Source organism: Dermacentor variabilis, chromosome 1 (genome assembly GCF_050947875.1).
Source record: "Dermacentor variabilis isolate Ectoservices chromosome 1, ASM5094787v1, whole genome shotgun sequence".
NCBI classification, from domain to species: Eukaryota; Metazoa; Arthropoda; class Arachnida; order Ixodida; family Ixodidae; genus Dermacentor; species Dermacentor variabilis.
The window spans coordinates 10,605,168-10,677,256 of NC_134568.1; positions in this window are offsets into that span (position 1 = coordinate 10,605,168).

Here is a 72,089-nt window from a genome sequence, read left to right on the forward strand (position 1 = left end):
TAGCTCCTAAACATACCTATGATCTCTTCCTAGTCCATTCCGACCCTCTATATGTCATCGTTTCCTGTGTTGCCCCTTCAGTTTCTTTCGTCATCCTCGCCGTTTACGCTCCCCCTCACGAACCCCTGGAACCCCTTTTTGATGCCCTCCAAGCTCACCTGTCCTCTCTTACTCAACCTTTTCTGGTCATGGCGGGTGATTTTAATGCGAAGCATTTACTGTGGGGCCCTGTGGAAGGCGATATCAGGGGAGCGCAGCTCATACAATTTGCTGCCGCCAACAACTTAAAAGCATTAAATGACCCTCGCTCGCCGCCTACCTTTCAATCCCACCTTGCTGAGAGTTGGATCGATGTTTCCTTTGCATCAGTTCCTCTCGCCGCATGTGGCTACAGCTGGTTCGTCGCCGAATCCGAAACGTTATCTGACCACAAATATATCCTATTTTCCTTTTTAGGCCATACCAGACCCCGCCATAAACGATTAACAAAATCGACTACCTCTCATCTTTTACAGTCTCTCGTCACCTCTCCTTGGTTTTCGTTGGTCCAACAGACCACTTTACTATCTCCGAACGCAGTCGATTTGGTTTTGACGAAGTTTTACATTCTCTTCGACAAGCTTCGTCATCTCCATTCTCGCTGGATAACGCCGCGCCCCTCTCCGACTAATTCATGGTGGACTCCCGCCCTCACTATTGAACGCAAACGGATCCGTGCCTTGCGTCGGCGCTTCCAGCGCACCACTGACCCGCTCCTTCGACAGGCGTTTAAGGCTCAGTACTATGATGCCCATGCCGAATACAAAATGCACATCGACCAGGCCAAATCTGCAGCCTCCAAATCTATCTGTTGCGACCTTTCCAAACGCAATCTCTTCGGCCTTCCTTTCCGCATCTGCTTCGACAAACTTTCCCGTACCAACCAACTCCCCTCCCTTCTTTTACCCGATGGTCGTCCCACATGCAGCGTGCTTGAGTCGGCTCGCTTTCTCCTTCATGCTCATGTGACCCACGACTCTCCCTCCACAGATAATGACGACCACGTGCGCCTGCGTCAAATAACTGCCACGCCTTATTCATCCAAAATTATTGATCTCCCTTTCACTCTTCCAGAAATTGAACATGCTATCAATTCAGGCAACACCAACGCCGCCCCAGGTCTAGACGGACTGACTCTTCCCATGCTCAAGACGATTTTTTACTATCACCCGTCCTTTTTCCTCTTCATTTTTAATCATTGTCTCAATCTCTCCTACTTCCCCACTCATTGGCGCAAAGGACGTGTTATCTTTATTGCTAGACCCAACCGCCCACTTTCTTTGTTTAGTAAAATTCTTTGTTTAGTAAAATTCTTGAACGTCTCCTAAATTCCCGGCTCTACTTTTTTCTCCACTCCAATCATTTACTTCATCCGCGTCAATTCGGTTTTACACATGGGAAGAGTGCGACCACCGCTTTGTACCGTCTCAGACAAACTTTAAACACCTACAAAGACCGGAAACAACACGCCATTCTCATCTGCTTAGACTTTAAAGGCGCTTTCGATAGCGTTTGGCACCCTGTCGTCCTTCATTTTTTACGCTCGCACAACTGCCCTTCCAATCTGTACCACCTTCTACAATCTTTCTTAGAAAACCGACAGATTATTTTCCGTTCGCAGACTGGTCAGGTGTCTGCTACGCCTACTTTGGGCAGCCCTCAAGGGTCACCACTCAGTCCCCTGCTGTGGAACATTGTCATCTACGGATTGCTTGACCTCCCCTTTCCACCGGACGTGGTTGCGCAGGCCTATGCAGATGACACTGTCATAGTGCTCTCTGCAGACAATCGTCGCGCTTTAGAATCCAAGGTAGCTCTTACTCTTAATCTTATCTCGACCTGGGCACAGCGTATGAAACTCACCATTAGTACCGACAAATCTTCCTGTTTATACTTCCCCAATAGCCGCTCTGCTTCCTCTTCCCGCACCCGTCTTCCCATAGTTCGTTTTAATGGCTTTCCCCTCAAATTTCAGTCGAACATTAAAATTCTTGGGGTCATCTTTGACACCCAACTAAACTTTAACGCTCATTTAACGAATCTCCGTACAAAGGCAGACCTTCTCTCTTCCCGTCTTCTCCTGTTCGTTCGCATGCATTATTCGATGGCCCCTTCCGCTCTCCGTCTCCTCTATAATCAGGTTTTACTTCCGTCCATCACTTATGCTTCTCCCGTCTGGTGGCCAACGTTTCCTACTTCACAGTCTAAAATCAAAATATCCTCTATCCAACGTACCCTTCTGCTCCCAATCACCGGTGCCTTCCGCACGACGCGTACCTCGTCGCTTCAGGTCCTGGCTAACACACCACCGCTCCATATTGAATTAGACCGTCTTAACGCCTACTTCTCTTTATTTGCACTCAAAGCGCTCACATTTTATGGCCCTGACTCCTACCATCCGGCGCTTGTTAACTACCCTATGAACCCTTGGGACTTTCATCCAAGCATGAAATCTCGTTTTACCCATTACCGCTTTCGACTTCAATATGTCCCCTCTGTAACCACTATGCCGGCCTATCATCTGTATACCGACGGCTCCTACACTTCCCAGTCTGCAGGAGCCGCTTTCGTTCTTTATGGTCCAACAGGCCACATCACCAAAGTTGGCAAATTTAAACTTTTTGGTGCCACTTCATCTTATGCTACCGAAACAGCTGCTTTCCTGGAGGCATTAGCCTATATACAGACTTTGCCCCATTTCATCCCTCTACACATCTACACCGATTGCTTGTCCATGCTCACTACATTGAATACTTTCACGACAACAAATCCCTCTGTCAGGCAAATCAAGCAGCTCCTTCAGTTCATCTCTAACCGGCGACGGGTCTCTCTTTTCCATGTACCGGCACACCAGGGCATCGAGGGAAATGAGATGGCGGACTTCCTCGCCAACTCCGCCGCCTCCCATGGTGTTTCTCGTACCCTCCTTGTCGCTCCCTCCTCTATCAAATCAAGGATGCGTGCCTATTCCTTCGCCCAGTGGAATGCTCACTGGGCGCGAGAGAATAGCGACACTGCACTCTTTCAATGGATCACAAACGTCAATCGCATTCCCTCTTTCTTTCCTCCGAAAAGACCCATTGTCCACCTCACCTCCGCTCATGGCCGCTTCCCTTTCTATTATTTCAGCTTTCACCTTTTATCCCACAGTAACTGTGCCTGTGGTAATCCTTGCACAGACTTGCTTCACTACTTCAATGACTGTCCCCTTACATCTCACATTGCTAATCCCCTTAAAGAGCATCTCCCCTCTACCATTACACCTGATCGTTACCTCTCCTTTCTTACAGATCAAAGAAAGCGCGCACTTCTTATTCGTCTATATCGAATCATTTCATCGTTCACTTTCCCGGACTCCTCCTAATTCTTTCTACAATCATACCTTTTCCTTAATCGGTTTCCTTTCCCTCTCCTCTTTCCCTGTCTCCACTTTCTATCCCTCCCACCTTGCCCTTCGCCTTTCGTCTTCTAGTGTCCTTGGTTATGCCAACAAAGGTGGAGCTTGTCTCCGGGGACACTATAGACGGAATGGCTGCTTTCTTCTTTTGGCAGTTTAGCTTCTCTTCCCATCCTTCTCTGTGCCCTCGCTACACCTTCTCAACCTGCCTGACATCCTTTTCAGCTTTCTTGCAGATCTTCCGTTGACCTGCAGTCCAGTGGATTCTGCAACCCCACTGCTGCCTGATGTCAAGTCACCCCTACCGGAACCATCCGGTTTTGTCAATACTCCTCAAGGCCGGTACAGTCTGGTCTACCGGAAACTCTGCACCGCTTCTCGGCACCCTGATGGACCTGCTGGACTCCTTGGACCATGCTCTCTTAAGACGTCTTCGTTCCTTTTCCCCCTTTTTTCCTCCTACTAAATAAAAAATTGGACGCAACGAGACCTCACCCGTCCCACGCCGATGCAGACAAGTCCTCCGCCGTCCTATCCTCTCCTGGTATGCATCAACATTCTCTGTTGGTTTACCTCGGTTTTTTCTTTTTTCTTAATAATTGGCTTTACTTCAAATTACCTTTTGGGTTTCCAGCCCTCTTCATTTAATTTTGATTGGCTTAAAGCTGCTATACCTTGGTAGTGCGGCTTTCCCTCATTTTTATTTAGGTTATTTTTGTTTTACGAGGGGCTCTAAAATACGCCCTCCAGTCGAACCCGATAAGACGCCGCTGTCAGATATGTGCCAGGGGCTCCCGTGTAAGCCTTCGGGAAGTCTATTCACAGCGTCCGAGAACCGCTCCTTCGAGCCCTAGGAAGACCGCATCCTCGCCAACGGCAAAAGCGGCCGCCAAGAAGGAGAACAGGCGCCGGCATCGCACGACGCCGCACTTGGCTACGCAGTGACACTGCAGCCAAAGAACACTCCTGTCGGTGTTCACACTAGCGCTGCCATCGCTCGTCGTGTGTCTGAGTTGCATAGCCAGGCGTCGGGACAGCACCTTTTATTTTTCACTTCCGTCTAGAGTTGTCTTAAAAAGCAAGTTGATATTGGACAAAAACTATTGTAATGTATTATGCCAATCAAAACATTTAAGAAAGTATAATTATCATTAATTGTTCGAATGTAATCGATATTTTAAGACATTAAATAAATCGTGCTTATCGTTATGCTGAAACTGGTAGTTTTATGCTTTGACAGAGCAAGGCGTTTCGGTAAACAGGATTTTCCGTTTGGAGTCAAACTTAAATATCGCTGTACACAGTTTGTATTTCTTAAAAGCATCTGCGCCGTACATGTGCACAGGAAGGTGCAAGCTAATGTATGGACTTTTCAATGGCCGCGCTTGCACACCACTTGGGTTGATACCAACAGCTGCCACCATAACGCAAGTGTGCCAGCGTACGGCTATGTGGATTACGTCGTTGAGTGACTCACCAATACGCGATGCGCGAAACAACGCTCGAGAGAAAAAAAAAAGGACGGTAAGCTTTCCCGCAATGCGCGCCTGCCATAGGGCGTATTACCCTAAAGTCTTCCTCTGGGGACCCGCTCATTTCGTCAGGCGTGATACGACGGCGAGGTTCTATAGAAGCCGCGGTGATTTGATGCTTGATGAGAAGTTCCCGCGTTCTACGAAGCAGCCGGACGCTGCAGTTTCGCGCTAGGAACCTACGATTCAGCGGAAAGGATTTTCCAGCTGTTTATTTGGCTTCTGTATCGTGATGGAGTAGCAATAGTAGTATGTTGCAGGTGCTTTCACATGCCCACGCTAAATGAAATGGTACATGTTGCATCAGCACACCACTTACAGACATAAATGTAATCGCAGCTCTTACGATACCCCTAGATGCAGCACTGCCTCCCAGGTGCTTGAGTGCATTTGAAACGGTGCGCAGCAAACTGACCCATTGCTGGCACCCTGGTTAGGACAACCAATGGGTTACAAATTTAAATCAACGAAATAGACAGACGCCATTATTTGTGCAAATATAAGGTCGCAGAACTTTTGGCGCTGGCCAGGCTGAATAATCGGCGCTAATGCTGATGATCGTAGTGGTATTGGTGGCAGAGGTCAAGACGACGACGATGATGGCATCTTAAAGTGACACATGCCGAATCTAGCAGCATGGGCAAAAAAGAAATTGAGGGAGGGGTGATCGATTTGATTAAAGTAGCATAAAGGAAAGGAAAAAGATTCAGTTGCTAATTATTATTCCAATCATTATTCCTTACAAAGCTCCCTGACATTACTGAATTTCGAGTTTACGTTTAGAGCAGTGGAACTTTACATTGCCTGTAGAATTCGCAATGACTTCCGGTGTAGCTCAAGCGAGATGGCGGTGAAGTTATTACCCGGAATACGCGAAGAATTGGAAGGCAGAATCCAAAACAAAAAAATTAGTGATTTCGCAGTAAATAATAAATGAAAAGTCGCAGTTACGCCCGACAGGCATATAAATTATTACGATAGCGGATTCTTACAGAGCAGGCGAAAACGTTGTCACGGCCCTAGATATCAAAGGGGCCTTCGACAACGTTAGCCACGAAGCCATCATGGAAGGACTGAACAACGCCAACTGCGGCAAGAGAATCCACGACTACGTGAGGGCCTTTCTGACCAAACGCACGGCTACGGTGGGATTGGGGGATCTGCGAAGTGACGTCTTTACCACCCCACGCAAAGGCACGCCGCAGGGCTCCGTGATCTCACCAATACTCTTCAACATCGCAATGATCGGACTGGCTCGAAGACTCCGCAAGATTGATGGCATCCAGCATGCAATATATGCTGACGACATCACGGTCTGGGTCAATCGAGGCTCCCTGGGACAGAAGCAAGAAAAATTGCAGGAAGCGGCCGAGTGCGTGGAAGAATACGTCAGAGAAAGGGGCCTGGCGTGCTCCACCTAAAAATCAGAAATCGTGATAGTGGGAAGAAACCCCACCAAGGAAGAACTAATAGTAAAACTAGAGGGACAAAACATACCTGAAAGGAGCATGATACGCGTCCTAGGCATGTGGATTCAAGGAAGCAAGAAACACAGCCACACAATCAGCTAACCAAAAAAATCGACAGAACAAGTAAGCCGAATGATAACGAGGGTGTCTCAAAGAAGAAGCGGAATGAGAGAAGAAGACACAATCAAGCTGGTCAGAAGCCTAGTGGTCAGCAGAGTCAAGTACTCGCCCCCGTACCACAACATGACCAAGCACGAAAAAGAACAGACGGAAACGCTACAAAGGAAAGCGTATAAGACGGCGCTACATCTGCCTAGAAACACCCCCAACGATAAACTGTTACAGATGGGCCTAAGTAACACCTTCGAAGAACTCGCGGAAGCGCAGCTCAATGCACAGATCGCCATGCTCCAGCTGACTGCCACCGGCCGTAAGCTCCTAAAAAGAATAGGGCATAAGACAGACGGAATAGAGGATTGGGCTGCTAGTATCCCAGACAGCGTTCGCCAGACACTGGAGGTTAGCCCCCTACCGAGAAACATGGACCCGAATCTCCACGCCGCCAGAAGGCAGGCACGAGCAGATTTCGTGGAACGAAACCTACTAGCACTAGAAAACACAGTATACACAGACGCGGCAGTATACCCATGGGACCGCAACACTAGAATGTTTAGAGTCGCGGCAGCAGTGGTAAACCACACGGGATAACCAATCAGCTGCGCGACCCTGAGAAACTGCACGGTAACGGAGGGGGAGGAAGTCGCCGTAACTCTAGCGGCGGCTTAAGGTTACCGCAGGAACAAATCTCTGATAATTCTAACGGACTCCAAAGCAACATTCGGGAACTACACACAAGGCAGAGTTAGTAAGGAAGCACTGAGAATCCTCCTCAAAACAGAGCCTCCTAACAAAAAGATAAAACATAGGATCTTCTGGATACCGGCACACACCGGGATAGAGGGCAACTCAAGGGTGGACCGCCTAGTTCGCGAACTCACGCACCGAGCAGGGCAGTCGGAAACCCTAGAGGCCCCCTTAACGGTGGAGCCGACGTATGCAGAAATACTCAACCACTACAGAGGAAGGAGACTTAAATACCCCCCACCCCACACATCGCTCACACAACATGAGGCAGTAAGCTGGCGAAGACTGCCAGCAGGTACGTTCTTCAACCTGCACACATTACACAAAATGTTCCCTACCCAGTACAGGGATACATGTCCGTGGTGCGGAACAACCCCCACGTTATACCACATCACGTGGGAATGCAAGCGTAATTTCGCATTCCATAAAGTAAATAACCCAAGTGCGGAACAATGGGAGGGTCTGCTCACCAGCAGCGAGCTCGCGGCCCAAAGGGCAATAGTGCAGCACGCCTGCGAGGCAGCAAGACTCAGCGGTGCCCTGGAATAGGGGCGCCGACCTTGTGAAGCGGCCAGGACTCAAAACATGAAGACACCGGCCCACCGCCAATCTCTCTGAGATATAGAAAAATAAAGTTTTTCCATTCCATTCCATTCCATTACACAGCTATACCAAGTCGCCTTAACAGCTGCATAATCTGCTTTAAACACTCGCTTACTAACGAAATTAACGAACACGTTGTCACGCGCGCCAAGGCTAACACTAGTATTTCTCACTCGATGACCGCTAACAATTGGAGTCAGATCGCCAGCGTGATGAAGAGCGGAAGCAGTGGCGAGCGAATGCCCCTTCGTATGTCTCTCACTTCAGCGCGAACTAGGCGCGCGTAAACACAGCCCACACGAAGCCATCAGCTACCTCAGAAAGGCTAGCCTTCGAACGCAGCGCAGATTGCCTCTCATATAGGACGCGCGCGGCCACGCTCAGCCGCCGAAGCTGTTGTAGAAGAAGAAATACGCAATGAAGCCTGAATCAGCGTTCCAGTGCAAATTTCAATTCTTTATCGACAAGAGAGTATCCGACAGGTGAATTCACTTAAATATTCGGGAGCAATGTACACTGAAATGCTTAATTTGAGTTCGTATATAGGGCATATTACCTCAAAGAGAGCACGCACAGTAGGAATGCTGCGTAGACTCAACAGCAATCGATCAGGGTTGCGTCGGCATGTTCTCATTATAATCTATTGCAGGAATTTTTGCCCGATAATCGAGTTTTGCTGCGTTTTGTTTTCTGGAGGACCTCCATACAAAATATGGCCTCTGATTTTATTAAAACGAGAGGCGTTACGTTTATGTCTTGGGCTTCCTAAATTTGTAGCTAACGATATCTTGTAAGAAGAAATACGCCTGCCTTCTCTTCTCATGCGATTTCACATCCTATTAGTACAAACTTTTCTAAAGATATACGCATCACTACAGAGGAGATTGAAATATGTTTTCCCTAAGGAACAGACCTCATTTTTTAACTGTCAGTGGAATCACTGACAGGTAAGAAATCACTGACGTTGCCCTAAAGTTGTTTTCGCTCAAAAACTATTGGACCCATTAAACATTCACCTATGCCCCCCCCCCCTCCCGACGTGATCTTACTAAATTCCTCGGTTCCAGAGGCTAAAATTGAATTTGATGATATATGTCCAAATAATGCTAAACATTTTCCCTATCAATATCTGAATAGTATTCCGGAAGACCACCTTGCACACCTGGATAGAAAACCATTATAGCAACTGATGCTTCCATCCGTGAAATAAAGGCAGGTCTGGGCATTGTATCACCACATCTAAATTGATCTTTTTCTATTCGGCTACCTGACTTCACGCCTATTATTGAAGCGGAATTATTCGCAATTGTCTTAGCTTTACGCAAATTATCACCGTCTCTGTCATCAGCCATAATCTTAACTGATTGCCTGTCTGTCTGTTCTTCCCTAACCACACACAAATTGTCAGATTCAACAAAAACTTTCTATTATCTTCTCAAGAGAATTACGTCTCGTTCGTTTAGTGTGACCTAGCATTAAACGAATATGCAGATACAGTTGCAGTAGCATCCCACGATGGCCATATATAATCCCCATTTTACTTTCGTCAGCTTTCAACACTGCGGCGCGATTCAGAATATATATTACTACAAATATGTTCGCGCGATTATCCATTGCGAACACCTGATTTCCCGCACCTCAGTTTTCCTTGGAACAAGAAATGGTGCACCTCTAGCAAAATTGAAGTAACGATTACAAGGCAATGGTGCCGAGCCCTCCACTGAACTTTTGTCTCCTCAGGTCTGGTGTGGCTATATCGCCCTTGTGCCCTTTATGCAATGAGAGTGAATCTCTGGAACATTTCTGTTTGACATGCCGCCATTTCATTATTCAACGGAAAAGATTTTTAGAAGAACCCTACCGAAAGCTTGGTTTGAATTTGACTCTTCCTATAACATTTTCCTTTGGGGCTACTGTATATTGAGTTATAGCCACAGGAACGTTTGTGAAGCCTTCTGCATATTTCTGCGTGAGACAAAACCAATTGCGTGTTAGAATTCTTCGAAATACTTATAATTTTAACAAATTTCATAGAATTTCTAGATAATTGATTGTTCATACCTGTAACAGTAGACACTTTACATCCCAATTAGAAGGCACTTATTTCATTTCACCCTAACTTATTCAGAAAAATATGCTAACAGTTCCTTCTCCGCCGAATTCATGGCCGATCCCCCAGAGTTGGTAGCACCATTTCACTAGGGAACAAGAACAATATGAACACGTTGAAACGCGACCGCACTCTGCGCCTGCGCGTCTTGAGTGTTCTGTGGTGGTCCATGGCAGTCACCGCAGCAGCGGCCTTAAGCAATGCTACGTCGATGCTGCTGCAGATTTCAACCAGGTTCCCAATATTCGCATTAAGGCGCAGTTGAGCTGATTAACCTCCAAGAATCCTTCAATATGTTTTAAAATGGAAAAATAATTGCGAGTTAGAACTCATTTTGTTTCATTGGTCATTGACACATTGCTTAAGTGGCCACTGAGCGAAAGGTAGGCAACAGAAAACATTGGCAACCTAGCGATAGCGCGCCATCACGAAGAAACCCGCGCAGACTTGCGGCAGCTTATTCATCGTTTGTGTGCGTGCCTCCGTTGGGCACGAACCTACGTTGAGTGAGCGCGGCGCTTGCGGTCGGGTTTCAACGCGTACATTTGGTTGGGGCTTTTGTGCGCATTTGCTGTTCTACAACAGCTTCGGCGGCTGAGCGTCGCCGCGCGCGTCCTATATTAGAGGCAATCTGCGCTGGGTTCGAAGGCTAGCCTTTCTGAGGTAGCTGATGGCTTCGTGTGCGCTGTATTTTGGCGCGCCTACTTCGCGCTGTAGTGAGATACATACGAAGGTGCATTCGCTCGCCACTGCTTCCGCCCTTTATCACGCTTTAGCGATTTACTCCGATTGTCTGCGGTCATCCAGTGAGAAATACTAGTGTTTGCCTTGGCGCGCGTGACAACGTGCTTGTTAATTTCGTTAGTAAGCGAATGTTTAAAGTAGCTTATGCAGCCGATAAAATGACTTCGTATAGCTGTGTAAGAATTCGCTATCGTAAGAATTACTATGCCTGTAGGGCGAAACAGCGACTTTTTATGTATCATTAAATGCGAAATTACTTTTTGTTTTCTTCTAAAAATGACTTCGTATAGCTGTGTAAGAATTCGCTATCGTAAGAATTACTACGCCTGTAGGGCGAAACAGCGACTTTTTATTTATCATTGAATGCGAAATTACTGTTTGTATTGTTCTGAATTCTGCCTTCCAATTATTGGTCTATTCCGGGAAATCAGTTTATCGCCATGCTTTAGCAACACCGGAAGTCACTGCGAGCTCTACAGGCAATGTAGAGTTCAACTGCTCTAAACACAAACTCGAAATTCAGTAAAGTCAGGGAGCTTTGTAAGGAATAATGATTGGAATAGTAAGGAGCAACTGAATCTTTTTGCTTTCCTTTATGGCACTTTCATTAAATCTATCACCCGCCCTCCTCGACTTCTTTTTGCCCATGCTGCTAGATTCGGCATGTGTCATTTTAAGATGTCATCATCGTCGTCGTCGTGACCTCTGCCAGCAATAGCACTACGACCATAAGCACTCGCGACTATTTTTCAGCCTGGCCCGCGCAAAAAGTTCTTCGACATTATATTTGCGCAATGAATCGCGTCTGTCTATTTCGTTGACTTTAAATTTGTAACCCATTGGTTGTCTTAACGAGGGTGCCAGCAATGGGTCAGTTTGCTGCGCACCATTCCAAATGCACTGATTGATTGATTGATTGATTGAAAACTTTATTGTTCCACCGAGCTGGGGTGCCCGCCTCTTAACCTACACAGAGGTAGCGGGGGAGGACGAAGCAGTCCCCGCGCGTTGAGGATGGTGAGTCTTCACGGGCTCAACGGCCAGGCGGATTGCTCGACGCTGGTCGTCTTCAGCCTCGCTCTGGAGCAAGGCCTCCCAGGCTTCTCTACTGTCAATGTTTTCCTTGGCCCCTGAGGAGCCAGTCTGTGTTACGTTAAGCCAATGTGGTGATGTATAATTGTTGCCCTTGAGGCGTCGCCAAATGCGAGCGTCCTCCAGAGAGAGAGACCGATGCAGAGGCGGAAATATTCTTCTTTCGGCTTTGTAGTGATCGACAATTTCCCTGTACGTGATCATGCCATATTTTATCCCAAGAACTGGCTGCTGTAGAGTTGCCCGGTGGCAGAGTGCTCGGGCGAGCTCGTGAGCGGCTTCGTTGCCTGGGACTTCTTCATGGGCCGGTACCCAAATAAAAGTTATGTCCCTCCTGGGAGGGTTTTTGAGTAGAATGTGGAGGGCTTCTTCCGAGATTCTCCCTTTGTTACAATTTCGGATAGCTAATTTGTTACCGCATAATATTACTCCCGGTTTTGTACCCGCACAAGCGAGCGCTACTGCAACCTCCTCGGCTGTACAGGCGTCCCTCGTGCACGTGGAGCACGCTATCTTAACGCACCTGTCGCCATCAACCACCGTCGATACCGCAGCCACGTCTCTGCCGCAAGCGGAAACACCTGGGAGGCAGCGTTGCATCATAGGGGTATTGTAAGAGCTGCGCTTACATTTATGTCTGTAAGTGGTGTGCTAATGCAGCATGCACCATTCCATTTAGCGTGGGGACGCGAAAGCACCTGCAAACTACTACCAGTGCTAATCCATCACAATGCAGAAGCGGAATAAACAGCTGGAAAATCGTTCCCGCTGAATCGTCGGTTTCTAACGCGAAACTGCTGCGTCCGCCTGCTTCGCGGAACGGCGGGAGTTTCTCATCAACCATCAAATCACCGCGGCTTCTATAGAAGCTCGCCGTCGCACCACGCGTGAAGAATTGAGTGGGTCCCCAGAGGAAGACTTTAGGGTGATACGCCCTATGGTAGGCACGCATTGCGGGAAAGCTTACCGTTCTTCTTTTTCTCTCGAGCGTTGCTTCGCGCATCGCGTATCGGTGAGTCACTCAACGGCGTAATCCCCATAGCCGTGCGCTGGCAGACTTGCGTTATGGTGGCAGCCGTTGGCATCAACTCGAGCGGCATGTAAGCGCGGCCATTGACAAGTCCATACATTAGCTTGCACCTTCCTGTGCACATGTGCGGCGCAGATGCTTTTAAGAAATACAAACTGTTACAGCGATGTTAATTTTGACTACAAACGGGGAATCCTGTTTACCGAAACGCCTTGCTCTGTCAAAGCATAAAACTACCAGTTTCAGCATAACGGTAAGCACGATTCATTTAATGTCGTAAAAGATCGATTACATTCGAACAATTAAATGATAATTATACTTTCCTAAATGTGTTGATTAGCATGATACATTACAATAGTTTTGGTCCAATCTCAACTTGCATTTTAAGACCACCTCTAGACGGCAGCGAAAAAAAGAAAGGTTATGTTCCGAAGCTTGGCTATGCAACTCAGACACACGACGAGCGATGGCAGCGCTAGTGTGAACACCGACAGGAGTGTTCTTTGGCTGCAGCTTCACTGCGTAGCCAAGTGCGGCGTCGTGCGATGCCGGCGCCTGTTCTCCGTCATGGCGGCCGCTTTTGCCGTCAGCGAGGATGCGGTCTTTCTAAGGCTCGAAGGAGCGGTTCTCGGGCGCCATGAATAGACTTGCCGACGGCTTACACGGGAGCACCTGGCACAGCTTAGAGCGGCGTCAAATCGGGTTAGACTGGAGGGCATCCGCAATCCGCCAGGGCAGTAGGTCCGCTCGGCGTCGCTGTTGGCTCGGCGACCACGAAACAAACACCGAGCGCCATGCCGGGCCCGGGAGGAGGCAGCCTTGAAAATATCATAGAACAGCGCAGCAGCAGTGAGCCAGGCAGAAGCCAGAAAGAATATGTCGTGCTTATGTATTCCTTTGAGCTTACATTCCGGCGACACTTTCGACCTAGGTGTTGTGGCGGTGCTGTTCTTGCTTTTCCGCATGGTGTTACGCGCAAGTAGCAGCCCTCGCGACGGCCCACCGAGCCTGCTTCTCCTCGATGAAAGACACCAAGGTGGCCATTGCGTCACGGGTAGCAAGTGGCCGAGGACCAGCGGCGTCTGCTGCTCCGCCGATGGTGCTGGATGACGAGTCCAGCAGGCTGGATTGGCCAGCCGCGTTCTCGCGCTGGATGTTGACGTCGCGATGGATGGCGCTCCAGCGGGCGCCTTTCTTCCAGTACCAGGTGGCTTGCCAGAAAGCAGAGACATCACCAGTCTCGCTGATCTCGCTGATCTCGCACCAGTCTCGCTGAAGGGCAACATCGTGCACCTGACTGGACGAAGAGGACGCGATGGCCAGCGCGACAGTTGCCAACAGGGCGAAGCTTCAGCCGGAATCCGCAACGCCTTCCTTGCCTTGAAGGCGGCTGCGTGGCTGCGCGATGGGCGACGGCCGTTGGAAAACGTCGGGAGGGCGTCTGTGTGTCTTGTTCGATGTCCCCACCTGGACAACTCGAAAAGGCGCTGGGCGTGTTCCGGTGACGGAAACAATCTTTGTGGTCCTGAGGTGGCTACCAGGTGTTTCCGGTGGCAATCTGCCAGCTTTGTCGAACTGAGCCCGGCATCACCCCCCGTTGAAGGCGCCGTCTTGTCGTGGCCCGGGCCAATTGCTGAGGCACGAACTTGGCTATTTCAGCGCCAGCGGAGTCACTTGCCCAGCTGCACCTCGGCTTTGACAATGGGTTGCCTCCAAGCTCTCGAGGCGCAGCGTCGCGTCTTCGTTGCTCCCAGCGAAGCCGGTACGAATGATGTCCCACTGCGCCGTGGTTCTCAGAAGTCCGGCTCTCGGCAAACGCGCTATGTTGCGGACGGCTGAGGGCGATGTCGCAGTGGCGGAGGTCGGCGGGAGTGAGGTTGCTCCGCCGCCTGCAGCGAACTTGGTAGGTTCTTGCGCGGCCGGCACGTGTCAGCGGAATTGCTTGCCTCGGTAGTGGGACACGTCGCCGCCGAAGCTCGCGTATCCGTTGACGTGGCATGGTTTGGCGCTCTGGATGCGTTGCGAGGCGATGAAGAGTCAGGTAGAAGTGGGCAGGATCGTCGGACGTTGTCCTCGGGAGCAGCAGCAAGGCGTAGAGCACGCCGAGTCTGATGGGTTTCTTGCGTGGGCTCTCGTTCGAGAACGACGCGCTCTTGAGGAAAGACTCGTGGGAGCTTCCCGCAGGCACGACTGCTGACGTGACAAATGGTTGTTGGCTGGTTTCTCGATCCTTAACATGCACATCGGAACACGAGGCACGAGGAGTCTCGATATCGTCGGTGATTTTTTTTTATTCTCAAAGCCATTACTTCACCTTGTTTACAGGAATCTCCCTGAGAAACTTGATGCCTATCCGAGCATCTTTTGCGTGATTTTATTATTTGAGCTGTCGCCCATGTTTGGTACCATATTTCGCTCACGCCGTCGCCGACAGATTTTCGCCTAATGGGGCATATAGTGCTATCGCATTAATAAATGTAGCTTAAATATAAGTGCGAAAAATATGCTTCTTGAAGCTCATTATTTCTTTCATAAAGCGAAGGTTTCTATGCATTCTTTCCCCGGTCTGGGCGCATCTGTCGGCTGGCGTCTTGCCGAGTTAGGTGAACCGTCCCTGGATTTGAGATAATATAGCGGCACGACGTATTCCCGCCGTCGAAGCGAGTTATGCACGAGGCATGTACTGCGACGTAGTTTCTCTTTCGCGCTTCCCTAAAAACACTATCGGCGCTATCTGTGGCTGCCACCGTGTAGCCTGCGCGTGGTCTCCGAAAGGCATGGCGCTCCGGTGGGTGCGAAGACTAAGAAATGCGTTATGCGGCAACCGGGATGTCTCTCTCGAGATTCTTTCTGGAGACACTGCACTATATATAGCGGCACTGCCCAGACGTCCGAGCCTGGCTTCCGAGACGAGAAGCGTGGCCCTCTGGTACGTGCGGACGCTGATAACTGTTTCATCGCTTGCTCAGTGGCACATAGTGATACAACTTGGCGAGGGCTTCATTCAAGAGCAGCACATACTCTGTGCATTCATAGCGCAGCTCGCCAAAGCGTCGGCGTGAAAGGCGTTCATTGAAATGCGGCGCATTCCCAGTGCAGTAGTCGCGCAGCCTGCAAATGCGCCGGGATGCTGTTCTGGAGCAACCCCTGTGACGCGGGTTCGATTCCTCTCAGCATCGCTGAGATTTAAGGCATCTTTTTTTTTCATCACTTTAGAGCGGCACCTTCACGTGCCCAGTTAGCCAAGTTGGCATCAAAAAGGTTGACTGCAGACCATCACAGACCAAGTGGCGCATACCGAGTGCTTCATTGAGGCGTCGTCAAAGAGTTCTTTCGAACAGCCGCACCTACCCAGTCCCGCGTGTACGGTGACACATGCTGGCGTGTAAGAGGTTCGTTGAAGAGCGCCAGGAATGTTCACACCGCCACATGCTCGGTGACCCAAGCTGGTTCGATGGTTGTTTTCAAGCCAAGTTACCTCAGCCCATCAGCCCGATGTGCGACTCGTCCGCCCCCGATCTACCCAGTGACGCAGTTATAGGCCGGAAAATGGTTAGATACAAACATAGACAGAAAGATATATAGATAGATACCCCCGGGAAAGTGCGTGATGTACCTAAAGAATGCTGACGCATTAAAACACGCAGATGCAACGCAATGTTGAAATCTAGACGTCGCGAACCAAGTCTGCGTTAGCGAGGTGTACTATGCAGTATCGGATTACATGCACACATTCTCGTCGCCTGTAGCGGTTATATAGGCAACTGTGCCACGAGGACAATGGCGATGTGTGCTGCTTGTCGAGGAAAGAGCGTTGATGAGATGCGTACGTGAACAGCGAATTATGACAGATATGCGAGTTAATCTAAGGCATAATATCACACACTTTGTGTCACATCAGCCTGTACCAAATCTGAGGGAATGGTACAGAATAGGCAGATACCTATAGTTTCCGATACCCAGAAGCACAAGTGGTTGTTTATTTCTCGAGAAATATTATTTACGCACACCAAACCGACGTGAGTTAACAAAGAAGGCATTCGTTCAGAAACATACTTTCAAAAATAAATTTGTCCTATTATTTGCGGTGCACTTATGTACATCGATAACTGAGAGCCAAATACTGGAATGTTATACTGGAAAACCCAGATAATGGGCGCGACCGAGGAAAAAGAAGCCCGGCACTCCACGAGCCATTGCACGGGCCTCGAGCGCGCGGCTCGAACGTCTATCAGAGCGGCGGTGGCTCGGACCCCGGCAGGAGGCCGTGCTCCCAGCGCTGGCGCGGCGCCTCCAGAAAGCTCGCCCGGGACACCGCTTGGCTGTCTGCTCCTAGGCAGACGACAGCGACAGGTTGGTTGGCAGCGGACGGAGGCCCGAGGACCGAGCGGGGACCACCATGGGGGAGGAGCCCGCCAAGAAGGGAGCAGCCACGCCCAAGAGCAGGACCAGAACGACGAAGCGGCAACCGCCGGCTGCCGGCGATGACGGCAGTCCTTCTCAAGAGGCCCCGATTGTGAAGCGAGCACGTGGAAGGACCGCCAAGGGCCAGTCTTCATCTAATGAGAGGACCCGTTCCATCGCCGCAACGGCTTCCAGAAAGGCGAGAAAGGCCGCTGAGGCACCGACACCCGGCGCCGATGCGAATGTCCCGTCCAGCAGCAAGGGACCCACGTTGCACAGGGTGAGCCGGAAGACGCGCTCGAGGAGCTCCTCCCCGAGCGACGCTCACACTGCTGCGGCCAAGGCACCTAAGCGTCGGCACCGCTCGCGGAGTCGCTCCCACGGCGGCAGCAGTCACCGCGCCAAGAGGGGCAGGAGCCGCGGGAAATCGACGCATTCGTCGCGCAGCGGTCACGGTGGCCGTAAGCGGAAGGGCAGCCGCCGTGGAGGGTCCACCACCAGCTCGCAGAGCAGCCGCGGAACAAAGAGGAAGAGCCGCCGCCGTTCCAAGAGCCGCACCTCTGCGGCGAGCGCGAGTACCAGGAGTGGCGGGAGACGGCGCCGCCACGCCCGTAGCACGCGTTCGTCGTCGAGCCGCGGAGGAAAGCGGGGCAAACCAAGAAAGGCAGTGAGCTGTTCCTCGTCGAAGTCCCGTCGGGCCAAGGGGACCGCTGGCAAGGCTACCAAAAGGGGCAAGCGCAAATAAGAAAGACCGCGGTGACCGGGAATACATGTGGGCCGGATCCGGAGAAAAATCAACACTTGGCCTCAGCCTTGCCTCCCCTTCACGATCGAGGAATGAAATGGGGGGATGCCGTCAATGAATTAAGCTTGGCCCGCGCAACAGGACGACAATGTCCAATAAATTTCACTGTCGATGCGCTCTACTGTGTTTACTATTGCTCAATCACCCATTGTTGGAAGCGTTCCAGATGGTGCATGCGATCAGCTTCCTCGCTTGCGCCCTATAGTAATTGTGTAGGCAACACGGAGGAAAGCGAAAGAGAATGCCAACAACGTAAATTAGAATAAGTAAATAAATAAATAAATAAATAGATAAATAAATAAATAAATAAATAAATAAATAAATAAATAAATAAATACAACTGCACAACAGAAGCTTTACGGCAGAAAAGTTGCAGGAGGAAACAACTTTATGCAAGATAAATTTCAGGCCGCTCTTTCGCGGCGACCGTTTCCGCTTATAGGCAATGATTACTTTTTGTGCTTTTATTTCGGGGACCTTAATAGGATCTCCCATGTCCTGAGTGAGCTGGCAGAAGCTCTCTGGGCGGGGGAAGGCCCTCACATTCCCAGAGGATGTGACTGTGGTTCGCTATGGTGTTTTTATTCTAGTCCTCGCATATTGGGTCAACGTCTCCACTTGTGAAGAACGCTAAGCGATGAGGAGTGGTAAGGGTGTTATTTTGAGTTAGGCGGAGGATAGTGCGTGCCTGCGCTCTCGTGAGGTTGCCTTGTCGTATAGTGTATATTGTCTTGTCCTCTTTAAATAGGTTAGTAAGTTAGTTGTAGGAAGCCACTACCTCTCCCATGGGGGGGGGGGGGGGCAGGGTCGGGCTCCAAGGAGAGCGCGACCCGGTTTGCTAACCCTCGGGCCACTTTACGCGCTTCTTCGTTCCCGGGATGTCCCGAGTGAGCGGGGACCTAGACAAGATTGACTTTATTCTTTCTTCCTGATTGAAGTTTCTCAGGATCTTGGCGGAATTCAGTCCCACAATGCCTCTGATAAATGTGAGAATAGCGCTCTTATAGGGTCGCTAATGACATTGTGGGTATAGTTGGGTTCACGGTGGCCAGCGATATATATATATATATATATATATATATATATATATATATATATATATATATATTGGCTGCCTTCCCCTTGCCGCCGCGAGGCGCCCCCCTTCGCCTGTCTGTCACGCGACGTCAAGCAAACCGCGATAGCTTCCGATCTGATATGACGTGTACACACTGATTATGCATGATTGGACCGAACAAAAGAAAAATAGTTATTTATCATTCGACGCCTTTTCGATATTAGACCTCGGCTATTGGTCAAAAGATTTAGGGCTGCACCCACTTCTCCTGCTTCTCACGCAACGTCTCAAAACCGCGAGAACTCACCGCGTCAAAGTGACGTGTACGCATTAAATATGAATTAATATGCCGAACAAAATTGAATTTTTTTTCTGTATAGCGGCAGGCTGCCCCGTTCCGAGAGGAATAAATAATGGCTGCCGCCGATCAGTCTGGTACTCGCAAGTCGCACCTTCCGGAAAGCATGGGTTTATTTGCCTGCAATAACACTTTTTGCGTGGCCTTGTAACCTTTAGGAGCACTTTCGGCAGGTTCACGACCTTACTCTGTCAACTTTTCTGTGCTGATAATGCGTTTCAGCCGCATTCTTAACCTTCCGTTGCATGCAGCCGAGATTTTCGGCCAGCCACCGCAAGTAAAGTAAGGCAAAGCAGACCAATCGCAGACGCCGGCACCACCCTCTTCATCCGGTTATCGATTTTGAGTGCAGTGGCTCGGCCCCATCGAATCCTTCTCCACGTGAGCGTGCTGCTCGCCTCTTGTCAGCCAGTTAGATAAGACAAGCCGCTCAGTGTAGGCAACGATGTTCGTTTTTAAAGCAAACAAAAGTGAACATCCTATAAATGAGAAGATCTTTTGATTGATATGTTCAGACAATGCTGCGGGTCACCGCCCGAGGCTTGGGTCGGCGGTTACGCAAACTAGACTTCAAAAGATTGGAATAAAAACATATTGGAATAGTTTTACGTTATAGCGCCCGATATCTATTGTTTGTGCAATCTGTTGCTTCAATTGACGAATTAAAAGTTAGGGAAATAATAAAACACACAAACCGAATGTCTATGTGTTCTTGTTTTACTTGGCACCGAAGCAAGAGAGATTTACTTCCGTTTTCCATTCTTGTTCCCACGTCGTGCAGTCTCGTGCGCAGAAAGCGAAACGATGTTATTTTCTACCGTGTTCCAGTGCGCCATCATCCTCTATGGACCGCTTGTGTCTGTCTCAGTATTGGCCTAGCACTCACTTATACCGCTACTGAGGCGTTCTCGTATACAGATATGGCTCCGGAGTTGCGGAATAGGTGCGCTGTACGTGAGGGGCACACAGAATGCCCCGGTCGGAGCTTGCTGAGTCGCGATCATGCCTGGGGCACCATCTGCATTGCATGGACTGCTTTGTCCTTGCCGGGCTAAATATTGTTAGCGCTGCGTAATGCAGCGTAATCCCGTAGAACATGGTGACGACATGGTGACGAAAGGAGCACCCAAGCACCTGGCGCGAACTTAACATCGCGATGGAACCGGTCGTAACGCTCTTTTTGGATATGCTGCGAGGCTAATAAACGAGATTGGGGGCCTTCACGTGCCATGCGAGCGCGATCGATGACTTCATGAGCGTACTCAGTTGCAACATGTGGCACAGAAGGGTGGACGGTGTCAAACGGCAATGTGGGGTCGCGACCATACAAAAGATAAAAGGGTGAATATCCTGTGCTGTCATGTCGGGACGAGTTATACGCGAACGTCACGTAGGCGAGCGTGTTGTCCCAGTCGCGGTGATCGTTGGAGACGTACATCGACAGCAACTCTGTGATGTTCGGTTGATACGTTCCGTAAGACCGTTCGTTTGTGGGTGGTAGGTGGTGGACAGCTTGTGCTCAGTGGCACAAGAGCGGAGGAGGTCGTCGACAACTCGAAACAAGAACGAAGTAACTGTCGAGGTGCACCGTGGTGGAGAATGACGTCGTGGAGGAGAAAATCGGCGACGTCTGTTGCGCAACTAGTCAGCAACGCCTTTGTTATCGCGTAGCGTGTCGCGTAATCAGTAGCGACGGCGATCCACTTATTCCCTCTAGTCGTCGTCGGAAAAAGGCCAAGCAGGTCAAGGCCTACGCGAAAGAACGGTTCAGAGGGAACTTCAATTGGATGGAATCGTCCGACAGGTGGCAGGCGAGGTTTCTTCCGGCGCTGATACAATTCGCAAGTGGCGACATAACGACGTACGGAGCGGTAGAGACCCGGCCAGAAGAACCGGCGTTGTACGAGGTCATAAGTACGCAAAACGCCAAGAGGTCCCGCCGTCGGCGCATTGTGAAGTTGTTCGAGAGCGACGGATCGCTGATGACGAGCGACCTAGGGCCGTCAGGGTTGATATTGCGGCGGTAGAGGATGTCGTTGTGCAAAACGAACATGCGGCATGTGGCGTCAGTGCTGCCAGACTGCACCCCGGCGATGATGGACTGTGAGGATTCGTCGCGTTGTTGTTCGGCGCGCATGTCGGTCATGTCAGTAAAAGCCATCATGCAGGTCACCGGATCATGCGCAGCAGGATCCACGGGGTGATGTGAGAAGCAGCCAGCGTCCTTCTGCAGACGTCCAGACTTATAGTTGACAGAAAACGAAAATTCCTGGAGCCGCAAAGCCCAGCGACCAAGCCGTCCTGTCGGGTCCCGGAGGGAAGACAGCCAGCAGAGTGAGTGGTGGTCTGTATGCAATGACCGAAAACGTGCGGCCGTACAAGTATGGCCGGAACTTGGCGACAGCCCAAACTAAGGCCAAGCACTCCCAATCGGTGAAGGAATAATTTCTCTCGGCAGGGGACAGCGATTTGGTGCGTTGATGCCTCCTATAGAAGACGCATCATCCCCAGAGCCATTGTTTTTCATCGCTTGTAATAAGCCTGTACATATTAAATAGATCAGACAAGCGTTCGCATGCCGCCATTCCTAACTTCTGTATTTTTCTTTCGTGACTTCACAAAACCGCGAAAACTCATATTGTCAAAGTGACGTGTACGCGTTAAAGACGCATTAATATGCCCAACAAAACTGAATTTCTTTCTGAATAGTTGGAGGCTGCCTCGTTCCTAAAGGAATAGAAGATGGCTGCCCACGGATTGTTCTGGCAATATCTACTGAAAGCAGCCGCGTAGAATGGATTTATTTGCGCATAATAAACATTTTTCCGTGGCATATTGTTAGCGAGCCCTTTCGGCACGTATGCAACATAACTTTGCCAACTCTTCTTTTCCAGCATTTTTAACGTTCCGTTGCACGCCGCCGCGATTTTCGACCACTCACCCCAAGCTATCGATGTAGGCAATGCTATTCGCTTTGAAAGCACAAAAAAGTGACCTCCCACAAACGACGAGCGCGTTTTATTGGGCTTTTCAAACAACGCTGCTGGTTACCGCCCGATGCTTGCGTCGCTGGTTAGTAAATTTGACGTCAGGAGATTAGAATAAAAACAGACTAGGATAGTTTGACGTCATACGGCTCCTGCATATGCGGTGAGGCTAGTTATATGGGCTTGTTGGTAGGTCATCTTGTAATATATTCTAGCGGAGACAGAACCACACGGACAGAGGAAACACATGAGACAACTCACAACGCTCAACTTCCGACGTGTCTCCTCGCACTGAACTCCAGAAACTGCTGTTGCGCACTCCAAAACAAATTTAAACTTCAAAACATTTGTTTAATTACGAAACATGCGCATGTTTTGCTACTATAAAGATACCTCAATAACACCATAATGCGCAAGCTTTTTCTTTACATTTAAAAAATTATGCAGCTTGCGGGGGGGGGGGTCACAAAATCTGGCAGCCGGCAACATTGAAAGTCGCACCAGGCGTGTTTTTGAAATCCCGGTCGTGTGAAATGAGCTTTCTATAACTCTTATTTGGCAGGTGTGACTGCACCAATTTTTTTTCACGCCAGTCGCAGCATGTGAAACAGCCTTTTTTTTTTCAACGTTCGCACGCACCGGCGTGCCATGAACTTCAGAGGCCACGTGGAAGTGTCGTGGCTGCAGCGCTAGGTGGCACTGAGTGTTCTTGGAAAAGCACGACATGGGAGTCCCACTGCAGCACTCTCCTCATACTTAACTCGTTTCGACGGTGGCAATACATTGTGTCGCTATATATATTCAACGCTAACGCAATCCAGAAATACGTTGACAGTGATCGCGAGACGGGTTCGGCCGCAATTTCTTTTTTATTTATTATTACTTGGAAATGTTGAAAACGAGCACAAAAGGTCACTAGATTCTGGACAACGCCGTCTTAAAGTTCATGCACCAATGCAGCTCGCCAGGGTGTAATAAATTCTGAAGGAATTTGCACCGGCCTAGTTCATTTTTTATCGGTAAAGATGGTCTACATTGTATTTTAAAAGAGCCAAAGACTGAACTAAGCAAGTTTCAGGAAATTTCAATGAATACCCAAATACGAAAAAAAATGTTTATTTTCCTAATGTCACACTGACGTGCCAGTGCGGGTGTGTCGGTTCGAAATTCCAAAGTGGAACTTTGACCATCGTTATCTTTTCTAATAACCAACTTGTTACCGCTAAATAAACGAAAACGGTGTTTAAAAAACACTTGAGTCTTTCTCTGACTTAGTGTGTACGTATATTTGTGATCTTTGCTTCGAAAGTTCTGTTCAGGAGCTTTTCTTGTTTCTTTGTTGTTGTTCTTACTGTTTTTTTGGTGGGTGTAAAATGCGCATTATTGTACAACATTGAAGCTTTATTTACGTGTTGGCCTTTTTTGTAGCGGAAGCTGCTTAGGAACAGTTTATTGCTCTATAATTCATTTTAATCCTACCCCAAGGGATGGCTTTAAGTTTTCTTGTACGTACGTGTGTGCGTATGTCTGTAAAGTTCGCATGTTTTAAATATGTAGATTTTTTCCCCTCGAAAGCTCGATTCTCCATTGTAAACTTCTGTATTGTCGATTTTCTATGTTCTCAAGTGAGAGTGGCAGTATTTCCATTAAATAAATAAATTAATAAATATTGAGAGCACAGGGACCGCGGTGCACAAATGTGTAGTCGGCGGGCTTTCTTTATGACCCAGAAAACAGTCGCGTATTACGTAGGGATATAAATACTGACGAATCGGACGTTTCCCAGAGGGCTCTACAATTTTCTCGTTGGTAGTTCTTTTGTATAAATTTTCTATAAAACATTCGTTATTCCTCTTGACCAATTATGCACATAAATACAATACAAAAACCACGTGACTGTTCCATCAAGTGGCGCACAAAATTATCTTATTCGCGTACTCGTAAAGTGCACCCAAATATTTGTAAACCTAGGCTAAACTTAGCTGGGACACCCTATATATATCTCTACTGAAGCAAGAGCGATGTTGGAAGTTCTCCGCGATTTATGTTGCAAATGGCGCCCGTTTGAGCTGATCTTGGCACTCCTCGCTGCTGTCATTATGAGGACTTGACGGACCGGTTTGCTTGACGTTTGTCGGTCCGGTGTTTACACTCGTCCATACGGCAAGACAAATCACCCTGCAGTGAGGCCAGTCACCTGTACATTAACAGACTCGCAAGCTGCTTTTAGATAATACAAGAAAGAGCGTACCATGACTTCTACCGTGCAAGAAATTAAACACGCGCACAGAAACTACGACTACAGAATCTCTGTGCTCTAGGCGCCTGAATCACGAAAAGATTGCCGAAAATCAGCGGGTGCGCGACAAGGCCAAGGGACCATTTCGTCCAGGCTGTTTTACACCCACAACACGCCTGATCACCATCGGACACAACCAGCAAATGACAATGAATATGGCGTCGAAGAAACCTGCAACGACTCGCCTGAGGCCATAAGACTTGCAAGAAAACAACACATGGCAACTATAAGAGCTAGGGTTACACGCAGTCAATACCAGGTACTGCATAAATTTCTCATAGGTAAACAGGTTTTACCCCGCCGTCACCACCAGGGTTTTGTCCTGAAGCCGGACGTTGTCGAACGATGGATGTTCTACACCAGTATTAAAAGAACAGCAATTTGAAATGGCAACTACAGCGGCCTCGCAAGCAACCGTGAGGACAGATGGCGAAACGAAGTAAATCTACGAGGTGCTACAAGCTCAATAACGCCACGATTGCCAAATATCTTGCCTCCCAACGGCCTGGCACCTAATTTCAGACGCAAAGAACTACAAGAGCTGGATCCAATCAGCGGCTCACAGCCGGCGGTTCCTGCTTGACTGCATCCTAGAGCTAACCATAGAAAGCGACTTCGTACACTGACGAACACTGTGACAGCAGCCCAAATTATTTCCTTCTCGTAAACACCTTCGCCGAAACAGCATAATCAGTCGTCCGTATACCTGAGTAAACACATCTACATATATGCCTGGTGTTTCAGCGAACACTTTCAAATTTCAAATTGCCTGCGGCAGGTAGCAGGCAATTCTTGTACATTACTTGTACAAAAAATCGAAATGCGTAATCGACTAAACAGCAAAAATTTACCAATTAAGTTTTTGCCTTATTACCTTATGGCACATATTGCAGTTTACAAATTCTAGCCGGGGAGTTCCCAAGGCGGATCCACTTGGAATGAATTCTCAGGATGGCACCAGTTTCAAGATAATAATTTGCTTTGCAAGTAATAATACTTTGTGGAGAAATGGATCGGCGTTCCAGGTTCTTTTGTGCTTCAATGCATAAAACGACGTTTTGTTAGGAACGTAAGTTGAAAGACAGGGCATTTTTACAGCAAGTTTGACGATGCATATATCGTTAATGGTGACATCCACACAATTTTTATTCAGTGGATATGCCTTACAGTATCATCCCATAGAACTTGTAAATTGCAGTATGTGCCATTGGGTAATTAGTTAAAACTTAGTTAGTTTTTATTAATTCGTCGATTATGCATTTCATTTTTATGTGAAAATAATGTCCGCCTCTCGAGCAGGCCAGCTCATGACTAGACTTGTGCCATCTGCCACAGGGAATTTTTAAAATGCTTTGAAACTGTTGGCTTTGTCTTTTCCCCTTTTTTTTGGATACTGCACTGGCTGCCTTTTCTTTGTGGAGGGAATCCGAAAATCTGCTTTCAAAATTCACTTCGTCTACCTTTCTCTTTTTCTTCGTATTTCAGCAACAATTCCCAAATATGCCACTGCAATGTCGGCTGGCGTGCAGTGAACCGCAGGAGTTGTACGGTGGCCACAGATACTACACACATCACGCTCTCGAAGGAATCCCTTGCCACAGTCAGTACCCTAAAGCAGCGCGTATACAGCTCGACATGCCACTCACGTTTTTGCTCACGGTCAAGAAATGTAATATATGTACTTTTTCTGTCACGTGCGCCAACCCAGAGAAAAGGCTTTAACCACGACTTGTACGACACGAAGGTGCGTGACCACTTGCTAAATAACCAAGCACTTTGACGTAATAATTCTGCGGAAACCCATAAGGCAGAGAGAAGTAATTAATGAAGGGAAAATCAGACGTCCAGCCGTTCGTAGCAATTGCTGCAAAGGAAACCCATGCGGTTTCCTCGAAAGAAAAACCTCGCAGTTGAAGAAAAATTCGTCCTGGTCCGGGACTCGCACCCGGGACCACCGCCTTTCCGGGGCAGCCGCCCTACTATCTGAACTTGCGGCGGTGGTCCCGGGTTCGAGTCCTTGACCAGGACGAATTTTTCTTCAACTGCGAGGCTTTTCTTTCGAGGAACCCGTATAGGTTTCCTTTGTAGCAATTGCTACGAACGGGTGGATGTCCGATTTTCTCTTTATTAATAACCAAGCAATGAGGGTAGTCTGGACTGCTGATATTTCGACCTGGCACACTACCTCGTTTCAATTTCTACTCCAGTAGTATGGTAACTGTCCCGTCATAATGCAGACGCCTACACCACGTTTATTATAAGGGTGCTTTGTAACGTTAACAAAACTTTCATTACTCTCCTGAGGAATATAGCACAAATCTATTCATTGAGTAGGATTACTCGAACAGGCAGACAACGCTTGCACTAGAGATCAGAATACATGATCGATAAAAAAAATTCACTAATCCTTTAAGTAACTACTTCAGCAGGCAAATTGCAATATACAATTCGAAGCCAGAGGTTTCGCAAGGCACCTCCACTCAAAGAAATTTTGAAACGAGCATAAGTATTGAAATTATCGCTGTGAAACTTCTGGCAAGAAATGCAGCGTTTTTCCACTTACTTCTTTACAAAATGCCTTTTGTAAACATTGACGCTCCGAAATTACTTTAACTCCCACCTTTGTGCACGTGTCATAGTCAGCACTCGCTCCAAGTTGATATGAGTGTCGAAGTCACAGGCTGCAATTTCTAAGGCGCAATATGAGCCGTAAAGTAATGAGTTGAATGAGCAAAAAGCGCAACTCTAGAAATCAGTAATTTAATCATTCTGGTTTATAGTGCAAACAATACCCGCCTCTGATAATAATGTAGCTCAAGAAGTAGAATCGTGCTACATGCCATGGGCGATTTTTTAAAAGTTATTTGAAGGATAAAAAGAACACCCCGCAATAAAGCAGATGATTTTTTGCCCCATGACAATGCACTCTGCGGTAGGCGCTCCTGTCACGCCTCATTACGGGCCTCTTCATCTAACAGCTAAGCAGATCTAATGCACATGTTGGAATCTATGTGAAGTGGAGCTTTACTTAAAGCGTTATTGAAATGCTATATTGCTAACGGCGGCGCGTATAATTTCGCCTGCTTTCATACTATGCAACGTGTAACCTAATGAAATATTTATGTTCATGCCGCACGAAGGTGACAACATTAATCTCATGCAATTTTTATATTTATGCATTACACTGTTCACAGTTATGCCAAAATGCAAACACCGAATAAGGCAGACTCATAACGTGAAATGCTACGCAGTAATGTCACGAGTATGAAGACGATGTACGATGCTTGTCGAGATCATATCTATTTTAGAGAGAGAGAGAGAAACTTAGTCCAAACGGCTAATTCTGAAGGGTTGACCAAGAATAGACCCGTATCGAGTGGCTCATAACCAAAGCCAAATAAAACAGGAACAAATTTAAAAAGACGCTCAGTATTTTGTGCTATTTCATTAGGAGTTCGGTATTCTTCAAAGGTATCTACGAGCCAATGTCACGTGTTCTGTTTTATGCAGGAATTATTTTAAGGCGTTCAGGATTTGTTGAGAATTTTGGGATATCTTTTTCTGTCTGTCTGCCCATACCTCTCTTTCACGTGCCCAGTGACCCACGCTGTCTATTAGATTGGACCACTTAATATATGCTGGTTGCTGCCATGCAGAGGAGACAACATGGGCCACTCGGTATGTGGCACTGGTTATGTGTGTATATCGAACAATTAAAGATATTACGTCGACCTCCTTATTAAACACTCTGCAAGCAGATATTACTGCATTGTATCTGTCTCTGTCTTGTTATTGCCATCATCAGAATCATCACAATGACCATCATAATAATTACCGTAACATATAATACATATCATCAACAATTATACAGTCATCATAAACGATTGCTAATTGCCGTAACGTCTCAAATGATGGAGGCACGACCAATCTTTATATATATATATATATATATATATATATATATATATATATATATATATATATATATATATATATATATATATATATATATATATATATTGACGCGTGTCTTCTCCGCAGAAGACAACGACGATGGCGGCATTAAAGGACTCCGTCTAGCGGGTGGCTGAAATTGGGTGAGGACGGAAAAGACGTGCGTCTGTGCCGTTTGTTTTTGAACAGGTTGTCCTGTTGTTCTTGAAGAATGTCTCCCTGTCTTCTGTCCGCGTTGTACGGCGACACTGGTGGAGGCGCTGGGTAGTGAGTTCGCTTGATGCTCCGGAGTCCTTCTGGGAGTCGTTCATCTAGCCCGGACGCATTGTCACCAGTTACGAGACCCGTGCATCGCTTTAGTCGTCGACTGCTAGGCCTTGCCCCGGAGTTTTCCCCTCTGCAACCACCTCTCTCCGGGAGCTGCACACATCTCGCAATGGCCGAAACCAGCTCACCGCAAGCGCCCCAAAGTAGCCGGTTTCCCAGTCCACAACAGGTAACCGTTCTGCATCCACTGGTTCCCGATCGCTGTCGCGATGCAGTCTTCGAAGACATTGAAGACTGGCTTGACAAGAATGAACGCGTTGCACAGATTAACCAGTGGACTAACGACAGTTGCCGCACTTGGTACGAGAACCGTGAAGCTAGCCTGACGGCATGGAATAACTTTCAAACTGATACTTTTGCAAGTGTCGACCAACGCGACCGCGCCCAGCAGATGATGGAGCTACGAGTGCAACAACCCAATGAGTTGGTCACAATGTTCGCCGAGGACATGACCCGCCTCTTTCGTAGAGCCGACCCGAACATGACCGACAATAGGAAGTTGCTCTACCTCATGCGAGGTGTAAAAGAGCAGTTTGCGGGCTTGTGCGGAATCCACCAGTCACCGTCGCTGACTTTATCAAAGAGGCTACGGCTATTGAGCGGGCCCTTCATCAACGGTGCAGGCAGTACGATCGACTGTCCACCAGCGCTGCAATCAATGTCGCCGCGGGGACTGTCGAGTATCAGAATTCCTTGCGTGAATTGATCAGAGAGCTTGTCAGAGAGGAAGCGCAAAAGATTCTGACACCGACATTGGATAGACCCGTAGCATCAATCACCGAAGTGGTGCGCGACGAAATCAGGGAGGCGTTCCCGGCAGCCGATCTTCAAGACCACCAGCGTCCCATGACTTACGCCTCCACTCTCCGATGTCCACCACCCGTCACAACCACACCGCCATACCCCCAGCCTCCGACAGCCGCTCCTTGATCGCCGCCGCAAGAGGATGCTTCGAGGCGCGCACCCGTTATGTCGCTGCAGTCACACCAGCAGCCGTCGTTCGCCGCCCCTTGGCCAACGCCGCAAAACGACACTACGGGACGGCCGCCATTTCGGAGAACCGACGAATGGCGCACCGTCGATAGGCGATCATTTTGTTTTCACTGCGGAGGCGCCGGCTATATTTCGCGCAGTTGCTGGCATCGCGACACATCATTTCGACCTCATCGTCCGTGGTCCTATGGTCGACGCGCAAATGACGATTCCATGCTACGCCGCGACGACGCTACTTTTCGGAAACCTCCAAAAGCGCACCCGAATGACAAATCCGTGCCCAATGATAGGTCCGATTTGGGCCGTCGGTCGCGTTCTCCAACCCCTCCATGTCAGATGGCTTCACCTACTGGACGTACTTTTGCTGACCTCCGAGGACGAAGGTCGCCCAGTCCACGCAGGGGAAACTGAAGGCGGCGACTTCTGGGGGTAAGGTTGCAGGCCCGCCGCAAGACAATAAAAAGCCCCCAACACTCCCGCTGCAGAACGCTGTGAACCCGATAAAAACCGAAGAAATTGTGAGCGCCGACATGGTGGACGGACAGCCAGTGACAGCGTTACGACACTGGTGCCGACTTCTCTATGATGAGTCAGGAACTCGTCCTCCGCCTGAAGAAAGTAAGGACGCCATGGACGGGACCTCCCATAAGGACGGCAGGCGGCCAATTACTGATGCCTACTGGAAGATGTACTTCTAGAATTAATATTGGGGATTCTTCTTTCGTGGCCGCTTTCATCGTTCTGCCTGTGTGCTGTAAAGATTTGAATATTGCTATGGAGTTTCTGAAAGAATATGGCACCGTAATTAACATCCCGCATCGCATGGAGACGTTTTGTAAGAGTCCTGGTTTAGTCTATTGCTTATCGCCGCAACACCACTCCTTTCGTCTAACAGAAGACGACGTTGTCATCCCACCTCGATCATGTACCCTTGTTTCGGTAGCATGTGACGTACCGTTTCATTGCGAAAACGTTGCCGACCAAATAACCAAGTTGTTGCTCACTCATGGTATCTCGGTCGCACGAGGAATCGTAAATGTCACCGACGGGCGCACGAACCAGTTGCCAACAAATTTTAGCACAGAGCGACGGCGCCTTCCGAAGGGCACGGCTGTGGCTTATTTTGACGGTGTTGCGGATGTCCGCGGCTGCTGTTCACTACTCGAAAAAGCGCCCACGCAAGACCCAGCTCCTGTACTTGACGTCAGCACTGCTTTGTCGCCGCATGAACGAGAGCGCCTTCTTACGCTACTGGCCAAATTCGGCGACTGTTTTGCGTCGACGTCCAGCGTGGGTCGGACACCTCTAACAAAGGACCGAATAATTACAGAGGATATGGCACAGCAGCCGAGGTGGCGCGCCTTTTCATTGAGCCTGTTGTGCTGCGACACGGTGCACCAACCGTCGTAATAAAAGACCGAGGAACTGCATTCACGGCTGCACTTTTAGATAACGTCTGGCTGCTAAGTGGAACGGCTCATCGGAAGTCAACCGCCTACCATCCACAAACCAATGGATTAACAGAACGCCTAAACAAAACAATTGAAGACATGCTCTCCATGTACGTTGATGTTGAACAGAAAAATTGGGACGACATCCTACCTCATGTCACCTTTGCATATAACACGGCGAAACAAGAGACAACGCGCAAGACTCCGTTCACCCTCATTCACGGACGGGATGTACGAACGATGTTGGATGCTATGCTTCCACACGACTTTGACGACACTGATACGGACGCCGATGTGTTTACGCAACGCGCAGAAGAGGCTCGGCAGCTCGCACGCTTGCGGATCTGCCAGCAGCAAGACTACGACGCAGGGCGCTATGATCTTAACCGTCGAATGGTAATCTATGACGTCGGCGACAGAGGGCGGGTTTGGACACCCATACGGAAACGAAGCCTCTCCGAGAAGCTGCTAAAACGATACTTCGGACCATATCCAGTATTACGCCGACTCAGTGATGTCACGTACGAGGTCGTCCCCGATAGTGCCAATTGTACGCGGCGCCGCACGCACCGTCCTGAACTTGTGCACGTTGTGCGCATGAAGCCGTATATGAGCGAATAACTATGCGAGAGTCTCTTACTTCCGCGAGTGACATTTCTGGTTTCGCATCGGGGCGATGCTCTTTTAGGCAGGGACAAATGACGCGTGTCTTCTACGCAGAAGACAACGACGATGGCGGCATTAACGGAATCCGTCTAGTGGGTGGCTGAGATTGGGTGAGGACGAAGAAGACGTGCCTCTGTGCCGTTTGTTTTTGAACAGGTTGTCCTGTTGTTCTTGAAGAACGTCTCCTTGTCTTCGGTCCACGTTGAACCGCGACAATATATATATATATATATATATATATATATATATATATATATATATATATATATATATATATATATATATATATATATATATATATATATATATATATATATATATATATATATATATATATATACATATATATAATATAACGTAGAACAGAGGTGCGCTCATTAGCACTACTGTGGGACAAAAAGATAGCCCATATTTAAGCCCGTCTTCTGTAGCGTTCATTCGGCGCGTACATCCGCCAAAATTCCGATCAACCCAGCAGCAGTCCGCAGCAACTACGCCAAACTCTGGGAAGCCGGCAAAGCAAGCTTCTCTTTAAAATGTTTACGTGTCCGATTGTTCAATTGAAGCACGATGCCCTATACACATGAGCCCGCCCTTTCATTGGCGAAGTACAATAAGTAAGTCATCATGCCGGTCGTTGACATATTATGGCCGTTGTCTTGCCGCTGTCTTCACACGCAGGACTGTGTGGTTTACAAGAACATTTTCGTCCACCGGGTAAAGCTTCGCAGAAACGCAAGCGATGCTCGACAGCTAGCTACCTGCAAAATTCTTCACGTAATGTGGTTTCCCATACTGCGTGCGATCTGTAAATTTATTCTAAAAATATGTTTTCATAGGTGTATTGCCTCAGTTATGTGATAGCTTTGTAAGGCGTTAAGAATGGTATTTTTCTTCAATTTGTGCGTGCTTACTGTGTTTTCTGAAGGCTGTTAAGTTTCGCCTACGACGCGCGGTTTAGCCGGCGCGGCTGCAACGGACGCCGGGGCTTCGTTCAAAGCGGCAGACATTTTGGCCCGTTCGGCGCCGCCGCTACGCCTCCCCGCCAAGCGCGTCCAGGCCTGTTCTAATGCCACGTGTCTTCATGTGCGTGTGTGTGTGTATGTGCATGTTGGTGCCCACGCTTGTCGAAGCGCGGCAGCCGGGGAGAGGAGCTCCCCCAACTGTGAAGCGAGGGGGTCTGACCGGCGCCGACACGACGTATGCGCCACCTTCTCATCCCTTTGTACCCGAGCGGCGCGGCCCGGCGTATGCGCCACCTTCTCTTCCCATTGTGCCCGAACGGCGCCGGCACGACGGCTACGCCACCTGCTCATCCCATTGTGCCCGAGCGGCACAGTCACGTGCTCGTCTATAGAGGGGTTCCTTCTTGCCCTCAACTGCGAGAGTATAAAAGCAGCTGCCCCCGGACGCCAAGGGGGGCTCCGATTTCTTCTGTTGAGTAACGTGCACTCCCGTCTCTCTACTTCGGTCAACCTGACCGCCAACTCTTTGCGATGTTAGAATAAACAAGTTGTTTTGTTGTTACCAGTCGACTCATGCTTTGCCGGGACCTTCGGATGGTTCCAGTTGTACCCCAGGCCGCCAGGCCAACGCTACCCTTGGGGCTTGCGACCCAGGTGCAACAACGGGCGTCAGCGCCGAGTTCCCAACAACTCGTGCCAGCGGTGCGATTCCAACAACTGTCTGCCAGCGGTCAGATCGCGACAACGGAGGCCAGCAGCGAAGATATGCGGTTGACTGTATGCTGAGCAGCTCATCGACGATCCGGGAGCAGTGCAACGAGCCCTGTGTGATGACTGGTTGCCTGCAGCGGAACGACTGCGCTGAATTCTTGGCTGCGAGGTTTGGTGAGTGCGGGACTTTCTTCTTCTGAGTTTTGCCAGGCTTTTGTTAGTGTCAGAAACAGAGCTGGTAATTGTGGTTGTCGTTGCTGCCGGGTTAGTTTGCGGCAAGACAATAATAGGCAGTAGAGAAAGCAGCATTCAGAGCAGCCATGGATTTGAAGTCGTTGCGCAAACCGAAATTGCTGGAGCTGGCAAGAGAGTTGGGTCTGGATGTCTCAGACAAACTCAGAAAACCAGAACTGCTAAAGGCTATTCTTGAGTTAGAGGCTGAGGATGACGAGCTGTCGGAATGCCTTGAGACTATTGAGGAGAGGTCAAAAAGACAGGAGCGCGAACTTAAAGAGCAAAAAGAGAAACAGGAGCGCGAACTTAAAGAACAAAAAGACAGAGCAACAAGAGAAAAAAGAAGAGCGCGACCGTCAACACGCTTTGGAAATGAAGCGTCTTGAGGTAGAGATGGAACGCGCTCGTAATGGAAGTCAGGCACACGGTGCAGGAGAACGAGTATTGTTCAAAATGACTGACCTGATGCGGCCATTTAAGCTTGGAGAGGACATTGGTTTGTTCCTGGTTAACTTTGAGCGAACGTGCGAGAAGCAGGGGTTCTCTCGGGAAACGTGGCCACAGCGCTTGCTCACTTTGTTACCCGGCGAGGCGGCCGACGTAGTCGCTCGCTTGAATAGAGAGGAGGCAGAGGATTTCGACAAAGTGAAATCGAGTCTGCTAAAGAAGTACAGGCTGTCAGCGGAGGCGTTCCGTCGGAAGTTTCGGGAAAATGAGAAAGGCAGAAGTGAGTCATACACAGAATTTGCGTACAGGCTTATGTCAAACATGCAGGAGTGGCTCAAAGAAGAGAAAGCGTTTGGTGACCACGAGAAAGTTCTGCAGTGTTTCGGGCTAGAACAGTTTTATAGTCGGTTACCTGAGAACGTGCGGTACTGGGTCTTGGATAGGCCCGACGTTTGTAGGTGGCTAAAGCCGCTGAGCTAGCCGAGGAGTTCGTGACGCGTCGGGCTCGCGGAGCTAAGGACGGTCAAAAGGGTGAATTTGGCTCCAAGTTTGAGAGGCCAAAGTTCACACCCATGAGAGCAAGGGGCGACACACGTAGTGCGGATGAAAGGAGACGGCGGAGACGGCGGCAAAACGAACGAAAGGAGACGGCGGCAACCGAAGCCGAACGCAGAAAGCGGTTCGAGATGAGGCAAGCGCGCGTTTGTTATACGTGCCAGAAGCCGGGTCACTTTTCGGCGCAGTGTCCGGAAACAAAACCAAAGTTGTGTTTTTGTCAATATGCAGCACTGACGAGAACATGAAGCTTCTCGAGCCTTACATGCGAGACCTCCTCGTGAACGGGAAAGAGTGCCGAGTGCTTCGCGATTCCGCAGCTACGATGGATGTAGTTCACCCCTCCTACGTAGAACCCGATATGTTCACAGGCGAGTGTGCATGGATCAAGCAAGCCGTGGAAGCTCATAGCGTGTGTCTGCCCGTAGCAAAAGTGCTTTTTGACGGACCTTTCGGAGCGCTTGAGACGGAGGCCGCAGTGTCATCTATGCTGCCCCCTCAGTACCCGTACCTATTTTCGAACAGGTCCGATCACCTCCTGCGCGAGAAGGGGCTTTTGTTTGGTGAGGCTCGCGTTCAGGCCTTAACCAGATCGAAGGTTCGGGAGCTCGCTGCAAAGGCGGTAGTTGCGGGGCCGACGTTGTCCAACAATGAAAAAGGGTCAGAGGCGCAGCAAGCTGATATTCAGAGCACGCCTGAACTGAATAAAATTGAGTCTGTAACGTTAAAGGCACCAGATACTGGAGAGGAAATTCCCGATGCGGGAAAGTTAGAAGAGCTATCTGCAGAGTTGCTCATCGCGCCTACGTCAGACGGACTTAATAGGTTGGTAAAAGTCAGCCGGTCGGCTTTGATAGCCGAGCAAAAAAAGGATGGCAGCCTAGAAAACATACGCTGCATTGTCAAGGAAGGTATCGCCAGGAAAAATGCGCGTTTTGTGGAAAGAGGTGGAGTCCTGTACCGGAAGTATCTAGACCGCAGGGGAGTGGAGTTCGATCAGCTGATCGTTCCTCAATGCTATCGTCAGGATCTGTTGCGCTTGTCGCATGGGGGTTCGTGGTCCGGACACCTAGGAGTTAAGAAAACTAAGGACCGTCTCTTGCAAGAGTACTATTGGCCAGGGTGTTTTCGGGACGCAGACCATTTCGTGAGGACATGTGACACCTGTCAGCGGGTGGGCAAACCAGGGGACAAATCAAGGGCGCCGTTGAGATTGGTACCTATCATTACGGAGCCTTTTAGACGGCTCCTTATGGATACAGTGGGACCTCTGCCGGTAACAGCCACGGGGTACAGACACATTTTTACTGTGATCTGCCCAGCGACAAAGTTCCCTGAAGCAGTGCCGCTTAAAGAACTCAGCTCAGTTGAGATAGTCAATGCACTACTGTCCATATTTGCGCGAGTTGGTTTTCCTGCGGAAATCCAATCAGATCAGGGCACAGTGTTTACTAGCGCTTTGACGACAACTTTTCTCGAAAGGTGTGGGGTAAAGCTGTTACACAGCTCGGTGTACCACCCACAGTCGAATTCCGTTGAGAAGCTCCACTCCGTCATGAAGCACGTGTTGAGAGCATTGTGTTTTGAACATCAAACTGACTGGGAGCTGTGTCTGCCTGGGGTGATGTTTGCATTACGGACCGCGCCGCATGCGGCTACGGGGTTTTCGCCAGCTGAGCTGGTGTACGGTCGCTCGCTGCGATCTCCGCTTCGCATGCTTCGAGAATCGTGGGAAGGCAGGGGCGACGACCCAGTCGTGGTGGAGTACGTGCTTAAGCTCCTCGAACGCTTAAGAAGGGCACAGGAGTTGTCAGGTGAAGCAATGGCAAAGGCCCAGCAGAGGGCCAAGGTTTATTATGATCGGACAGCCAGGGCCCGTCGTTTTGAGGTGGGCGATGAGGTCATGATATTGCACACATCGCTAAACAACAAACTAGACGTGCAGTGGGAGGGCCCAGCACGAATTGTTCAGAAACTGTCGGACGTTAACTACGTGGTGAGTCTGCCAGGAAAGCGGAAAGCACAGCAAGTTTACCACTGTAATCTGCTCAAACCCTATAAACAAAGGGAAGCAGTAGTGTGCATGATGGTAAACGTTCCTGAAGAGCTTCCGGTCGAGCTTCCGGGACTAGGCTCAGTGACGAACAGGGAAGACACCGATCAAGTCATTAGTGACTTAATCAGTAAAGCGTTGCTGTCGCCTGAGCAGAAAACCGAACTACACCAGCTCTTACAAGAGTTTCAAGGTCTGTTCTTTGAGAGGCCTGGTAGGACTTCTGTCCTTACTCATGACATAGAACTTACCTCCCCAGAGCCAGTACGATCCAAGGCGTACCGGGTGTCACCCCGCCAGAGCGATATTATGGAGGCTGAGGTAAAGAAAATGCTACAGCTCGGTGTTATTGAGGCAGGTGAGAGTGATTATACCTCCCCTTTGATTTTAGTTGAGGTACCGGGCAAGGAACCTCGTCCTTGCGTCGACTACCGCAGGCTTAATTCCATCACTAAGGATCAAATTTATCCGATCCCTAACATCGAGGAGCGCCTTGAGAAAGTTAGTAGCGCTCAGTTTATTTCCACCCTAGATCTTGTCAGGGGTTACTGGCAGGTTCCACTTACAGAAGAGGCTAGTAGGTATGCGGCGTTCATTTCACCAATGGGAACATCCCGTCCTAAAGTGTTGAGTTTTGGTTTGAAGAACGCGCCATACTGCTTTTCAAGCCTCATGGATAAAGTGTTGCGGGGACAGCAAGAATTCGCTTTACCGTATCTAGACGACGTAGCGATATTCTCCGCATCCTGGTCTGAGCATATGGCACACTTGCGGGCAGTGCTAACCCGCCTGCGCGAAGCGGGCTTGACAGTCAAGGCTCCTAAGTGCCAGTTAGCACAGGCCGAGGTTGTCTACCTCGGTCACGTGATTGGTCAGGGTCGTCGCCGCCCCTCTGAAATAAAGGTGGCCGCTGTGCGAGACTTCCCGCAACCGCGCACGAAGACCGATATTCGGTCGTTCTTAGGTGTCGCCGGCTACTATCAGAGGTACATCCCCAGGTACTCTGATATCGCGGCTCCCCTGACGGATGCTCTAAGAAAAACAGAGCCCCAAACAGTCGTCTGGGACGAGACAAAGGAAAGAGCTTTTAGCGCCCTAAAGAGTGCCCTAACAAGCCAGCCTGTGCTACGATCGCCAGACTATACAAAAGGGTTCGTTGTTCAGTGCGATGCTAGTGAGCGAGGCATGGGCGTTGTACTGTGCCAACGGGAAAATGGAGAAGTAGGACACCCCGTCCTGTATGCTAGTCGTAAGCTGACCAGTCGTGAGCAGGCGTACAGCGCCACCGAGAAAGAGTGTGCGTGTCTCGTGTGGGCCGTTCAGAAATTGTCATGCTATCTAGCCGGCTCGAGGTTTATCATTGAGACGGATCACTGCCCTCTCCAATGGCTGCAGACCATCTCTTCCAAAAATGGCCGCCTCCTGCGCTGGAGTCTCGCTTTGCAACAATATTCCTTTGAGGTGCGTTACAAAAAGGAGAGTCTCAACGGTAACGCCGATGGCTTAAGTCGAAGCCCCTAACGTAGGAATCAGCCTCAAAATTGTTTGTTACTGATGTTTTTCTTCCTGAGGCAGGATTTTTAACATATTGCTTTTGTTTAGTGTTTCAAAGTGATGTTGTGCTTTCTAGTGCAATTTTCCAATTTGTGGACGCGTTGTGAGTGCTGCTAGACTACTGTAAGGAACTAGGCAGTGGTATAAAAGGGGAAAGAGCCTGGCAGTGCTTAGTGAGGGTTGTGCCGTGCTTGCTGACTGAGCGGTTCAGTTTCAGCGTAGTTCTAACGCTTGCCGGGAACGAGAACAAAAATGTGAACTCTCCCGAAGTCACTTTGCAGTGTCCTGTGCGAACCTGAGCGAGAGAACGAGGCCTTCTCTGTGCGCTGCGCTCAAGAAACGTCGAGGGACGCCCGACTTCGGTTATGAGCATCATCGAGCGACATCTCTCCGGACAGCGGATGCAGTCCCCTGACCATCGGGATCTCCTTCCCCCGGCGGGGCGGTCTGTTACGTTTCGCCTACGACGCGCGGTTTAGCCGGCGCGGCTGCAACGGACGCCGGGGCTTCGTTCAAAGCGGCAGACATTTTGGCCCGTTCGGCGCCGCCGCTACGCCTCCCCGCCAAGCGCGTCCAGGCCTGTTCTAATGCCACGTGTCTTCATGTGCGTGTGTGTGTGTATGTGCATGTTGGTGCCCACGCTTGTCGAAGCGCGGCAGCCGGGGAGAGGAGCTCCCCCAACTGTGAAGCGAGGGGGTCTGACCGGCGCCGACACGACGTATGCGCCACCTTCTCATCCCTTTGTACCCGAGCGGCGCGGCCCGGCGTATGCGCCACCTTCTCTTCCCATTGTGCCCTAGCGGCACAGTCACGTGCTCGTCTATAGAGGGGTTCCTTCTTGCCCTCAACTGCGAGAGTATAAAAGCAGTTGCCCCCGGACGCCAAGGGGGGCTCCGATTTCTTCTCTTGAGTAACGTGCACTCCCGTCTCTCTACTTCGGTCAACCTGACCGCCAACTCTTTGCGATGTTAGAATAAACAAGTTGTTTTGTTGTTACCAGTCGACTCATGCTTTGCCGGGACCTTCGGATGCTTCCAGTTGTACCCCAGGCCGCCAGGCCAACGCTACCCTTGGGGCTTGCGACCCAGGTGCAACAACGGGCGTCAGCGCCGAGTTCCCTACAACTCGTGCCAGCGGTGCGATTCCAACAAGGCGTAAAGGCAGAAGTGCTGGTAGGAGCACTGTTTCTTCTTTTACTTGTCAGTGTTCATCCGTATTCCTGATCCAGCCGACAGGCTTTAAAGAAATAAGTCGTTCGCATAACAAAATGTACTTCCGTGCCTATAATCATTTTGTCTGTTCACGTGAAGGCAGAATTCCAAGTAGAGGAAATAAGGACTCGTTTGTTGTTGTTTCTATTTGTTTGATTGTTTGTTTGTTTTGTTCTGCCACGAACAACGAAGGACGAAGAGAGGCTCGTGAAGGTTGTTTGAATAATCTGGCGAGGGCGTCGCGTGGCACAGATCTACCTGTCGTTGGCCTTTCCTGAAAGTGACTGCTTCGGACCCTTCTGTTGTTGTTGTTGTTTCTTGTTTTTTTTTTCTCGGATTTGCTCACTTGGCTAGTGCGTACAAAGAGAATACGTGGGACGGTAACTTCAAGGCCTCAAGCCTGCCACCAGCATTCAAATTTCCAGTATTAGTGCAGCATCTTATTGGCTTCCTATTGCAACGTAACCCCATGTGCACCACGTGGTGCTGTTTTGCAGTAGCACGTATGTTCTTAGTGGCAATGCTAAGAAAAAATGCAGCAAGCAGTAATAAAGTACAGTTCTGCTTCCATTCTTCTTGTTTCTTTTACAAAGACGATGCTACTGCGGCCATTAGATGCGGTGAATAATTTCTTCTCCAAAACAATAGATCCAGCACTCTACGAAAATAATCCAAACAATTTTCATATATCGAGCAGCTAAATTTGGAGGGGATGTTGGGTCTGCTATGGGCAATGTGCGGGTAACATAAGTATGCCTTAAATTTAGACACCCTTGTGAAATATCACCAAAGTTCTACCAATTCCGCATCTGAGCGTCATGAAGTATACAAGGGTATTTCGTTACAGAACTATCGCGCAAATCAAGATAAAACTGGCTATGATTACAGTTTCTCGAGAGAAACATGTCAGAGAAATTGCAAATCCGTAGGTATGCTTTGTACGTGCTGTAGAATATTATAAAATTTGTATTAACTGCGGTGCTTTTCGATGCTTGCCGGAAGACCAAAACGTTTGTTGTTTGCGAGCTACTAAACTTATCACAATGAAACTTTGCAGGAATAAAGCCCGCGTTAGGAAAAAAAATGCTAGAGAAATTTATTCCTGGTAATTTATTGTTATTCCGCACAAATTTTCTAAACTTCCTTCAGACACTTGGTAAATTTGCTTTTAGTAGTGAATTCGTCTTTATAATAGTTGCCGCAAGCAAACGGCTCAGCATTTCCTGAAACTCGGCACGGGAGGCCCTCAAGGCTCAGCCTAAACCACTGACAGCATCTAAGCTTAAAAGTGTTACTTTAAGAGTGACTTGCAAGCGGCCGAGTGTTCATTGCCACCGGCGCTCCCGCAACACTGGTGGCTCTCCGGGAGCCCAGGTCCTGCAGAAAATGCTGTCATTGTAGCACCAAAACATAGTTCATACACTCGCGACGGAAATTGGTCGCACCGAATGCGATGACAAGGACAAAGGACCCACAATGACAAATGAAAGAAACAATCAAACAAGGATGCTTTGGTTGACATACTGACAGCACAATTTTGATTAGGCGTGCTTCGCAAAGAGAAATAATAATTGCGTCACGATCGGCCCACTAGCGGCGTTTCAATTAACTTCAGCAGATATGCATGCTGTAATGGGCGGCACACAAATGACACGCACCTAATGATGATGTGCTTGATGTTGATAAATTAAACCTAGATAACTATAGTCTCAAATACAAGCAACATTAATAGGAGGGAAGAGAAGCGATCGAAAGTCAGAACAAAAAACTATTTCCTCCGGAATCGCAGCCCCACGGTCTCTCCGTCTGGAACTCTGTTTCACTAGAAGTGCAGGTACATGTATCATGACCTAACGAATGCAAGTACAGGTTAGTATGGTCTAAATTTAATAAATGGCCACAGAAATCTTTTTTCTTAACACTTTCAAAATTTTAATATCGGAAGCCTATGGAAGCAATAGGAGCTTACGTAGGAAAGTATTGATTTGCGAGGAATGTACATCGAGAAGTAGTCTTTAGAAGTTGCTGTAAATATTAGGTCAAAAACTCCTTCGTCAAAGTAACCTGCATCTTTTTTTTTTCAGGCCCAATTTTCAACGCATGTCGCACCCCCTACAATGGCTCAGTGGGTAAGCTGCTCTACACTGAGTACGAATACTTTGGTTCAATTCCCAGTGCGGTGGCGGTATTCGAAGGGTGGCGGAATGAAGCCATGCTCTTATACAAAGCTTTGGGTGCACAGAACCCGGTATTCAATTTTAATCGGGAGGCCTTGATCCGCATCCTCGTCACACCTGTATTGCACTGGAACGTTAAATCCCACAGACATCCTCGTCTGCAGTACAGACATAAGCCTGCCCTATGCCGTGACATCCTTGGCCACGTGGTCATCGAGTGGTTTTGTGCTCGCAGATCCATAGCATTGTGGTAGCTCTACTCCATCGCTTGCGGACATGTTCTTTATTTCGCTGCGCCGGTTAACAAATTCCCCGGCTGGTCACACGATGTCGCTCTATGTGTTATCGCAGGAATTTCTTATATTTGAACCTTAGGGGCGATAATGAAGTTCATGGTACACCACGCAATGGCGACGCAGGGATAACTGATCCCAAATATCCGGTTTTCTAATGTGCTGATCCTTTCGATGATAGCTGCAGACCTCAAAGGACAGGGCTAGTGATTATTTCTAAGCCGTGATTAAGAAACTGATGACCGCGGACACTCGCTGTCAGAACCATGGCGTGAGGAAGAGCGGCAGCAGCTGCAGCGAGCGAATTGCCCTTCGTGCTGCCTTTCGCTTCAACGTTAACTAAGCGGCGAGAGCACAACGCAGACGAAGCCATCAGCCATCGGCGCGCCTAGTCTTTGCACCCACCGCAAATATACCTTCAAGGTAGGGCCAGCACGGTCGCGACCGGGATAGGACCACGACCTCCTGTTCCCTTGCGTGAAATGGAAGACGGCGCGGAGCCTGTCCGCCTTTCCCCTATGCGCACGCGAAATGAAACCACTATATCCTTCTCATCTTCACACGCTTCCACTAGCACTTACAGAACACGGCGTGCGGTCACAATCTTATCCCACTTGGACTTTATATAGAACATCATGGCGACGGCGACGGCGGAAATTCGTCTTGAATGTCCATATAATTGCTATCGCATTAAAATTATCGCTCTTTCTCTCTCTCCAGTTCGTCTAACGCTATTGGTAACGTATCAAATGCTCACTTAACAAAGTCGTTGTCAGTGTGTAAGATGGAAAAAAAAAAGTTCTTTTCCTTTACCAGGCTGTGTCACTTTATTAGCAAGTGCGCTCTTGCGTACCATCTCCTTGCTCAGCTTAGTCAGCAGTCACTACGTATAGCGAAGAAAATCAATCACAAACACTTTCGAGATGTTGCACGTTTTAAAAGAAACTGACGCGCAGTGCGAAGCCGCACTGCTGCTCTCTGCGAGTGACTCTCGTTTTCCTCCTTCTACCGTACAGTCGCAGAGTGATCAGCACCCGGTGCCCACCATGACCGGGCACCCGAACGCCCCGGCGAACGCGGGCAGTGTCATGGTGGCCACGCGACATGCTGTCGCTGCCGCCTCCCACTGGCTGCGGTGGGGCACTGCGCAGAAGGTGTGGCCAAAGCGGAGGAAGAAGAGCTGCCTGAGCGACCTCTCCTGCGCGATCTTGGCGTCTTGGAAAGCGGCCGCCCTGAACGAGACCTCGGCGGCCCAACGGACTTGGACCACGTCCCGCCACCACGGCTCGTCGCCGGACATTTCGATGCCGGAGGTGTGCTTCGTGTAGGACGCCAGGCAGCGCGTGTGCTCAGCCAGGTCCCACGCCAAGGACGAGTTGCTGTGGCTGCGTCGAAAGTATGATGTTACGGAAGCGAAAGAGTAGCTGCATGACGTCGAGTGAGGGCGGGTTGTGGTTCCCGAATTGACAAAGGCTAATTGTCCGAAAATTTCACACGAGGCGCCGTGTTCGAACGAGCAGTTCCATGCACTTCTTGTGCACTGCGCCATGCCATTCGTTTTTGAAGTACATTCTAAGAAACATTTGGCCCCTTTGGGGCTTATCAAGATTGTCACCGAAACTTTATTTAGAGTGTTCACTCTAAATGTAAAGGTCACACCTCGGTGCACTTCATCATTTACATATGGCACATTATCGGTCGTACCAAACAAGCTAGAACCTTTTTTCCAGAGATCAGGTTTGTCCGGTGGGCGAAGAAGAGCACACGCCAGCAGCGGTCTCACTTTTCCACTCCCCCTCAATGTGATACGCCAGCGCCTACATGCACCATGCGAGGCGATTTACCTGTCTCCACCTTAGCAGTAAGCTCGCCTGGCGCAACTAATGCGATTTGCCTTGCTAGGGGTTTACTGAGATTTTCATGGATGCGACGTGCTAGAAATGCAATGCGATGTACCACTATCTCAATCATATACAAACGTGGATATAGCCTCCCGATAAGATAGTCGCTATATTTCGCTATGTGACACTTCGTGTACGCGAAGAGTGTGCAAGGTACACTGCTGCGAGATTGGTTGCGCAATAGAAAGGAAGAAATGCAATGAAGCGAACGTTCCATTTCGTATACTGTAAATTTGGGTAAAGAAACATTTAATGACTTCGATAAACCAGAAAAGTTATAATAAATAGCTAGATTGCATATCTCACCGCCCCTTTTCAAAGCGGATGCTCACACGTTCGTCGCCGTCATCCAGTAACATAAATCCCAATGTTTCGTTTTATGCGGAACACTTTCTTTAACTGTCATATCTAGGCTGCTGCCATTTTTCCTGATATGCTACGTGTCTAGGCGTACATTAGCAGCAAGGTAGATTTCAACGACAATTCTGCGAATTACGTAAATTTTTATACTTTCCTTTTTAATTATTAACTTAAGATATAGCAATACAGAAATCCTAAAACTGTCATCACATTAGATATATGTGACCTTAATATGTGTTACGCAATAATTGGGCGTGCCAGTTAGCAGCTTCCCAAAAGTGTGCCACTAGCCAGTTCGAGACAATCTTAACTGAAATACCGAGGTATTCTTAAGCATATTCTGGGGACCGGTATCTAGAAAGTGGTGCTAGTTATAAAATTTCTATTAACCAGACATGACTTCACTACTCCTCAGCATCAGTTTCGCAATTGCAACATTTGCGTAAAGTTTGTAATGACACAAATAATTTGCATATTTATATGATTTTCACCGTCTTGCCGCCTTTAACATGCATCCAATGCACACCCGCCGTGGTTGCTCAGTGGCTATGGTATTGGGCTGCTCAGCACGAGGTCGCGGGATTGAATCCCGGCCACGGCAGCCGCATATATATGGAGGCGAAATGCGAAAACACCCATGTACTTAGATTTAAGTACGCGTTAAAGAACCCCAAGTGGTCGAAATTTCCAGAGTCCCCCACTACGGCGTGCCTCATTATCAGAAAGTGGTTTTGGCACGTAAAACCCCCTAATTTTTAATCCAATGCATGGTACACGGGCGTTCTTGCATTTCGCCTCCATCGAAATCCAGCTGCCGCTGGTCGCGCACTTTGGAACGCCTCGATTTAGTGAATACATACAATGATAGGAGAGGTCTAATGGTGGACGCTGATTGGCTCGCACATGTAATAGTGTACCAATACGTGGCGAGCGCCTTTTGTTAAATTCCAACTGGCTATATGTAGTCACAATAAACTGAGCCTAAAAGCGGGAGCCTTTTCTTGTGCAGGATACAAGTTGTTGTTGTTTTCTTTTGTTTTACTTCCCTTACCAATAACATCTCTGTTGGCGCCCCGATGCGCAATCCTTGCCTAACTGGCGTACGTCAGCCAGGCAAGCGATATTTCGTTAACGATATCAACCGAGGCTCGCGTGCGATGCCGACGCAAACAGTGCGAGCGAAACACTTGCACATGGCAATGTAGTCTATCGAAAAAAAATGACAAAGTAAAAGCGCAGCCATGACGCGAGAGCCTGACGTAGTCTGACGCATTTCCCAAGGCTTGTTTGGGCTGGGCACCGTGGACGGCATAAGGCAGGATAGGAGGGCGGCGGTTCCTTCGACGGCACCGTAGAGTCGACAGTGAAGAATTGTCAACTTAGCGCTGGTTTAAGGGCCTTATATATTATACTGTAATAGTGCAGTATACCTTCCGGCACAACCTGCGTATGGTTAAGTGGCTTGATTCTATAGCTAGAATGTAGAGCTTTTTTTCTTTTTGCTTTAAAGCAACAAAAATAAGAAAAATGGGGAAGCAAAGCGACTCGACAACGGTTTGCACCGAAGACAAGGTCTTCTGGGGCGCATTAGCGTACCATGTCGTTTGTTTAGGTTGCACGACTTTCGTGATTCGCCCACATTAGAGACTGCACATTATCCAGGATCGGCCCATCTGGACCATCTGGGTTTAATTTCGGCCTGTTTGCGCTAATTACGCATCATTACTACACCGTACATAGCTTTACGCTAACATATGCTCCGTCTTTTTCATTGCAAGCTTCATTTTGACGTTTAGGTCCATTAGCTTGCTTTCAGTATTATATAAAATATTCACCAAGACAATTTCCAATAGAATAAGGGCAACACTTCACTTCGGTGAACCAAAGGAACAAGCTGGCTTCAAGAAGGGATATTCTACAATGGATCACATCCATGTCATCAATCAGGTAATCGAGAAATCTGCAGAGTACGATCAACCTCTCTCTATGGCTTTCATAAATTATGAAAATGCATTTGACTCATAGAGATACCAGCAGTCATTGAGCCATTACATAATCAAGAAGTACAGCAGGAATACGTCAACATCTTGGGAAATATCTACAAATAATCCACAGCTACCTTGGTACTCTACAAGAAAAGTAGACAGTTACTTATCAAGAAAGGGTTCAGACAAGAAGACAAAATCTAATAATAATATTTGGGGTTTTACGTGCCAAAACCACTTTCCGATTATGAGGCACGCCGTAGTGGAGGACTCCGGAAATTTTGACCACCTGGGGTTCTTTAACGTGCACCTAAATCTAAGCACACGGGTGTTTTCGCATTTCGCCCCCATCGAAATGCGGCCGCCGTGGCCGCGATTCGATCCCGCGACCTCGTGCTCAGCAGCCCAACACCATAGCCACTGAGCAACCGCGGCGGGTCAGACAAAATCTATCCGGTGGTATTCACTGCATGCTTGGAAGTACTATTCGAAGGCTTAGGAGTGAGGATCAACGACGAATATCTAAGCAACCTTCGATTTGCAGGTGACATTGTCCTGTTCAGCAACACTGGGGAGGAATCACAACAAATGACTCGGGGCCTTAACAGAGAAAGTATAAGAGTGGAGTTCAGATTCTTATAAAAAGACAAAAATAAGGTTCTATAGCCCGGCAAGGAAACAAGTGTTCAGGATCGCCAGCCGGCCTCCAGTGTCTGTGAAGGAATACGTTTAACTAGGTCAATTACTCACAGGGGACCCTTATCATGAGAAGGAAATTTAGAGAATAATAAAAATGCGTTGGAGTGCATATGGCAGGCATTGCCAGATCCTGACTGGGAGCTTACCACTATCATTGAAAAGAAAGGCGAAAAATCAGTGCATTCTGCCGAGGCTAACATATCGGGCAGAAACTTGGAGGCTGACAAAGAAGCTAGAGAACAAGTTAAGTACCGCGCAAAGAGCGATGGAACGAAAAATGTTAGGCGTAACGTTAAGAGGTAGGAAGAGAGCGGTGTGGATCATAGAGCAAACAGGGATAGCCGATATTCTAATTGTCATTAAGAGAAAAAAATGGAGCTGGGTAGGCCGCGTAATATGCGTAGGATGGATAACCGGTGGAGCATTAGAGTTACACAATGGGTGCCAAGAGAAGGGAAGCGCAGTCGAGGGCGGCAGAATACTAGGTGCGGTGATGAAATTAGGAATTTTGCAGGCTCAAGGTGGAATCAGTTGGTGCAGGACAAGGGTAATTGAAGATCGCAGGGAGAGAGAGGCCTTGGTACTGCAGTGGACATATAGATAGGCTGGTGATGATGATGAAACAAAATTTACCAGACAGGCAAAATGACGATGGGCGCGACTCTGCGTGCGTGCATGCGTTTTGATGACAGGGCACTCGCAAGCTCAGCGTCAGATGTCAGAATGATACCCAAGGTATCTTGATTTTTTTTTCCGATTTGCAACCAATTTCCTAGCCACTGTGAAAACGACTAAAAGCTGACAAAAAGGCGTGAGGTGGGAGGGGAGGGGGCGGAGCGTGGTTGTAAGAGGAGGGTTCTAGGAAGGCCTGGCCAGGGCTGTTCCAGTCTCTGCAGCGGCCACTGTGTTGGACGAACAAGTTCACTGTGGTAAAGCAGGACTCTGTCTACCTGGTCCTTTCTTTAATAATTTGAACATATGTACTCGCATAATGTTAGAAATCAAGTTTCATTACATTAGAGTGCGAATATTAAGTACTCTCTTATTTCTGAATAGTAACACCGTCGTATGGCGCTGTGCACTTGCTAGACTGCTGTCGAAAACATTGTCATCCAATGAATTGGCTATGACTACGGCGCTGATGAGTGGAAACTACGGTCTTGTAGCACGTTTGAGTCTACAAAACAAGTGAGCCAGATATTCACAGAAAAAAAAAGAAAACACGGTAAGCTTGATGCGAACAAAGGCTGCCTATAACGTAAAGCTATTCCAATCTTTTCTATTCCGATTCTGCAATCAGCTCTCCGCGATTAAAAACTTTTTAACCACCCCCCACTTCGCCTGTCGGTCACGCGACGTCACGCGAACCGCGATAGCTCCCCATCTCACATGACGTATACACGCTGATTATGCATGATTGGACTTAACGAAAGAAAAATAGTTATTTCTGATTCGACGCCTTTTCGCCATTAGCCCTTGGCTATTGGTCAAAAGTTTTCGGGCTGCACCCACTTCCCCTGCCTGTCACGCGACGTCGCAAAACCGCGAAAACTCACCGCGTCAAAGTCGCGTGTACGCGTTAAAGATGCATTAATGTGCCAAACAGAACTGAATGTTTATCTGAATAGCCGCAGGCTGCCCCGTTCCGAAAGGAACAAAAGATGGCTGCCGCCGAGCGCTCAGGCGCTGGCTAGTCGCATCTGCCGGAGAGCCATGGGTTTATTTGTCACAATAAAGCTTTTTTCGTGGCCGTGTAATGTTTTCGAGAACTTTCGGCACGTTTACGACCTCATTATGCCAACACTTCTTTACTGAGATCTGTTTTAGCGGCATTCTTAGCCTTCAGTGGCATGCCGCCGCGATTTTCGACCAGCCACCGCAAGTTATGTAAGAAAAAGCGGACCAATCACAGACGCCGGCACCACGCTCTCCACCTGGTTATCGATTTTCCGTGCAGTGCCTCGGCACCATTGAATCCCTCTCCGGTTGAGCGCGCTGCTTGCCTCTCGCCAGCCAATTAGATAAGACAAGCCGCTCAGTGTAGGCAATGTCATTGGTTTTTAAAGCAAATTGACCTTCCATAAACGAGGAGAGCGTCTGATTGGTCTGTTCAGACAACACGGCGGGTGACCGCCCGATGCTTGCGTCGGTGGTTACGTGAATTTGACGCAGGAGATTGGAATAAAAACATATTGGAATAGTTTTACGTTATATGGCCCAAGTATTCAACGAGAAAAAGCAGTTCAAATGGGAAAGCATAATCACAGAAAAAGGCCCAATTTTCGAGCGGAAGTAAAGAGCGGCAAAAGTACGCCGAATCTCGGAAAAGCAAAAACCGATAACACTGAAACCTACTTATGACTTATACTTTATGAATAACATTCAGCCTGATGCTTTCCATGTTATGGTTTACCTGTTGTTCCCAGAGCCGTGCCACGGCGATCCTGCCCAAAAGGCTTGCCTGGCCAAGTAGTACCCAACAGTGGCGTAGTTGAGCACGACCTGCGCCGTATGCGCGTAGTAGAAGTCGGGTATCAGGAGGCGTTGAGCCACTTCCCGGTCACTCCACTCCGTCGACAGGGCGTCAAAGTCCAGCAAAGGCCTTGCGGGACTGCCCCCGCCTACCGTAAAGAGGACAGCGTTGGCCACGAAGTCTGACCCGTAGTTGGCCTCTACCGTTGTTATTGTGTCGTTGTCGAGAGGATACACTGTAAGGATAAAAATGAGAGGTCTGTCCTTGCTTTCACCCACAGGCACTTTAAACGTTCAACTTTTTCTGGGCCTCATCAAGTTTTGTTTGTTTTTTTTGCGTGCGGATTTAAGCAAATGACGGACATTCGGGATGTTAAAGGTTGGACGTGCCGCAGCTGATTGCTGCAGAGACTCTAAATTGTGGCGTTTTACATGCCAAAGCAACAATTTGATATAAGGAATTCGGTAGTGAGAGGCCTTCGAATTCATTTTGACCACCTGTAGTTCTCTAACGTGCACCCAATTCACGGTACAAGGGCGTTGTTGCATTTCACCCCCATCGAAATGTGGCCGCCGTGACCGCGAGTCGATCCCGCACCCTCGGGCTTAGTAGCATAGCGCCACTGCCGCTAAACCACGGAGGGTGGAAGATCTCTTCCCACCTTGTACTTCATTGATGAGGTTTTGTAACTGATATATTGGGTCCTTTCAATAGTAATGCATGATTTGGGGGGGGGGGTTATGGTTCTTTAGAACAACGGTGTACACGGCGCCACGAGAAGCAAAGACAGCTGTTGTAGAAAAGAGTAATAAAAAGACTAATACAGTAAAAATACTGTCTACAAAAACACAGCATATTTAAACGCGGTGATAAAGAACCACAATGTCAAAACAATAAAAAACAAAATTTCATTACAATTCCATTCTTACATATGAGATCCCTTTGTAAAACACTGAGATTCAGTATTCACAACCTCTTCAGAAAATAAGTTTCGCTGAGATGACGAGTGCGAAAAAGACTATTTTAAGTAAATTGGTTCTACATTTTATTTCCCAAAGTTTCAATTTGTGGACTCGTCGTTGAGAGACGTAGTGTGGTGGTAAGGAGGTCGGCTCCCGTCGGATTACGGCGAAAATGCAGGTTGCTGGCCGAGCGCTGCCGATGAGATAAAGAACGCCATGCCGCTTCCTCGTCGCCAGTCATGATGCAGCCGACCTTGTTCACCGAACGCACGCTTGAGAGCAGCACAATACCACTGCGCAAACGCTCCGTCAGGTGGCTTTTTTTCATATTTCGCGGGCTTTCTTTCCAAGCCGGAACAACGGACTACGTGAGACGTATAGTAAAGGAAACAACTAGATCGGTGGTTTCTGAAGGTGCTCTAAAAATCTGCCTATCACACTAGGGGTCCTCAGGTAGTAATTACGCAGTTGGGTAATTAAACTTAATTAACTAGTGAGTTATGGGGAGAACAAAAAAAATTGTCTAAGTTACTATACACTATTGCGAATAGTATGCATTCGATTCAATTCGCTTCTGACGCGCCTTTCATTTTTAAATTCATGGCTTAAGTTATGTGGGACACCCTGTATATCTTGCTATGTTGATGTAATTGCGCTCGTAGATATTGTTAAAAAACTTCAGACAAAGGTAGCGCCTTCGGTGGCTTAGCAAAGGCTGATGCAAATTTGTGTTCATCACTGTGGCGCTGCTAAGGCAATGATAATTAGTGATGCTAAATCTTGCTGCACGATTTTGTGTGCTTAGCACGGATCGTTTATGTTCTGCTCATCAGAATACTAAAACACGCAGGCGTAACTAGCACTTAAGTAGACAAAGAAAGAAAGAAAGAAAGAAAGAAAGAAAGAAAGAAAGAAAGAAAGAAAGAAAGAAAGAAAGAAAGAAAGAGAATAGGTCGTAGTCTATAAAAGCATTTCTACTTGTAATTCGTGACATTCCACTCGCGTCCAACCTTCCACATTCCTACCCACACTGCTACATTATATTTTCGTCTACGCATTTTACGGTGCAATAGCGTCGAGCAATGTCTTAATGACACTGTTCGCAAAGAGATAAAGTACTCACTTCCCTCTGGGTAAGTGGCCGCGACCATCTTTCCGTAGTCTAGGACGGCACCTCGGGTTATTTCTAGCACCTTGTCGGCCGCCTTCAGCACGCCGGAGAGCATGTGCCTCAATTCGGCACCAGTGTCCGAGCCTGCCAACTCGGCCGTCATCCAGCGCTGGTAGACATCTCCGAACATCGTCTCCACCGCCGTAACGCAGAGCTCGCTTATGATGTCGTCGCTGGGCAGACGACGGTGACCTCTGGCCCGCTCTTCCAGTCCGAAGAACTTGGCGAACGGCACCAGCATCAGGTAGATCTTGGTCGCCATCATGTCCTCTTGACTGGACAGCGAGTCCAAGATGGCTCGCACACCGGCGATGTTGGTGACGCGCGCCTTAATTGGCAAAGCCATGAGTTCTACGGAAGAGTAGGCAGTGAACACTTGTGTCCAATTCCACTTGGACGAGTCCAACTCACTCAGCGCGATTTCCACTGGGGGCGAGGTATCCGTCTGATTAAACACAACATCGTCCAGTTTCGCTATAGCGTCAACCATCTGGCTTTCGCCCGTGGCGCCGCCAACCAGATTGGAGCGTTGATGGAAGCTATAGTTTCTGAGCAGTGCCTTGACGGCGTGAACGACGATGGCGCGACGAAACCCTGCTTTGACGTGGTGGAGTATGGCTGTGCCCGGCGAGATGTGCACAACCTGCGCCTTGTAGGCGACGTAGAGGGCTGAGTCTAGCCGGAAATGTAGTAGGTGCGTCACGGCCAAGAAGAGGGACTCCTGGAACGTCTTGGCCTCAAGCCAGAGGTTGGTGTAGATGTTGGCAGCTTGCCATGCCGTCATTAAATTCAGTGGCTGCGATTGAAATAAAAGGTCACATTTGATAGGCGATAACATACCTTAAATTTTATAGCAGCAGATGGTGCCGCGATAATCGTTCACATTGCGTTGTTGGTAAAATTGTCGTGTAAATGGCACCACTTCCGTGCGATGAACCACACTCTGCCAATACAGTTGGCTAGCGGTAGCTGAGAAATGTGAGAGTTCCGTGCTTGCAGCGGGGCATTTGCAAGAGGTGGTTGCTTTGCGGGGAAACGTCAATGGCTTATTAATTAGCTATGATCACGCTACTACGGGCTCGTCCCTGACTCAGCAACAGTAAACGGATATTTGACGTCACTCGTTACAGATCTCCGCATGGCGGGTTGTAGGAACTAAGTAGCCGTTCACTGTATACTGCCGAAAGGTATGCACTTGAACAGGACCGCTACGAAACGTAAATAAAATGAAATTCCTTCTGCGGCATGCGGCTTAAAATGATTGTTTATTGCGCTACATACCTGCACAATTTCTCAAACCAACCACCCACCGCAGCGACTCAGAAGCTATGGCGTGGCGCAACTTAGCACAAAGTCGAAGGGTTATAATACGGGCTGCGACGGCCGCATTTTCATGGAGGCAAAATGCAAAAACACCTGTGGGCCGTGCATTGGGGGCACGCTAAAGATCCATGGCCAAGTGGTCAAGTATTAGATCCATTTTGTGGTCACACGAAGGAATGGAAGCCAGTTTCAAAGAGCAGGCCAAGAGCCTGGCAGATTCAGGTTGCCCGATGCGTATGCTAACTTCTGTCGCGGAGGGCTTAAGCAAAAAGTGCAAAAACGCGTCGAATGCAAGCAGTACCAATGCTAGAGCAAAGAAAGTTGCTGTGGTACCATACCTTTATTTCATTTCACATAATGTCAGAATAGCGGCGAAATCGGGAGTAGACGTGGTTTTCTCTGCCCCTGAGCGTCTAAAGAAGCTATGTAAACAGGTTAACACAGAGAATAACAAAAGGCACTCATGTTCTACCCAACATCGCAAACAATTTGTAACCTGTACTCATAACGTTGTCTATGCCATCCCACTTTCATGCGGAAGAACGTATATTGGTCAAACCGGCAGATGCATCAACGAGAGATTAAAAGAGCATCAATATAACGTCACTAAGGTAATCTCGGGTCATTTGGGTATTCACTGCCGAGATTGTTCCTGCAAGCCCATGTTTGAAAGTACTTCCATTTTGTATAAAGCTCATAGCAGGATGACGAGGGAGATTGTAGAGGCCTACGAGATAGCAAAATTAGAGAAAAAGTGTGTAAGCAAGCCTTCGGCGTCACTATCAGAAAAGGAGATACGATTCCTTGGTTTATCTTTGTGACCATTGTAGTACATGTTTTTTTCCCTTGCCTTGCACACGTGTTCGGTTCAACGAAATGCACAACTCAATGTTCTTTTTTGCTGTTACGTTTGTTTCCGCTCGCACGGTATATATTTATCGATGCGTGCGAAAATAAAATCTGCAGTTGAAAGTGAAGCGCTGTGTCTGTGTATCTTTTTCTTTCTTCGTCCTCGTCCAGTCGCGCTTATACACACTACCATGGATTCTGACCAACTAGCCCGCCAACGTGTTTTAACTTCGTTCGTGCGTTCGTTCGTTCATTCGTTCTAATCGCTTACACTAGCAATCATTGTCGATGGTTTCTTCACAATTTGTCTTTGCTTCAGTCTGATCATTCAAATTATCTCAGCACACGAAATTATGAGGACAACGATAAAATAAAGCTAGCGACACCTAGACAATGCGGCAGCCATAACTCTGTTGGTGAGTCTTCCTGGGAGCGTGAAGTTGTCGTTCATTGTACTTTCACGTAATCTTTTTTGCCTCTTTCGCCTCCCTCGACGCAGGGTAGCCGACCTAGCACGAACTTGGCACCCCAACCTTCTAAAGTCTTTCTCCCGCTAAATTGAACACTAGCGCTCATTAACAAGCTGATTAAGGAAAGCAAATCATCCTTTGATACCCGCCTACATATCCATGGACCACCGAGTAAATAAACAGCCCGCCAATCGATCTGTTGATTCCACTTCGACAGCTGGGATTATCTGATTGGCAAAGCCTTCCCGTCCACGTCACTACACTGGGACAATACTACAGGGCACGTTAAAAAGAATCCTGCTGACATTTTTTATTACAAGGGAGTTCACAGCATTTCACAACAACAGACCCACCGCCGCTCGTATTTGGTGCCCTTACCATGGGCCAACTAAGCGCCTACCGTCTCTGAGCTCGTCTTCCAAACGCTTTATTGGAACAAGCGCAGCTGCGTATAGTGTTGCGACTCGGATGAACTAACTTGCACCATGCTTGTACTCACCTTGTCAACGAAGAATGCCAGGCACGATGCGTAGACTTTGCCCATGTCACTGACCTGCTCCTCAGAGGCCGCCGATTCCTGCGCCGCGCGCAACAGGCTCTCGTTGGCGGCGGCCACGTAGTCGCTCCTCAGTGACGCCATGTACGATACGTTGCGATAGGGGGGCGACGTCCAGTCTCGCTCAATCTTCGTGGCCGTTGCAGACGACCGCCAGTGGCCACACGCAAACGCGTAGAAGTTGGTGCAAGGGTCGGCCAAAACGTTCATGGCGGCGGCTATGAACTTGACGGCAGTAAGGCAGTCGGGAGAGTTACAATGCTTGTCCATTTCCTGAACAAGGGGCGAAGAAGATGTCGCTTGGCTAACTGGGTCCTCAAAGATTCGAATCGAAGTAAGCAAAGCCCATATCACCGTCATTGCGCAGCGACCGATAGTTACAGTCTCCGAAAAAGTCGTATTGTTTAACACCTCAAAGCAGCACAGAAGCCATGAGAGACGTCGTAGTGAAGGGATCCCCGGATTGAGTTTCACTAAGGACCTTTTTTCTTGGGTGCACCGTAAGTTTTGTGAACGCATATCCGCATATCACTCGCGCGTGATTCCGGACGCCGTGGTACCCGGAAATGGAACCAGAGCCCTCGTGCTCCGAAGCAGACCTTCGTAGCCCCTACTGAGCCACTGCGGCGGGCCACCGCCCAAAGCCATCGCACATTCGCGGAGTCGCCCTAGACGGTCATTGCAGGGAAGGCTGTGAACTCGTTATGCGCGAAGCCGGTACCGTGCAAAACGAATGGCGACGTGCAGACTCGGCCAAGTTGCACTGACGAATTAAATACCGACATGCACATCCTGGACAAGTTCAGGGAGTGTAGACGAATTCAGTCGACATATATTAGGTCAGTTTGGCCCATTTTGTAAGGAAAAGGTTGTAGTCCGTCTGTGTGTCAAAGAAAATCGACCTTCAAGCCCTATACTAATGTACAAAGTAGGTATGCAGTTATGTAACGCATAGTACGAAGTGCAATACTATAGCAATGGGCAAAACAAGCAGGGATTTTAGCCTGGAAGTCTCGCGATGTAGTCTTCACACTTCGTTCGCTTTTCTTGGCGCTGCAGCGGAATCATCGTGTAATTCACTTTATACACGTCGTCTCGCACCTTGAACCAGGTAGAAGCCGTGAAGGCGGCGCCATCCAACCTGTGCGCCGCGATGAGCCGCGCGAGGAGCGCCATGACGGCCACGAACGCCGCGCACAGGATAGCCACGAGGATGGCGCGGTTCATGTGCGTGCGGTTACGGCCCATGGTTTCCGTCGATTTGCCGCTCTTGCGAGCTCCACCAGCCGAGAAGCTGGAGCCGCCTTCATCCGGCAACACCTCGGCCGCACTCCGAGGAGCCTTGGCAGCGGCTGGACTCTCCACCTCCATGGCAGCCTTGTGCGGCACGACCTGAGTTTGCCAATTCCGTTACGCTACCTTCAAATGGGAAAAGGCGTAAACATTTCATTGCAATAGGGCATTTGATGAGTCGGCCCCTGACCACTTAAAGAACAAAGCCGCACGAACATCCGTATACATTTTTTACGTAAACATATATATATATATATATATATATATATATATATATATATATATATATATATATATATATATATATATATTCGGGTGGATTGCATCAACATGCAGGCACTACATGCACGAGTCACAATATCCAGGTAGCTAATTAATACGATTCGCCAACTACGCTATCATTATTCGCTCTAGTGCACGATTTGCAATTGCGAAACTTAACCCGAGAAGTGGTGAAGTCATGCTGGCTTAGGAAAAATCCTGAGGCTACCACCACTTCGAAGTTAGCCACCCCACGATGTGCGTAAGAACGCAGTTGGCGTTCCATTTGCTACGAGGTTTATTGACTATTAGCGAGAATGGCAGTCACGTCTGGTTCAGCGCAGAGAGCAGCCGAGCAATTCCAGCCAAGCGCCAGCGCGAGCAAGAACAGCGACACCGACCCTTTTGTCTTTGTCTTTCTCACTTCTAGAGCCATGCGGCCGCAGCGACGCTCGTGCTATCTTCGTCCTTACAATGCCCTCCCCCCCCCCTCCCCCGGGAGATGAGTAGCCATCCTGGCGACTCACGGTGACGATACGATAAGGGGATCATAATACGGTTTAAGCCGGTTGACGTGCACTGACTCACGACCGCGACGCCGCAGGTCGTCAGATGGAGTCAAAAGGTTCGACCACATAGTTGACAGCAGATGTAAGAAAAGAAAAGAAATGGGCATGCGTAGGACATGTAATGAGGAGGGAAGACAGCCGGTGGTCATTAAGGGTTACGGACTGGATTCCAAGGGAAGGGAAGCGTAGCAGGAGGCGGCAGAAAGTTAGGTGAGCGGATGAGATAAAGAAGTTTGCAGGGACGACATGGCCACAATTAGTACATGACCGGGGTAGTTGGAGAAGTATGGGAGAGGCCTTTGCCCTGCAGTGGGCGTAACCAGGCTGATGTTGATGATGATGTACAGGCGACGATCTGATAGGGTCCGTGGTATTGAGCCAGCAGCTTAGACGAAAGACCGGGAACATGAGGCGGAATCCATAAGCAAACGAGCGAGCCAACACGGAAAGTGGTAGCGCTAAGGTCGTTGTCATGCCGATTCCGCTATGAGCTTGACCCTCCGTCGAGAAGGTACGGGCAAGTTGGCGGCATTCTTCAGCGTACTTGGCTACTTCTGATATGGGCCTAAATTTGGAGGCGTCGGGTTGGTATGGCAATACTGTATCGAGCGTGCACAAGCGTTCTCGTCCATACAACAAAAAGAAAGGCGAAAAACCTATGGTCGCTTAAGTCGCGGTATTGTAAGCGTAGGTAACAGAGGGGAGAGACATGTGCCAGTTGAAGTGATCCGACGCGAGGTATGTAGTGAGCATGTCGCAAGAGTGCGATTGAAGCGTGCACTTAATCCATTGGTCAGAGGATGGTAGGCGGTAGATGTGCGGTGGATGACGTTTCACTCGGCAAGCAGAGCTTCACCCACTTGGGAAAGAAAGACACACCCTCTGTCGCTGAGGAGTTTTCGAGGAGCGCCATGTCGAAGCACGAAATTGCGCAGGATGAAGAAAGCAACCTCGCGTGCTGTAGCTGCAGGAAGGGCAGCTGTATCTGCATACCGGGTGAAATGGTCAACACCAACGATTATTTATCGGTTTCCAGACGTAGTGCACAGGAGTGGGCGGGAAAGGTCGATGCCGACGCGATCGATAGGCAGCGCAGGGTAAGGTAAGGGCTGAAGAGCGCCGGTCGAGCGTTCCGGAGGAACCTTGCGTTGTTGGCAGGCTTCGCAAGCACGGATATACTTGAGGACAAAGCTGCACATACCGCGCCAGTAGAAGCGTTGGCGCAACCTTGCGTAAGTTTTCAGCACGCCTGCGTGAACACTCTGCGGGTCGGCACGAAAAGCAGCGCAGATGTCGGTGCTCATGTGAGTGAGTATGACGAGAAGCCACTTGCGACCATCCGGTATATAGTTGCGGCAGTAGAGCAGGTTGTCTCGCGTGGTAAAAGGAGAGGTTTGAGGGCGCAGCGCGCGGGAGGGCGTGATGGTGGTAGAATCCGACAAAAGGTCGAGCAGAGCAACAATCCACGGATCCTTCCGTTGCCCCTAATGCATGGACTCGACGTTGAGCGCTGAGATAGCGGTGTACTGTGCCGAGAGAGATGATGTATCATGGAGTCAGGGCCCAGCGACCAAGGCGGCCCGAGGGGTCTTTCAAAGTTGGCAATCAGTAAAGAGCGTGATGGTCCGTGACGATGTAAAAGGGTCGTCCGTAAAGGTAGGGTCGAAACTTCCCAAGAGCTCAGAATATGGCCAGGCACTCGTTCTCAGTGGTTGAATAGTTAGCCTCGGCCTTTATGAGGGTTCGGCTGGCGTAGGCGACAACATACTCGTTCTAGTCAGGCTTGCGTTCCGCGAGCACCGCACAAAGGCCCACGCCACTTGCATCTGTGTGTGCATCTCTGTAGGCGCTCGGATATCGTAGTGCCGCAGTATCGGAGGAGATGTTAGCAATTGGCGTAGTGTCTGGAATGCATCTTCACATTCGGGAGACCAGGGGCCGTATAACGTAAAACTATTCCAATATGTTTTTATTCCAATCTCGTGACGTCAAATTTGCGTAACCGGCGACGCAAGCATCGGGAAGTCACCCGCACGGTTGTCTGAACAAACCAATCAAACGCTCTCCTCGTTCATAGGAGGTCCCTTTTGTTTGCTTGAAAGACGAATAACATTGCCTACACTCAGCCGCTTGTCTTATCTAATTGGCTCATAAGAGGCGAGGAGCACGCTCAAGTGAAGAGGGATTCGATGGGGCCGAGCCAGTGCACCGAAAAAAGATAACCGGATGAAGAGGGTGGTGAAGCCGTCTGCGATTGGTCTGGTTTTTCTTACTTAGCTTGCGGTGGCTCGTCGACAATCGCGGCGGCATGCAACGGAAGCTTAAGAACGACACTAAAACTGATCCTCAGCAAAGAAGAGTTGGCAGAACGAAGTCGTAAACGTGCCGAAAGTGCTCGAAAACGTTACACGGCCACGCAAAAAGCTTCATTATACGCAAATAAACCCATGCTGTCTGGCAGGTGCGAGTAGCCAGTGCCTGAGCGATCGACGGCAGCCATCTCTTATTCAATTCGGAACGGGGCAGCATGAGGCTATTCAGAAGAAACTTCAGTTTTGTTGGGCATATTAATGCATCTTTAACGCGTACGCGTCATTTGATGCCGTGAGTTTTTGCGGTTTTGCGACGTCGCGTGACAGGCAGGTGAAGTGGGTGCAGCCCGAAACTTTCGACCAATAGCCGAGAGCTAATGTCGAGAAGGCGTCGAATGAGAAATAACTATTTTTATTTTGTTCGGTCAAATTATGCATATTCACTCTGTACACGTCATATCAGATGGGGAGGTATCGTGGTTTTCGTGACGTCGTGTGAGACAGTTGAAGTGGGGGTGGTCCAAAAAGCGTTTGACCAATCGCGGAGGGCTGATTGCAGAATTGGAATAGAAAAGTTTGGAATAGTTTTATGTTATAGCGCCCCAGTTAGACATGTCGGTGCCAACAGTGAGAAGGCGCGTCAAAGGAGCGATAAAGGTCGCGAAATTGCGCACAAAGGGACGAAAATAAGAACAAAGGCCGACGAAGCTCCGCATGTTCTTCAGTGACGTCGGTTTAGGGAATTCGGCGACACCTCCAAGTTTCTCAGGATCATGGAAGACGCCATCTTTGGATACAACGCGTCCCAAGATTGTCAAGGTGCGAGCTGCAAAGCGACACTTTTTGATAACCGACTGAAGACCAGTGTTTCTAAGACATGTCAAGACTTGGTGGAGACGAGAGAGGTGCGTCGAAAAATCTGAAGAAAGCACGACGATGTCATCAAGGTAGCACAGACATATGCTCCATTTGAGACCGCCAAGTATGGTATTCATAATGCACTCAAAAGTTGCGGGTGCATTGCAGAGTCCTAATGGCATGGCGTTAAATTCATAGAGCCAATCAGGGGTGACAAACGCTGTCTTAGGACAAACGCTGTCTTAGGACGATCGCACGCGGCCATGGGAACTTGCCAGTAACCAGATCTCAGGTCCAATGATGAGAAGTGCTGGGTGCCTTGTAAACAATCAAGTGCATCATCAATTCGGGGTAAGGGGTAGACGTCCTTCCGTGTTACTTTCTTGGGGCGGCGGTGATCCACACAGAATCGAACAGAACCATCCTTTTTACGCACTACCACAACTGGAGGAGAACATGGACTCTGGCATGGTTGAATGATGCCATGCTGGAGCATGTCATTCACTTGATCGTTGATTACACCACGCTCCGCCGCTGAGACGCGATAAGGTCGTTGTCTGAGGTGAGGCTGGGACCCGGTGTCGATGTGGTGGGAAACACTGTCCGGACGACCCAACGCGCCTTCCGTACTGTCGAAGGAATAGCGGAAACTATCTAGGAGGGACAGAAGTTGGTCGCGGTGTTCGAGGGAAAGGTTGGCGTCAGCACACGAATCAACATCTCTGTAGGCAACCCGGAGCTCTTCGTAAATCGTGTCATGGCGTACAGCGAAAGTCCAGGAGAGTAGACCAGCACGTGCAAATAATCCTATATGTCAATGGGTTCGACACATCCTCGGCATGTTAGTTTTAACGGGTTAACCCGTTAAAACTAACGTGCCGAGGATGACGAGGCCGCCTTTGACGAAGATAGGTCCTCCTATCTAAACGTTGGCCAGCATTTTTGATGCACCTTATCCCTGTTTATAACCTTTATACCACAGGGTGCTATTCCATCTGTCAGCCCCATTCTTGATCAACTGCATCGAAGTATTTTGAACGTTGTCGCCGATTCTGTACCGTAATAGTTTAGTCTCATAATATATGCGCACGCGACACGAATAGTGTTTTAAATTCTCGAATCTAAACGGGTACCAGTGATTATGCTGGAATGCATACTGTGGCTCACATGTACAAATGCTGGACGTACTTGAACCGTCATTCACATTTTATGACCGACGGATGACTGTGATCGCCGCTATCGTTGTGATACCAATCTTGTCTTTCTAAGCACAAGTACGCCCAATAAAGAATTCATTCTTAACCCATATTCTTAGTAGTAGAGCGTGATAATATGAGTGGACTGAGCGACAAATTAGGTCAACAGACAGTGTAGGCAGCAGCCACCAAAATTATGCATGGGCATGTTTTAAAGGCTGGTCCGACAGGCCCTCTAGGAGCTCTTTATCTCGTCCACGGCTCTGTCCTCGAATGCCACGAGTGACTGATAATTCCATTGGACACAGCTTTAGTCGCGAGTGCCATTTTACCGGTCAATCGAACGAAATCCCATCAGGCAACGAAATATGCGAGACTGCCGTCATAGAATTTTAGGTGCGCGATGTATAAGGATAGTTTCCTAATTGAAATGCCTCCACTCACTCTATTGCTTTAGCCATAATATGTTAGTTCACCTATGCCGTGCACATAGATAATGTAAGGATGGAAACTACAAGCCTCAAATACCAGTACACAGAATCTGCATTACGGCGGTGGTTTTTGAGTGATTAAGAATGAATGCATACGATTGTATAACCTGTTAGACGCATTTCTTTTTTTATTTCCTTTTTTTTTCTGATATTATGCCGGCAAATTCACGCTAAACAACAGATCGATGCTCGAATGAAGTGTGCGTTCAATAGACTTAAACTTTTCCTTTTGTGGTCAGCCGCAGTGCTATTCGGAATGCTTACCTGCTCAGAATATTTGTCTTTCTCAGTCGCTGAGCTGAGCAGCTCGGTTTCGGTAGTTTGTCCCTCCTTATCCTGCAGCTGAGGGGCGAGCAGTCGTTTGTGCGTCAGTGGCGTTGCGACTGCTTTGGGCTCCTCGGGGGCAGCCTCTCTGTAAGAAGAGCGCAAGCCGGGCATGGCTCGTTTACGAGGGGACTTGCTTCTACGGGACTTCTCGCGGTGGCGCCGGCCTCTGTCTTCAGACCGCCGCTCGTCGTTATCCAATGCTTGTTTCTCCCGCGCGAGTAAATCGGGTTGCTCCGCGGGATGCTTGATTGCAGACCCGGGTTGCACATCGTCCATTGAAGCTGCCTTGCCACCGGTAGTGAGGCTAGCGTAGCGGGCACGCCTCTTGACTCGCCCGCGGGGAGCGGCCGTTGTCTTCCTACCTGGTTCCTCGTCTGCATCTGGCTCGTGTCCAACAGCATTTCTATTGCTTTTCTCGAGTGGGCCGTCGTGGACGTACTTTTCACCTTTATCATCGGACATATTCGGTGTCTTCGCAGGCGCGGCAGTTTGCTTTCGGGCCCGCATCGTTCACTTCGTCTCTGTCTTCGTCCGCAGTTTCTTCACCGGGCGCCGGTGTTAGAATGAACGCGTGCGGCGAACCCAGCGTTCTCCGCAGGGCCTGAATTCTTTAATGATCATGATGATTATGATTATTACGAGACTAGGTATAGCCTGTACCCATAATGTGTAATGTGCCAAGATTGGGGTGGTTTAAGAAAACGCAATATAATAATAATAATAATAATAATAATAATAATAATAATAATAATAATAATAATAATAATAGACATGAAACGAAGAAGGAAGATGTAAAAGTAGTAACAAGAGTATACCAAATAATCGATTAATCAGCCCAGATGAATGGAAATTAGTTGAAAAGAAAAAAAAGGAGAAGGTTCATTCGATGATTCGGCAAGAATTCGGAAGAAAGATAAAAAGACGCGGTTTTGGCCCGAATGGCCAAGCATTGATTGCGACAGCAAGTTAGCAGACAGCCATACAAAGTAAGTATAGTACTTTTATCAGCCATATCAACTTGTAAAGATTCGCTTGCTATCCAAATTAGTAAGCATGGTGTCAGCGCGCAGAGCAAACATGAACACATCACGCTCAATGACTACGGATACTCGCTGTCAAAACGCTGCCATGAGGTAACGCGGCGGCAGCAGCGAGCGAAATGGCATTCGTGCTGTCTATCGCTTCAACGCCAAGTGAGCGCCAAGAACGCGCAGCACAGCACGCACAAAGCTACGAGCCGCCGACGTACCTAGACCCTGCCCCCAACGCAGGTGGCTCTCATGATACGGCAGAGCGACCATGCGCAACCGCCACATGCGCAGTTGGAGCCGGAGAGAACCCCCCTCCCCCGGCGCCTCGCAACGCTGGATGCCTCGCACGCCAGATGATGATGATGATGATGATGGCCTCATGTTATGGCTCATACCCACACTGGGGGATTGGTCAAGAATTGCGTGCTGAAACGTTCACCTATTCTTCTTGAAGTGCCACTTATTCGATGAGAAAAAAAATATAACGAAAGAGAGATAAGAAAACATACAAAAACAAACAAAATACAAGACAAAAGTTAAAAAGTTATCCGTTTTGTTGACTGTATGTAACTGCAAACGGCATCAAATACGTCCCTGTGGATGACCCCTATAACTGACGCACCGAAAGATAGTATGATTTCTGATACGCCAGATGTGACGGCGCGCTTTTTCTACGTATTCGTTCCTTTCGCGCGGGCGAGAGATTGAGCCGCGATCGTCGGCTCCCCTCGCACGCTTTCATTCGCACATACAGCGTAGGGCGCATGGCGACGGTATCTCCCTTGGAATTTATACGGAACCTCACGGTGACGCCGACGCCGACGACAGAAATGAGCTTGCAGTGTCCATATAAATGTTATCTCAATGATAGGAAGAGCAATGAAAGGAGAAAGGAACATGGCAAACGAGATTGACAGTAAACAGAACGGCAAGCTTTTTTTTTTTTTTGGAAATACACGCCCAGCCCCGTCACGGCTGTCTAGAATGTGGGAGAGGTGCTAATATAGGAACCGTAACGCAACAGAGGCCCTAGTTCCACCTACCTGGAAGCTGGAACGCACGTAGTAGCTTCTGAGCGTGCGCTCAGAATAAGGAGTTGCGAATGTGCAGCTCCCCTTTTCTGATGATTATGGCTGGCGGACAGGGAGTCGCCACACGCGGGTCTGTGGGTTGAGCCAGAAGAATGTTAGGATGAAAGGGAAGCGGAATGCAGCAATAAAAAAACACCGAACACTTTGGGGCTACAGTCACATTGTCCGGGTCGGAAGTTAACCAAAGGTATGCGCGCCAATAGAAATTGGGCGCCCAAGGAAAAACTTCAAATTTAGCAGTGCTGAGTGACATATTGTGGGCTCTTGTTTCAGAAGAAAATAATGTTTGAAGAAATCCTCAGGAATATGGATGAAAATTAATGGGCGAGTAATGTCTGTACAGTAAAATCTGTATCTCATTATAGTGTAGACAAGGAATGAAGGAAGAGGTCAAGAAAATTGACAACCAAGTACAGTGTAAGTTTCATGCTGTAAAATTAAGTACAGGATGAAAGGGAACATAAACAAGGAGTCATAAAAAAAAGTGAGGGTAACAGAGTCGCTAAAGTATACGCAAAGGGTGGAAACAACGAAAAAACATCCACGAAGATTTAGAAATTTGGCAAGAAATAACTTAGCAAGGAAAATATGTAGAGAAGGGCTGTGCCTGGCTGCCTGAGGCTGGAGCTTGCTGCCTAAGGACAAAAATATACCGGAGCCAATATTCGCAACAGGATGAGGCATGCGTATTCCCCAACAAAAGTGTGAACACGACTCAGCGCATCGCAATGGAATGGCAAAATATTCTCCCAGCAGGACCCGTAGGAAACGTGCACCTCTTAGAAGAGCTGGGATTAAAAGGGGGTGGAAGCATTAACTGGCCAGCCGTGGAAATAAGCAAGGGACACTTAGAGCATTGGTGAAAAAGAAAAAAAAAGAAAGAAACAGAAGGCATTGATAGGACTGGGGCCATTACATGCATAGGTACAATATAGAGGTAGAGGATTTAATGAAGAAAAGGAAGATCAAAGAAATATATAGGCAAAATGCAAGACTGCAACATAGACGTGGTAAAACGCTATTAGCTCAAGTAGGCTAGGTGACTGTCGCCGCCCCAATTCAAAGGGAGTGCAAACAGAATGGGCCATTATCATCATCATCATTATTATTGTCATGATCGTCATCATCAGCAGCAGCGTACAGTGACTCGATAGGCGCTACCCCGCTTCGGAAGTGCACCACTCCCGCGCTCTATTGATAGCCGCGATGTGGTCTGTATTAAGGATAACACCTTATATGCTGCGGTTTCCAGGCGAAGCTGTGCCTGACTAACGGTACAAGCGCTACGGACCTCGAGTCTTCTGAGATATCTCGTAATGAAGCTGTGAAGACATTTTCCAGGAGCGTTCTGTGAATAGTGAAAAGAAATTAAAAACAGGATGTTGTAGGAAAGAGAAAAGATAAATGCAAATACAGGTGAAACAGATGATCAGTGAAGCCCACAACATGACCAGGGATTAAAGAACCACCACTTCTACCCCCTGATATCCCATTCCCAAAGAAACTGTTTTTCTTTTCTCTGTATTTTCACATTTCTAATCTGTACTAACCCTTGCCAACATATATTTAAGGGCGTTTTCCCGCTCTTGAAAGGCTGGCTGTTCACTTAAACGTTCACCACTTGCGTTTTCTTTTTCTTGCTACTTCATGTCACCGTCTTCTTGATCTATCGCCCTTGGTGGGTCCGGGCCATTATCTCGCAACAGCCATAACGACTTTTGCGTCTTTACGTGTCGTCACAGGTAAGACCACATAAGTGTACTAGGTCGAGAACATCGAGGGTGGGTTGAGCCTGTCGCCCGTTATTGTCGTGCGCCTCTTTTCAGAAAGGCGGCGGTGTTACAACGCCTTTCTCCCTGCTGTGCCGTCGCGTTTCAAAATTTGGCCCAAATGAGGTTTTCCAGTTCCGGTAATTGATGGAGTTTTATGGCTCAGGAGCTGCTCACCCCCAGAGCGCCAAAGTACTTGTAACCTGGTCACCACAATTCGAGAGACATGAGCAGGATGGTTTGGCTCTAAAGAGTCATAAGAGAGCCTACAACAGAGTTATCCTGTTATAATGAGAACGACTGTGCAACACAAAGCAGACGGTAAAGTGACAGTAAAATTATGTACGTTGGTATATTGCAGCACACTGGTGTGCTGTTTTGTTGTCATTAAGTTAATGAGACGTCAGTTTAACTACGTCGTATCTCATTCCGCCACTCGAAACAAAGAGGCGGGCATGGGATTACGATCTGCTGTAGGAATCCAACCTCTGACCTGTACGCGAAAACTAATCGATCAGGGGACAGTGCTTTAGTGGATTTTATTTTTCTTTCAAATTCCCGGAAACATCAGCGCTAGATTCGTGTTTGTTTTTCTTCCCTTTATTTCCCTTTCTCCCTTCTAATTCGGCACAGAGCGTTTTGTAATTCGTCAGTGACTTCTCTAACAGGTGCGTAATTCTCTCGGCCATAGTCCGCGGGGGGGAAGGGGGAGGTATGTTTTGCTCTGCAATTGAATGCGCCGCTCATGGACGTTAATGACTGATAATGCAACCGGTCACGATATGGCAGTGGCTATATGGGGTTCTGCTTCTGAGCACGAGGTGGCGAGTTCGATTACCGGCCGCGGTGACCGCATCGCAACGGAGGTCGAAATGCAATAAAACGCTCCTGCACTTTAGGTGCGCATCAGAGCACGCCAGGTAGGTCAGATTAATCCGAAGACCTACACTGCCGCGTTGCTCATAGCCTCGTTTCGAGACGCCAAGCCACGCAATTCATTTAAAGTAATATTTTTAAACATGGCAACTGAAGACGTCTAGTTAGCAATTTCTACCGTGTCGACATACGCGAGAGTATTTCTATACTATATGGCTTATTATTATCAGTGGTTCTAACACTAGCTAGCAGCGATCCATTATCTTAGCAGCACAGAAGCATGCGACTGGCCAGCAGTGCGACGTGGTCCGATTTCCGTTCCGCGTAATACGTACGTTTCTCAGCTGAGCTATAGTTGGCTCATACTTTCAAGAAAATCAGCTGACAGACGTTTCGAAAAGACGTAAAGTAGACGACACGTTGCAGAACTACCAACTGAATCTTTGTTGACGTTGAAAGGGTATATATACCAGGTGTTTCTGCGAAGAACATTAAGTAATATTTAAAGATCGTCTTTGGCACATCGCACGTTTCTAGTCCTTTAGCCGGTCTACTCGGAGAGGCGGGCATCACGGGAGTGAAAAATCAAAATGGAGAATCGACTAGTTACAATTTACGAATTAAGTTTTAAGCAGTTAACTTACAGCACATATTCCAATTTACAAATTGTAGCCTGTGATTGCAGGAATATCCGGCAAGGAATATCCAGTTGAAAATAATTATTTGAATAGCATCATTTTCGAGATATGCGACATCAAACTTGCAGTAAAAAATGCACGGTCGTTTAACTTTTCGAGAAAAAAGCCGTGTTATGCATTGATGCACGAAAGTAACGGGACTGCCAATGTATTTTTCGCAAAGTTCTGGAAAACATCAAAATTAATGTCATCCTGAGACTTGGTTTCACTTGAATCGCCGTTGTGTTCTCCCTGGCTACAATTTGTAAATTGCTTTATATGCCGTAATGTTACTCGTTAAAAGTTAATTTGTGAATTTTGCTAATTCGTCGATTATACATGTGTTTCGATTTCTCGTTAAAATAATGCCTGTCTGTTTGAGCAATAGAGCTGAAGGATTAGAATTCTGGTATCTGCCACACGTGACTTTTTAAACATTTCCTAGGATCTCTATCCATATGAGGACACAAGACAAAATACATGTATCTGTACTACATCTCACAAGTCGTTTGAATCACTGCAGCAAAAATGACGCATATCTAGCCTCTAACACCAACCCAGTGACCCATGTTGTCTGCTTATAGTTTCGGCTACTAAGCACTGGTGGTCGTGATGCCGTCGTCGTAGTTTCATCGTTATCATTCCAGCTTTGCCGTCCCACTCTCGTCACACCATCGTCGTCATACAGTCGATGCCATCCCTTTGTCGTCATAACTTCGTCGTCCGGCCGTTATCGTACCATCGTCATCGTTTCAGTAACGTCATCCCATTGTCGTGGTACCGTCCTCATCTGTTTATGTCATTCCGTCGACATAATTTCACCGTAATCTTGCCTTCGTCATTCTGTCACGATCATGCCGTCGTTGTCATGCCATCGTCGTCGTCATACAGTCATCGTGACGCGGTCGGGGTTCCATCATCATCATCATCATCATTCCAGATTTGTTATCCGATCCTCGTCATACTGTCGTCGTTATGCCATCGTCGCTATGCACTCGCCATCATCCCATTGTCATCATGCTGTCGTCGTCACGCTGTCGTAGTAATGCTATCGTCATCATTGGGGAATCGTCATACCGTTGGCGTCGTGCCGTCGTCGTCATACCACATTCGTCGTTCCTTTGACGTGATTCCGTGGTCGTCGTACAGTCGTCGTGCCGTCTTGGTCATGGCCAACCCTGGCAAGCAAGCGTCATAACAATGTGGGCCGATAACGAAGACATTGTAGGCCGCATATAGCCGAATCAGTGGGTATATTTTCGAATTACCACTGCAGATTCTAAATGACGGTATCTTCAGCAATACAGTGTGTCGCTACATTGCTTAAATACCAATCTCAATAACAACGACAGTTATGGAGAGATGTGCTATACCAGATTTCTTTATAAATTGTGATATTCGCAAAAGATTGACTAGACAAAAATATACAAATAACTGTTGTTGCGTTTCATACATCATTCGGTGCCCGTATATTTCTCCAGAAAAATTAGACAGCATTTCGTATGTTAATATTGCCAGCTAATTAACAAGAGCCGAAGACATACCCAGCATGCTGCACTAGCCACAAATCAATTACTTAACTGTATTATACCGATGAGCGAGCAGGTGCGTGCTCTCTATCTGAGTTCAGTGCTGCTTTGCATGACGATACTTTAAATTCCTGTTAGTGTGAGCGGAATTCTTGCCGTTGTCACACCAGCTTCTATTCCGGCTCTGTAGATAACCAAAAATATGGACCGATCCGGAATATAGTACAGCAAAGGAAACGTGGGCAGATCCCGAAGGTGTGCAGTCTAAACATACGAGCCTAACATCGTTGATGGCACTCTTGAACAACAAAAAATGTTCTTTAAAGCGTCTTGAGTGCTGGGCAGAATCGAACCAGCTTCACACGGGTTCCTCAAGCACAGCAGCCCGTCGCTTCTACGCGCTGCGCCACGGATGCCCACCGGGAGGGAGTGGGTTAAGGGGCCCCTCACCAGGTCACAGCAAATTTTGGTTATACGCCGGAAGTTTTGTGCCCTCTAGGGAGTGTTCTACCACAAGAATGTTTCAATTTGGCTCATAAATAGCCTAGATATAGATATTTCAGTGCCGCGAACCCATGATTTCAGGAGGGGAGCGTCATCGCCAATATAACGCTCTCTCCACCTGCCCCTGTCAGCCTCCGCAAGTGAAGTTCCTTCCCTACGTTCCCCCATACCAGAGCCGGAGGATCACGTAACGCATACGTCACAGGCCCCGCCTTCTTCTTTCTTTTTTTTTCTCGATTTTTTTTTGCTGCGCGGCGCACTTCCGCTACAGAAACACTGGGGAATCAAGGGAATGAGGAGGCGCACTGGGTAGCCTGAGGTCTAATCAACCGGTAGATGTGCCCCTCAGACTCAGATCCCATGGATGAGGCACAGACGACATACCACGACATAACAAACTACTACAGGCAAAAAAGGCGAATCTACCCGCCTCCAAACGCAAGCCTCACGCGACCGCAAGCCTCGATCCTGTGTAGAATCCAAACTAAGTCGTTCCCCAGCCTACATTGGCTGGCCATAATTATCAACGGGCAATGGAACCCAATATGTCAAAACTGCACAAATCAAACATTGGCTATCCAAAATCACATTCCTTGGGGGTGCGAGGGCTTACCCCCTCCCAGGTCGCTCCTGCCAGCTCCCTCACAACAGACGTGGGAGGAGCTGCTCAGAACGCCGGATCAAAAACTACAAAAAGTCCTCGTTGCCTGGCCGGAAAGGGTCGCTCCTCGTGAGGGGCCATCCTAGGACTCGGCCCTGCCAGGTCATAACTGAGCAGAATCTCATTCAAGTTGTTACCACCACCTGAGGCAGACGCAAGCGCATCACAGAACATGATCGCGTGCTGGAACACGGTAGATAATGACATAGGTTCGTTCTGTGCACGCGCGCGACTGCACGTCATAGGAACGAGAACATCCCTCTTGCTAAGGTACGAAGTAAAACAAAGACGCGCAGACATTCCGTCTGTAGGTTTTGTTATTCCTCTAAACTTTGATTGGTCTATTGAAGCAACAGAGCAAACAAATAACTGCGGTTCCCTCGAATAATTCTCAAAGTTACGCGCCACTATGAGCGTCGTCACAGCACTGCCATGTGCGTAGGCGCACTAATGCGATATACGTCGACTCCCCGGCTGTGACCTTGGCGCCCGCGAGGCATAGGGCAAACGGCGTTTGGTTTGAAAGTTGAGCTCGTTCCGCGGCGCGCAGTGATGTAACGCTCAGCAGACACGATCGTTAGCAGGCATTGTGGGCACGGCGCTTGTCAGCTCAATATGGCCAGACCTGGTGAGCAGCCCGTTATTTGTCAGTGTTCGCATGCTCCGGCGCGCACCACGCTTCTCTGAGCTCATGCGCGGACTTCTCGGGCGCGCCGCTACTTGCCGCCGCGTGGCCGCAGGGGATAAAGTCACTGGAACTTAAAGTCAGTGGAGGTTGTAGCGACATTAGTAGAGAAGTGCGCGAGAGAGGATCCCGGCTGCAGTACACGGCCCATACGCACCGGCGCGTCAGCGATGCAACCTCAGATGCCACGCCATCTCAGATTGCAGGCGAAGGACTTCGCGCGGACTTCGCAGTGGCACCACTAGATATCGCAAAGTGTTGCGAGGAAATAGAATTACTGCATGTTGCTGCCATTAGGGAAGGAGCCATGTACAACAACTGCAAGAGAGAAGCGCAAGAGAGCAGCTCGGCTGCATTGCACGTCTCAAATGTGACGCGTTTCGGCCATTCGCGTAGGATAGTCATTGTAGAGTAGTTTATCCCGAATATTTTACCCTTCCTAATTCAATTAAAACACACATAATCTCCGCCAATAGAAAAAGATTATCCGAGCCATCAGCGTGTCAAGAGGGCTTGTCGATGCTCACTAAAATAAATTATCATTGCAGCAGCGGCGTACTTGCTGAAGGAATAGAAATGGTGCCCTACAGCCTGCAAGAAGTAAAACTCAAGCTTCAAACAATCAACGTGTCATCTCATCTCGAGATGTTCTTCGTATTTGGTCATATTTGGTTCTCCGTAGTGGCCGCAACATTTTCTTCGGATGCTTTCACACGCATGCTTCCTTCGCAGCACGAAAATGATGAGTAAATGAGGCCTACCGCAGTTCTGATTTGAACGACGACGAAAAAAAGGAGGCCTAAAGCTGCGCGTGACCGAAACGACAGCC